The sequence below is a fragment of the Embiotoca jacksoni genome, unplaced genomic scaffold (assembly GCF_022577435.1).
Source record: "Embiotoca jacksoni isolate LCO1_2020_lvr unplaced genomic scaffold, fEmbJac1.0.p SCAF_1, whole genome shotgun sequence".
Taxonomy (NCBI): Eukaryota; Metazoa; Chordata; class Actinopteri; family Embiotocidae; genus Embiotoca; species Embiotoca jacksoni.
This window is the reverse complement of record NW_027185229.1, coordinates 21,790,429-21,862,517: the sequence shown is the minus strand read 5'-3', so window position 1 is coordinate 21,862,517 and position 72,089 is coordinate 21,790,429. Positions and strand designations below refer to the sequence as shown.

The window sequence follows — 72,089 nt, the reverse complement described above, 5'->3', positions numbered from 1 at the left end:
CGCTTTTAAAAAGGTTGTTGTGGTCCTGTGGGCAAAGCAGCGAGTGAAAAGCAAAACCAGGTTTTTTTTTACTACCGAAATTTAACTGCACAGATCTAAAAAAAATTACTTTTACCCGCAGCAAATCTGAACATATGGTCTTTTGAAATAGAATAGATTTTCACATGGGAAGATTCCATATTAAAACAAACGGCGCGCACGCAATATTATAAATACGTTCAAGAAGCCAGCATTAACATGACAAATAAAAAAGCACAACAAAAAGACAAAACTTTAACTTCATGTTGAAGCTCAATATAGTTTAAAATCAATGCAAAAGCTGCAGGCCTCTGGTTACAAAGGAAAACAAAAATGCCCCCGCCCCACCTCCATCCCTTCTCAACCCACTTCACATCACACAACACGTACTGCCAGGGCATCAACCACCCTGCCCCCATCAAAGAGCCAGATGTCTAAAGTTTAGCCCCGCACTCTCACCCATTCAGATCAATAACAGAAGAAATGCTGAAGAAGTCTATTGTGTGGAAGTAGAATGCCCCCTCATTGAGCCCCCCCAGGCAAAGAGGGGAGGGGAGGTGGGCGAAGAAAGAAAAGAGAGTCAGATAGAGAAAGGGACGGCGCTATTTCACGCTTTACTAACAAGATCGGCGAAGCTTTTGAATGTTAAACGCAACTTCTCAATATGCTATTGACGGTGAATGAGACCACCAGATAAGGGGTATGGAGCGGGTGTAATGGGGGGGCCGGGGTGGGGGTGGGGGGGGGGGGGCAGTGGGGAGATGTGGGATCAGGAGCCGTCTTTGTCTCCTGGAGAGCCATGACGGCCGGGTCCCGTCTCCATTTAGAGTGGATCAGACTTTTCGAACTGCGTCGAGAATTGACGATTAATAGACAAGCCCGGTCCCCGCAGGTCATGGGGTCAGCAGAGAGCAGCTTTTTAAAATGTGGTTTCATGGTTTTAGGGCCGTGGCGTCAATGGCACCCTTTATGTCGTTTTCACAGCTATGAACTCTGCATGGCCTTGAGCCACACAGGGTCCTCGTTTATAAAGGCTGGAAGGTTTTTAGCTGTCAGCAGGTAATTTAAAAGGGAAAACCTACAGAGAATATTTCCATCACAAAAATAAGCGAATCTGAACACGTAGAAACAATTCAAGTCGGCTGAGCTTCCACTTTGCTGCAGTCTTGACGACACGTCTCGCTCCCCCCCGTTTTTTTCTCGCGTCCCTTTACCTGCACACTTGTCATTCGCAACTCATCTGTAAAGTCCGCACCCCCATCGTACAGCTCGGACTGTTCTTCCTAATGTTTTGCAGTCCTCGTCGCCTTCACTCCCTCTCCGCCTCGTTCCCTCTCGATCTTTCTCAGCCCCGTGGCCTGCCTGCCATCGCTCCACCTGTTCACCAACACAGGGGGGCAGGAAGGAGGGATCTATGCAGACATTTGGGCTGTCATACCCACCACACACTGTTGTCTGCCAGTGCACCGCAGGAAGCAGCCTGCAGCACACGCGCACGCGCACACACACACACACACACACACACACACACACACACACACACCGGTTTCAAAGCCTACGCACACTTCATCCGGATGGCCAGGAAATTAGACTGACATCTCAATAACAGAATCAACGGGGCATATGGCCTTAGTGTCAATACTGCTACCCCGTAAACAACTTTATACATAGACGAGCGCTCAGATTTGGGCATTCAGCTCGCACTAAAATGTATTCGCAAGTTCTTTGTTGACACATCGTCGACAGTCCTCCGCTGGCAGTGAAACGTGTGTTTTGTGTCCGAATTGACCGTCATCCTTGTAAAAGGCCAATTGTGCATTCATGATGCCACAGAAAATTAGATATCGTCCCTGTACCGTATTTTGTGACCTACTTCAGCGTGAAACGGAGAAATTAGGTTGCAGCTGCGTTCGGACGATCTTAAGACGTGGCATGGCGTGTTGTCGCTAGCCGAGCCGGAGGTAACGGCCAAAACAGGAGACATCAGGTGTGCGTGTATTGCTGACAGCCCATAGAGAATTGCCTCTGCTCGTCAATTAAGACGGCGCCGTAGCTGGATGACTTCATCCGGCTCGCAAGCACCTGAGTCCCTTGTACGTAGTCACAGGGCTGTCGGGGGAGGCAGCTGTCACAGCAGCCGCAAAACACACAGAGTGCACAAAGTGGTCCAATGTTAACTCAGGTGAATATTGGCTTAGAGGAGGATGTGGGGTGTTTGTCTGGTCTAAATGCCACCTGTCATCCTCGCTCTAATGGAACAAAGGGGAAGGTACACAAAGCGCCTCGCCGCCACACATCAACGGGATTACACGGAAATCTACGCCACGATGCATAGACAACACTGCGAGCAGACCAACGCCTGCTGAATATAAAACTGCCTTCATCACCCACACCCTTTGGAAATTCCTCGCACATTCGCGCAGGCCGACGCAACCAAAAACCGTTCTGCTCGCACCGGTCCGCGTCGCTGTTCTCGTCTCTTCTCACGTCGTCTCAAAAAGATGGTACGAAAACTTTATAATCATTGAAGTTGCTTTGGCTTTCTTGTTTGCTTTCTAAAACGGTTGTTGTCGCAAGGATGGAAAAGTAACATCTGTGGTGATGGCTGTTGCTAGCCAGGTGTTCCTTGTTTGTTCAGCTCCAGGTGACGCTCGTCTGCATTAAAACATTCAGCGGGCTATAATTGCTTCTGCTGCTGCAGGTGATGATTCAGAATGAGGCTCACAGAGAGGGCGAGAGAGAGGGCGAGAGAGAGAGAGAGAGAGATAATGTGACTGTTCCTGTTGAGCCACAACTGTGAAAGCAGTCAATTAAAAAGATGAAATCAGAAATAAAAAAAAAAAAAAGACAAGGCTCCGTAAACATTCATTTATCTCCTCGTGTAAAGTGAAGACGGATAAACTGGAACGAGTGAGAAGACAGAAAACGATCACACTTGACGCGATGTATACACAAACGTGTTTAGCGTTCGGGTCTATTAGGCTCATGTTGGAACGCTGAAGTCTAAACTCTGTGTAAAAGGTTGACAGCTGTGAGGCCCTGGTGGGATCGCGTGTGCGTACGTGTGCCGTGCTGCGATTCCCCGTGTTGTCACTGAAGATGAGGTGAGAGAAGATGTAGCACAGGCCTGACTAATTTATCAGAGAGCAGGAGAAAATTCACGGCATGTGCAATGATAACAACGATGTGGGCTCAGGACACACACGTTAACGCCTACAGACGCACATGCACGCACACGCACACACAGCTCACTGAATCAAAGCTTGAAATCGTGTGGTTACATTATAACTTTGGTTCTACGAGTGAAGAGACTTTCTTGAGATGATGGAGAACACTGGTTAAAGTAAAAAAAAAAATAAAAAAAAAAAAGGCGAATTTGGGAAGTACGTTAGACAAATGGGTCACGTTTAGCTCAGCGGACCGCAATCTAAAGCCGTTATGAAACAGGTTTTGTGTATTTCATGCTTTATAAAGGAAAACAAAACTCAAATGTTAAGAGAGCAGTTAGCTTCTGGAGCTTTCTGGCAGAAAAATGCTGTGATATATAATATAACTTAGGAGTCACGTGTTCCTGTTCCTGCAAGCAAACGCATGTGAGTAAGATAACTTGTTGCTACAAGCGTATGTTTCTTTTATCATGAGTGGTTAGCGTCCTCTGCGCTCGTTAAGAGACAAGGCTGCAAATATAACCGAGTGCACAGAACTGAACTTTCTAAATCTCAATAAAACAGCGCACGCGTGTATGTCCTAATATCCTGGTGCACTTCTCGAAAGCCTAAAAATCATAATCACCTCCTGCCACACACACCGTTTGAAACAAAACAAAAAATAATCCCTCACTTTGAACATCTACGGAGCACTTGATATCATACACAATGGGAAAAATCCAACTAAAACCACAGACAAGAGCTACTGATTGTAAAATTAACCAGGTTCTCTCGCCTCCTCCTGTAGCATATGGATCTAATCGGCTAAGAGCCGGGCCAGCTGGGACCTCCAACAGTCACCTGTGAGTGGGGGGGGGGGGGGGGGGGGGGGGGGGGGGGGGGGGGGGGGGGGGGGGCGAAGGGACTGCTGGAGCCTCCTCCTCTAAGCCAAGGCAACCCCAGCCCACATACACACACATCTTTGCCTTCCCTCCAAGGAGAGGAGAGGAGGAGGGGGGGGGGCTTGGAGAGGAGAGGAGGGGAGGCACGAGGCAGCTGAATGCGAGCGAGTGGACTTAAATGCTGCGGAGACAAAGGCTGCACCTGGTCCCCGTCCGTCCACGCACACAGCCACAATACAGCGCACATCTGTTCCTCTATCCTGCGCTCCCTCCTGACCTACACACACACACACACACACACACACACACACACACACACACACACCACAAGGATGCATGCAGCAGACACTCACAAAACCACATGCACTTATACAACAGATAATTCAGCAGTGCACGGTGACACTGTCAGATAGTGGTTGTAACCTCAAAGCTTAACAACACTTTTAATGACTTAAGTAATTCAAAGCAGGTTTATGAGAGTTTTGTTTCCCCTCTGCTTATTTCAATCAACTTAAAAGGTATATTATCGCTCTCGTGGGACTTACACGTTTCCATTATAAGTATTGATATATAAAAAAATGTGCTAAGTAGTTTACAGTAATTTGGTTTCCAATACAGCCCGACCTATGCATTGCAAACTGTTTTAAATAAAATCTATACTAGCATTATTTTATTCCATATTGAACTAAAACAGGAAATTTAGGTTTGATTTGAGTAAATAAATGACATTGCACATATTCATGACAATTATTACATTCATTTTAAGTCTCTGCCATCACTTGGCATTCCTAATCAAGACACTATCATCCAAAAGTTGCCAATGTAATATCATAGAGACAGCTTTTACAAGACCACACAAGACTCTTACACAAGCAGCAATCGGAAGAAGAAATCTGTCTGCAAATTAGAGGCTCCAGAGGTGGAAAAGGAGGAACACAAGCAGCATGGAGAAAAAGATGGAGGATGGGAGGGAGGGAATAACAAGGAGAGAAAATACTGTTTTCATTTGGTTTCATCAGGAAGACAAGCCTGGCTGTCAGACTCCGAGCCAGGCTGTTTTTCTTGGCTCTCATTACCACCTTCCAGCCCCGTAGACTACATATTTGGATAAAATCCAATGTCAACACTGCTCCTCACTCTGCTGGGAAGTGGAGTGATGGGGAGGTGTATACAGGGAGAAGAAGAAGGGATGACTTTAGAAGAGAAATGCATAGGGGAGGTGGGTGAAATGGAGGTGAAGTGAGAGACAAAAAAAAAGAAAAAAAAAGACAGAAAGCATGTGTGGGACTTCCTCGCACACATGTGAAGGAGCACAGTTGTGTCCCAGAAGTGAATTCATCACAAGCCCTTGCATAACCTAATCATTCAGGGAGATAATTACAAAAACACTGCTGGTAATCCAGCATGCCACATATTGAGAAAAAAAAAAAAAAAAAAAAAAAAAGGGGACCCAGGGATGGAAATGTACTTACTGGCACATTGAAAAAAACAGAAAGAGGGGACTGCGAGGCAGACAGACGTCGTCCATAAAAAAAACTAAAAAAAAAAAAAAAAACTAAGAATGAGCAGTAAAAAGAAGTACAGTGATGTGATGCTGGAAGCAGAGGGGAGGTTTGGCAGAGGTCAGACAGTGCCCATGTGTATATGAGGTCAGACCGCAGGGAGAAGAGTGGCTGGATGGGAACTGAAGTTGCTGACCTTAAAAGCACTCGAAAACACTACAGACAAGATTACTGTCTCTGTTTACTGCTGCGACCCACTGTATCAGCAAGGCCAGGACTTACTGTGGCACCAATGCTTATTATAGGGAAGACTGTGTTCTGATCATTTTTTTCCAACTTTAAATAACAAATAGGCTATTTAAAGCACGTCCTTCTTTCATAAAGAACCATAACTTAAATCGACCTAAACGTAGGGCTGAAACTGCATCTATCTAGTGAACACTCCACACGGAGCTGCATTTGGCCTCTTGTTTCAGGCTCCGTTGTCAATAGGTCAAATGAATGTGTGTTATTCATACAGTCGACTGCGTCACACACAGCTGGGCCACGAGGGATGGAGGTGGAAGTGGATGTGTGTCATCATGCCTGTCTGTGTGTGTGTGTGTGTGTGTGTGTGTGTGTGTGTGTGTGTGTGTGTGTGTGTGTGTGTGTGTGTGTGTGTGTGTGTGTGTGTTGGCCCCATTTACCAGGTGTTGAGTTTGTCATCGGCTGAGAGGAGAGGGGACAGTTATCCCTGGTGTAACACATACACGCCTGTGAAATGGCCTGCCTGGGGCGCGCGCACACACACACGCACGCACGCACGCACGCACGCACGCACGCACGCACGCACGCACGCACGCACGCACGCACGCACGCACGCACGCACGCACACACACACACACAGAGATAACAACAGTGGCATAATCTGTCAATCATGAAGTCAAATCACAAAAGATGTGACATACACACATACACACCAGCTGCCCTTCACCGGGGTCAGTGGATTATCTGCCTATCCGGTTACAACCCCTCTCACCTCTGTGTAACTAATTGGTTAGCCTGCCTATCAATCACCATGAGCCTGTTGAGTCTTTAAACCTAAAACCGCCTCGTGGTAAACATTCAGCAACAGCATTTACAGGTGCACGGCAGCATTAAAATGATGTTGTGTTGTCCTTATGCTCTTTGCCCCCGCCACGTTTCATTTTAAGATGATGATGATGATGATGATGATGATGATGATGTCAGAACAGACTTACAGAGTTCCCAGGACACACACTGATATCCATCACTGTGTCTGTCTGGAGGACGAAGACGAGATGTCTCCTATATATAATAAACCCAGACAATCAACTTACACCGCAGCCAGGCAAAATATTATTTTTCCTCAACTCCATAAACTAAAACACACACTGAGACACACTTAAACGCTGAACTAGTTAGTTACAGTAGTCTATAAAACTAAATACAGGCTCTAGACATGAGAAAACAAAGCCCACACTAAGGCTGGTCTGTAGTCGGACCAGGTGTCAGAGGCTTTAACAGCCAAATGGCCTGGGCTCAGGTCCAACCAGATGTTGCCATCACCACGTGCCATGCTGAAGACAATCACACTGCCGTTCTTGACACCGACTCGGCATTTCATGAACAATAATCCTGAGTTTTGAATGAGGACTGTCTTCACAGTAAACACGGCAGTCGCTTTGGAGATTTTCCCTTTTAGCTTTAAGGCTCTCTGAAAACTGAATGGGAAAAAAAAACAACAAAAAAAAACAAACAGTATTTTGCCAAGACATTACCTGTCACATCACAGGGAATATCATGGCATACGGTGTTCACATTTCTCCGAACAGGTTTTCAAACACATACTGTTGATCAAACATGAAGTAAAACGCATCACTGAGCTCGTGAGCAAAGCATAGGGGCCAACTACAACCAAACAAATTTAACTGCACTGTAGTAAAACAAAGACTTTATCCTTTCCTCAAACACTGACGATACACATGACTAATCTGTCGCAGTTAGGTTTTGGTGAGGCGTTGAATCAGAGCTGAGAGCAGCGCAGTGGGAATGGGCCATACAGCTCATAAACAGGGCTGTGGGCAAGCTTATCCCAGCTGTATAAAAGACCTGAGCTCAACCACCGCTGAGAGAGACAGATAAGTAAAACAAAGAGGCCAGCTGTGCTCAAAACAATGTGGGGAATGAGACATAGCCAGATAGCCAGAGTGTGTGTGTGTGTGTGTGTGTGTGTGTGTGTGTGTGTGTGTGTGTGTGTGGGCAGAAGTCTGCTGTGATGAGTCTTATCTCTTTGTTTGGGTACTGTATGGTTTTGAGAGCACATATGTTTAAAAGCCCATGTTTTTGTTTTTTTCCTGTCTTATAACACACAGTGCTTTACAGCGGCAAAGCAGGATGAAAATACAACTTGAATGTTGTACAATCCAATTGTTCGGGCGCGCATTGTTGAAGTTTTCAATCTTAACCAAATCGTTATAGGCAAGAGGAGGGAGTTTCTTTTTTTTTTTTTTTTTTTTGTATCCCCACTTTCTCAGAATAAAAAAAGAGGGTAGAAAAGGGAGAAAAAGAGAGAAAATAATGACTATGACAGACAATTCATACAGAGAGAGGCAACGCCACCAGTCTCTTGTCCACCCACACACCTAACAACACCGCACATGTTTTTTTTTTTTTTTTTTTTTCGTCCATTCAGTATCAACCTCTTGCCTTTTGGGTTTTGCAATGGAAAATTACAGTGTCTACCCAGGAAAGTATAAATGCATCGTATTGCTCAGGTTTTTCACAAGGGCCCACAGAAAAGCAATGTTCCTTCTGTCTGTGTGCCTCCTCAGTGAAGTATTGGAAAACTTAGCGTTAGGGCTACATTGCATTATATTTTTTCATCTTAACCAACATAGAAATGACTCCGTGGAAGGTGAGGGGGAAGCAAATGCTGCTGAATAAACTGAGAATCAACTTATTCTGTGCCACCCACAAAACCATGCACACTTTTTAGTTGCTTTGAGCTAGTTGTTTTGATTCTATCTGCATCTCCAGACTGCAGGTTATATCTAATCTCTCTCATCAACCACAAATATACTGTAAAAGTGGTATTCTTGTATTTACACAGCCGCTAAATCTAAATTCAGAAAAGAAATCCACCAAGATAATTTTACAGCATTTTTAAGCATGTGCTGATCCTCTCTCTCAGACTAAAGCAGCACGGTAAATAAAACTCTTGTCTTGGGTCACCGAGCAGGTCCCTCAGGCTGGCAAAAAGGTCAGCAGACCCCTGCAAGAACACTCTGACTCATTCACTCAGGACAAGGAGAGAGGATCCAATGTCAATAGTGTTGCAACAGGAGAGATGGAAGGACCTGCAGGTGCTCCTTGACGCAAATACATCCCAGCATACTCGTGACGAAACAATCATTCAAGGCGCTACTTGTGGTGACGGGCTACTTTCTTTTCAATAAATGACCTGACTCTTTCATGTCCACGCACAGAAACATACGATATAGGAAGCACACACATTGAAATGCACAAACCCCCGGGGCAAGATATCACAGCCCCTCGCCACTGGAACTAATAGAGCACTTCCTGCAGTAAGCTCTTGAAGCAGCTGCTCTATTCTGTGCGTTATATGTGCATGCTGAAAAACGGGGGATATTCTGCGGATGAATTCTTCAGATAATAGCGTGGTGAGTGGAGGGGGGGGGGTCACGGTGGTCTGGTCCTCTATTTTCTATGACACTTTCAAAACAGAGAAAAACTCACAGCTGGGTTTGAGGGTTATAAGACAAGCAACCTTGTAGCTCAGCAGACGCCTTGTCTGCGAGACACCTGGGAGACACATGGAGACGAGACAGGCTGGCTTCCTCAAACATGCACTTATCAAGTATGTGATAAAAAAAAAAAAAACTTCAAAGCCACATAAATCCAAGACAAAATCTGCCCGTCAGGAATGAAATGAAGCTGGATAAAAATTCTCAATTCAAAAAAAAAAAAAAAAGCTGGGAAAGTCCTCAGCACAAACACAACACAGACTTATCCGCCTGTTGTCAGGAGTGTGACGGAGTGCAGCAGACCAGACAGGGGTCTCTGGTTTGAGACTGTGCAGCTGACAGTTAGTCTCTCCTATCTCCCTGATGGACTGACCTGGTGTGACACTGGCCAGGTCTCTCTCTGTCTTTTCTCTGTCTGTTTCTCTCTCTCTATCTCGCTCACGAACCTCCTCCACAGGCACAAAAAACAACAACATTTCCTCCAACAGAGTACCTGCAACTGTACAATTTGCACTGGGATCCGTATTCCCATTAATGTCAGTGTGTAGGCACAGCATGAAAGACAGACAGCAGTTTCCCTCCTCTCCCCATATGTCTGCCACACTCCACAACAGATGCACATGTCTTCTTTACCTAGTTTATTCTGCTAGGCTTGCCGTGTTGGAATAAGTGATTACTATCCGAGTAAATGACAGCTGAGGGAGATAAGCTCCTTTAACACACAAACCCAATCACATAGCTCAAGTTTAATTATCTTGCCGAGGCCGCTGTTGTTGCCGTTTACACTTAAGGCACCTTTAAGGAGAAGAAAAAAAAAAACAGAAAGTCTGACCCCTTTCCAGCTCGATTACACTCTTCTTTTACTGCCACAAGTGGAGGAGAACGGTGGGATGTGGGGAGAGCTGACAAATAAAGAAAGAAACCACGGGAAGCTCCAGGTTTTGGCTGTTTTCTTTCTCACTGAAGCTGTGCTTTTAGGGGAATCATTCTGTCTACTGAGATGTCAAACAAACGCCCTCATCCTTAAAACAAAATACATAACTGCTACTGACGTCCCCAACGTTATGCCAAACATGGAAAGATGAGGAAAAAGAAACTCCAAGGAGTAAAATAGACAGAAAAAGGAGAAGAAAATCTGTATTTCAGTTTGTCTGGAGAAATTCTTCCTGAAAACCCTGCTCGGTAAATTCCTATTTCTAAACCAAAACAGGACACATGTTTGACAGTGATCGGTAATGTGTCCATGTGGCAGCTGAAGTTGTCCTTGTATATAGGTAGAGGGAGCTTCCCTCCGGCCTCAAGTCAACAAGGGTGAAGAGATAAAGAGGAAAGGATGAAGCACCATCTGTACAGTACAGAGCAGCTCTGGGATTTAGGATGAAGCGTGCGCGCACACACACACACAAACAAACAAATAGAGGCGCGCACGCACACACACACACAAACCGCACTGTTCGCCAAAGTACACTCACTCACTCACTGAGAGCTAGATGAACCGTATTTAAATGAAAATCCACCCAGACAGACAGACGCTGACTCCTACCTCCACTCCAGTAGAGTCCACTCTTCAGTCCTTTGCAGTGGCGGGTTTTGGGTTTTTTTGTTGTTTTTTTTGTGTGTGTGCTTTCTTATCCTTGGCTTTTTGTCCCTTTCTGTGGCTCCACGCCTTCATATGTCAGGCATGTGTTTGCATTCCCACATATGTGAGCTCCAGTGCGGCGAAGGCCAGAGCCAGAGACACAGATGGCACCCAGATGGAGACAGATGACCGAGCGGACCAGCTAGCACAGCACAGCACAGCACAGCACCACAACAACAACAACAACAACAACACACACTCTCTCTCTCTCACTTACTTTCCTTCTGGCTTTGCCGTTTTGATTTCCTCTCATGTGAACTTCTCACTCTTACTACCTCCGTTTCTCAGTCTGCCTCTGCCGTTGTGCTCAATTTCTCCCAATTTCTTTTTCCTCGTTGAATTCACGTCCGCTCTCTCGCCTGCTCTCTCCAGCTCTGAGCCTCCCACCCTCTCCGTCTCTCTCTCTCCTCTCAAGCTCCGCCCCTATTTTCCCACACACTGTCCTCTCCTCTGTTTTTCACGAGGCCGACGTCACAACCCCCCCCCACCCACCCACCCTCACCCCACCACCACCACCCCCCCCCCCCCCACTCATTTTTTTTTTTTTTTTTTTTTTTTTTTTTTTTTTTTTTTTTTTTCCCCGCATGGATCCCGGCCAATCATCCACTGCTGACTGGCCCTATTCAACCTGCATTCACCGGCAATGGACCCTGCAATTAACATAACTAATTGCTTTGGCACCTAAAGGCTAAACAAGAGGCCGTGCCAGGGGAGACAAACGTGTGCGCGCGTGTGTGTGTGTGTTCATCTGCATGTGTGAGAGTGTGTATTGTGTGTTGGGGGAGGAGGGGTGTTCCACCCTCCCCTCTTACCCCTTCAAGAGAATTGGGGATCTCCCCTTAAAATGTTTTTTTTTTTTTATTATTTATTCTAACCACCCCTCCTCCCCCCCCCTCCTCCCCATCTTGTAGGAGTCTTTCTCTGAAGTCCTCTTTTGTCTCAGTTCCTTAATGCCAGCTCAGCTCTCCCTTTGCCAGCAAACCCATTGGGGGACACTTGAGAAGCATGAATGAGTTATTCTTCTCTCCTCTTCTTACTCTCTTATCCTCTGCGCTCCATCTTCACTGAGTTAAACTTAAATCGCTGTCTGATTTATGCCCGGGCTCACAAACAAGTGGCAGAGCAGGGACAATGCAGGTTGGGATAATGGTGCCTGGCTGAGATGTGGCAGCCTGCACACTTGAGTCGCTCCTGCCTATTATTCCCTCCACCAGTTGACTTACTAGAAAGTGCAGAGGATCGCACTAAATTCACTCTAAGCCCTGGGTAAATAAAGCATTAATCTGTTTTTAATTAGACTACCAACAATTCAGAGAACAAGATCAGCGTGTGAGAATCCACAGACACTTGGCTCGGTAAACAAACAAGCAAATGCGTCGGGATAAACACAAACAGTTCATTAGGGGAAGGTCCTGCCCCTTTTCATTGCCCCCATAAACAATCAAACGCAAACTCCTGAACACTGAACCACTTGTGTGGTGGTCGTGTTCATCCAGCAGGCCTGGTGGACACACAACATTATTGCGTCTTTAAAACAATACAGCCATGACAGTTTATGTGAACATACTTGACAGATGTTGATTTTTATAAGCAATACAGTGAGCATATTATATATAAAATAAAGAAAAGCAATTGCCATTTAACTCTGCTAGATCACATTTAACAATAAAACTAAAGTGCTATTTGTTTTTTATGGTGACATTTTTTTTTTCTTCAATATGTGATCAATTATAATGAAGATGTGGGAGGAATAAATCATGTTTATCTTGAACAAATATAAATAAATAAAGGATTTTATGACTAAGTGTATTCATTGGTTTGAATCAATACAAATTAGAAAAAACAATTTTACATCCGGTAATTTATGACATAATATATGAGGCCCTTTGAACACAATACCAGTCCATGAGAGGGGCAGTCTGTCTGTCTGTGTGTGTGTGTGTGTGTGTGTGTGTGTGTGTGTGTGTGTGTGTGTGTGTGTGTGTGTGTGTGTGTGTGTATATATGTGTATATGTGTGTGTGTGTGTGTGTGTGTGTGTGTATGTGCGGGTGTACGTGTGTGTTTCACATGCTACAGAGGGTGAAGTGTGCGGGAGCCGACAGATTCTCTGCGGTTGAAATGTAAAAATGTTCAACCTCCACGGTGTGTGTTTAGTTTCTCACACTGCAAAGGGTAAAAAGCCCGCGAATATGTTGACGCAAACAAGCTTTCCCGTTTGAAATACGACAGTGTGGCAACCTTGACTGTTTATGTGTCGCTTCACACACTACACACAGGCAGTGGGTTATTTTCATCTTAAAATGGGCTGTCAAAAACTACATTTGACTAAATATTCACCCATGATCACCTATGGCTCCCCTTCTCTCTTCCTGTAGAACTGCTCTGTTCAGGGTGCATCTGGTCAGTCAGCGGGCTCAGAGGCAAGGCCAGGTGGTTGGGGGAGGTGGAGGGAGCGGGTGAAGGGGCGGGTGGGGGGGAGTGGAGGAAGGCAGAGATGGCATGAGAAGCTATACTGTTCATTATAACCAACATAGGATTTTAGATGACACCACAGATTATTTCAATTGGCCCTTTGCCATTTTCTCTATTACTGGTTTAAAAGCCACGTCACTCAATGAAAGCACAAATCTCAGCATAATCGTGTCTAATTTTACTTTGATTGTTTCCACAAAGAGCTACATGGGAACTTGCAAGTATGTTAAGTGGCAGTTTAAACATTTTTTTTAAATTCATTAAATTTCTTAGACTGAAAGGTCACTCGTATATCTTAAATTAGCCTGTAGGTACTTATGGCTACCCAGGATAATTGAATAAGCTACTATGTTAGCACTTAGGTCAGGGCAATTTAATTGACATGGGCCAATTATATTTCCTTTCCTTTCATTGCAGAACCCCAGCCTTGTACAAAATCACATTTAATCTTCAATTACAATAAAGCATCTTTATGGACCTGATTTCCTGTGTTCTGATTGGAAACCCTCTGGAGGTTGCCGCTGGAAACAAAGAACATCCCTTCCCCTGCCTCTGATTCCTTTCATGGACAATGTATTTTTTTTTTACAGTTTACATTACAATTGTGAGGAAAGGGCTTTCCCGTATCGTTTTTTTTTTTTTTTTTTTTAGACCGAAAGCGGCGCTTTGTGCTGCTTCAGGTGTAAGTGTTGGGTGAAAGGTGCTATAGACAATTCAGGAATTCCAGTTTCAGTCACAGAATGTGTTTCCAGGCTTATCAGATGCCAAAACGCTGCACAGCAGTTTGTAATTTTCACAGTCACCATTTTACAAAGTTGTCAGGGGAGCACCTATTTTATCTTCACAAAGTAAACAGTAGCAATACAGTATTCCTTTAACAAAGTAATTCACTGGAAATTTGCACCTGCTCGTGTTTAGCAATGAAGCACCAAGCATTGTGACATTGCATTGCACAGATTTGAGGCTACTTCCACACTAATATTCACATTTTAAAATGCACAACTTTTGCTATGTATACACCTGGCATCTACATGACTCCAGCCTTTTTAAATCACTCAAATGGAGACTTTTTAAAACTCTGCTGAACCAAGTTTTAGTTTGAAAACTCGGGGATTGCATTTTAGTGTGGACGGATGTGTCTGTTCTGAATTCGCCTTTTTCACGAGACGCTTTTCTGGAGGAAAAACAAACTTATTCAGCCTTGACTATCAACTCAACATGGATAACGAATTACAAGCATTGCTGACCTTGTTGTCTATACTAGGAGCTGTTGTGCAGTTGAATTCTGCCTTTTATAATGACACTTCTTCCTATATGCGCATTCAAGTGATTATTTAAGTGATTTATGACTATTGTTGAGCAGCATACCAGCCGTACATGGAGCACCAGTGTTGCACCGTATTTGGTGACCCATCATATTTTGTAACCTGCCCTTAACCATATCTATCTGACTCCTTTTTGCCTAAACCTGACCAACACTGCAGGTCACAGAATCTCAGTCATCAAATACGGTGTGTTAAAGTTGTTTGGTGTCATGTCCAGTGAATTGTCATTTGATATCAAATTAGCTCTGAAATGGTATTAAAATGCTCCTGTGGCGAGATTGTTAATATTTTTAAGTATAATTTTTTAAATTAACACTCATTAGCATGGACCAATCCTGAGTCTAGTTCAACTTCTTTTTTGCTCAGCAGCTCTGTGTTGACACCCCTGCTGTGTTGACAGTCTGTCCCCATTCAAATGAATGAGAGGGCTGCGTTTTTTTTTTCCACGCACGGCTGAAGCCGCTTTGAATGAAGCATTACAAACTGTTTGTGCAGTGTTTGGCATCTGTTTAGCCTTCAAACGCATTAATCTGTTACTTCAACTGTTTTATTTGTCCTGAACAGTACCTGTGGCAACATACCGACACAGCCACACGCCCCCATCCCTCCCCCACCGCGACCGGGCTGTTTAAATGCAGCACCATTTTCGCTCTCTGCTTACGCTAATTGTCATTGTAAAGGAGGATTTTATACCAGAAGCAGTTGATGTACAAGGGATGAATAAAAGGGTCCCAAACAAGTAAACTATCCTTTGCTATAAATGTTTTCTTGTAATAGAAAGTCAACCTGCTGTATGTGTCTGTGCATATTGCATGGTTTTCATTTTCTGTAGCTGCTCGCATCTCGTGCAGCTGTTTGCCATTGTGTGTATATATGAGTGATAAAAAGTGAGAGAGAGTGTGACAGAACAAGAGAGTGTGCAGCATCTGTTTCTGTTCACACGCTCCCGAGCCAAACTTCCACTTTTAGAAAAAGTAAACAGCCCTTTTTTTTTTTTTTTTAGAAAGGGTAGAACAAACGAGATTGAGGCGAAGGAGGAGAAAGAGGAGAAGGAGGAGAAGAGGAAATCATTTTTTTTTAAGCTTTAGGAAACAAGATAGGAATCACTAAAATAAGAACAGTTTTCTGCTTGTGTCTGTGTCTACATTCAGAACCGAAGGAAGCTGCTGAAGACAAAAGAAGACATAAAGGTTCAGTGTGTCTTTTCCTTTATTTGCATGCATCTGTGTATTTGTGTCGTTCATCTAATTGACAACAACCCCTTCAATTCACCTTTAACACAGTCTTTACAATACTAAATAACTGAGCCACTGGTGAAAGCAATGTTTTTTAAGGTGTCATTACTATGACAACTGATGCAGATACAGCCCTGTCTATATACCTACATGAATACAGAAGTGGTGCACGTGGGGAAAGTGCATGTGTAAAAGAGGACTGATGGCTGATCTCCATTTTACTTCAAGGCTAATTACCCCAGCTGACATTTCACACCCACATTAGTAATGCAGCCAAAAAAATGGGCTATACTGGTATTGTCATGTTGCAGCAAAGGAGATAAAATACCAAGAAGCTTAAAACTACAAAATAATAATAATAATAATTTGCAAATATGCTAATGATGCTAGACTGATGACAGAACATGTAGACTACAAGGTTTTTGGTATGTTAAAAGTGCATGCAAATATTTGATTCGGCAACAAATTGCTGTAATTCAGAATGACTGAAGAGCTGCTAACTTTATATTTTGTCTGTGGGTTAACCTAATATTGATCTCAACAATACAATAATGTTATAAGGACCTTACAGTGTAAAATTCCCTGAATTACACATGTTGTGATATGGTGCTCTATAAATAAAATGAATTGATCAAGATAATAAGGCCATCAAGTTTTCACAACATCACCCCACACCCATTGAACTGCATCCCCATGATCCTGATCTTGTATGGACATCTCAAATGAGTCTCATAACATAGATATTTGAAAATATGAGATGCTGCCTCTAACACAGTGTGCAACTGGAATTACATTGATTTTTCACAAGACATCTCACAAATGGTGAGAGTATCTTGTTTTCAGCACACTGAAGAGTTTAAAAGGGTAACCCCAGTGATGGGATTTCACTGGGAGAGTTGCAGCCAAATCACTGTGAGATGATGACAAAGATCTTTAGTAAAGTAAAACAAAAAAAACTTTTGAGCCGCTTTGTATTCTTTTCCCAGCTGCAGCTTAACACTCTGTTAAGTCAATCTTTGCGATTTGCACGTGTATGTGTCTGTACTGTGAATGTGGCCTTATGGGTTTTTAAGCTTGTCTGACGTCATACAGTGTGGAAGTGAGCCAGAACAGCTCTCTCTACGGCCAAACTCACACCAGCCTTCACTTCACTGGCCAGAATGTCTCTATAGGCCCCTGACACAACAAAAACTAGAGCAAATAGAGGCATACTTGCTTTGTATTTAAGCTTTAGGGTGGCTAAAATATATTTTATAACTGAACCCACCACAAAATCAACTGATGACCACATGACTGGCACTGTTGTTGCCTCAAATGGGTTCGTGTTTATCGTGTTCAAAAGTAGAGTCCATATGAACACCACCCATGGCAATTTCAAGCAGTTATACTTTGCTTATGGAAGATGGAAAAAAAATAATCTTAAAGAGACCACATGCCTGCTAAAAAGACAAGAGTCCTCAATACAGGACACACAGCAAAGAGGACAAACAATCAGCAACAATGGCCCAAGATCATTAGTTTAGTGTGTCAGGGTCCTTTAAAATGTTCAGAGCTGGATGTCTGTCCCTCTTTCTCTCCACTCTCCCTATCTTATCTATTCGAGAAATAATTTTCGGGTAATCATTCGTTTTGTTGCTAGTTTTCCCACCAAACCAAATCAATGCTGCCCCCTTTCTCTCGACCCTTCTTACCAGCATGGCCCCCCTCCCTCTCCTCTTCCCCTCTTTGCCTCCATCTGATCACTGTTCAGACTCCTGATGTTGGCTAATCTGATGCAGCCATAGATTTACTTGTCTCATCTTACAAGGCCGCATTTTCCATTACATCCTTTACAGCACATTTATCTAATAGGGACATGTCATTTTCCAGGTCCGCGTCTGTCTGGAAGATCGTTTACTGTAAAAAAAAAAAAAAAGAAAGAAAGAATTCCCAGACATCAAATAAGATGCTTCTCGGTAGTAATCAAGGGTAAAGTGAGGGCTATTTTCTCTCTGTCTGCAGGGTCAGATAAATGATAGGTCATGCAAACAGAAAACAGATAGCGTAAAGCTCCATTTCACTATGTGTTGGTTCTGGACAGTGGCAATTAAAGAGTATTTAAGGATGTTGAGGTTCCCAGAACTTCCCACCCATACACATATATTGCACACAAACATTTTGCTTCTATTTCGATGCCCTTAAATACCAAAGAAACTGAAAAAAATAGCAGTTGGCTAACCACAGAAATGGACAAATCATTTCACAAACATGCCCTTTGACATAGGCTACTCTACTTTGTTTTCAGGGCAAAGCTTCTAATTTTGTGCCTCTTTCTGTTGTCACTTAGTATGTGGTTTAAGAGAAGGTTGGCCAATACCACAAAATTGGTTATGATCCAACACTGAGTAAGAACAGGGCAGGCTCACCAATATAAAAACTTTTTAAGACAGCAGTTTTTAAGTAGCTAAGGTACTAGAAAATGATGTCATGATTTATGAGGTGAATGCATTATTAATAGGATGCTATTTAATATTTCACAATCACCACCAAATAAATCACCTAACCTGAAGCTTGCCTACTTGCACAAGACTATTTTGGAATCCTTCTGATGCTATTTTATACAATTTCTCAAGACTTTGTATGAGGACTATCGATTTTGGCGTACTGCTGGCATGAAATGTACAAAATAAATGATTTTTGCAAATTTTTATACATATTTAGTTCACCCTGGTACAAACTGCCTCCAAGAAGCAGGCACATGCATGCACTCCAAAGTCTGACATGCAGGCCCACCATAAGCATTACAAGTTTAACCTGCTTTAAGCTGTGTGAATCACGATTGTCTTACAAATGCCAAGATTGTTAAGAACTGCAAAGCTGTGCACTTCCCTCAAGTCTGATACCAGCTCATATACACAGTCACCGTCTATAATGATTCTTGTACATGTTGAACTGCAACATGTGCAAAAGAATACAGAACAGAGGGGGCCTTAGGGCTCCTTTGATTTGTTTATTCCATGCTGAGACTTGCAGAGGCAGTTTGGTTAATATTTAGACAATTTATGGTGCCCGTCAATGATTTGCTTTATGACACTCTATACAGATTGAATATATACAGAGGCAATATAACACTTAAACCACTTAGGAATACTGTGTGGATCAATCTTTTCTTAGTTCACAATGGGAGTCATAGGTGTTATATTAAGATAGCTGTTGCTCAGGACATTGAGGTTTTAATCAATGTGACCGAGGTAGTAGAGCTCATGCCTCATAGCTCACCCTATGTGAACTTTTGCCTCAACATTTTTTGTGCCAGTCCAGTAATGAAATGTTAAATTTCATGGTGTATACTGTCACAATTGGAGCTCACTATATTTGCATCTTTGTGTGTATGCCAATAGAGGATGAGATAGAAACACAGGCTCGTCAAAACATTGCTCTATAGCACCTGAAATAGTCAAACACAGATGGGCTATACCATCAGACTAAAGATATGTCATATAACATATACACTATTTCAAATTTAATCAGATTTTTGGAACTTCCCAACAAGATGTGTCTTTTTGTGGGCAACAACACTTAAATAGTTTGAATAACAGGCCAAAAAAAAAGGATAAATATTCAAATTCTCTTCCTTACTTTGGGCATGGCTTCAGTTCAAACCTACACTGATTCCCTCAAGACTAATTCAAAGCTTATCTCAATTACATTAAGAACAAATGAGCGGCTTGTCAGGGGGGTCCCAAGGTGCTCTTACACAAAACAACCACTGACTGGTACTTTACCCCCTCCTGACATCCCACAAGCCCAAACACGCCTCTCCCCTCCGCTCTTCCCCCAACGTCTACCAACTTGCCCTCTCCCCACTCCGTCCTTCCATTCAAATAGATGTGTGCTCTCTTTTCAGTCATCCTAATATCACCCATAACAAATGAGTCCTGTATTTTCTTCTGTCCCCTCCTCTTCCTCCCCCTCCTTTCTCTTATTTCTCTGTCTCTTACTCTCTCTCCTTCACTCACTGCCGATGAAAGGCAGGCATTGAGCCGGCAGTGGCATTCCAAAACCTCAGGCCTCGGCTCCAGTGAGTCTGGCTATTCAACACTGCTGGGAGCCATTAGTTTAAGTAAGGCCTGACCCGCCTACTCACCCACGAAAAACCATCAGATCTCCTGTTACACTCCACACATGGAGGGGAGACACACGGCTGCTCTTCGGGTGCAACGACTGTGTCTATGTGTGTAATACAAGCCAGAGACAAGTAGAGATGAGTAAATATAAGAAGTGTGGGGATGAGGGAGAGTGAGAAATGCATGCATGAGTGTGTATTTATGAGTAAGAGGGAAAGTGAGTGAGAAAGTGTTGGTATGAGAGAGAGAGTGAGAGTGGCTGGATGTGTGCTTAAAATTTATGAGTGGTGGGTCACACGCTCACTTGGCTGCATCTTCCTAAAGTTTCCACACAGTGAAGCCAAGTGCAGAGCCAGACGCCAAACCCCCCTCACCAATAACTCCGCTTAAACGATATTCAACAACCACGCACTTTACAAACTCTCTGCAGCCGCTCCCTTGTTTAACTTATGGACCAGATACACAGTTGGGGATATCCATCTATGGCACTTACAATTAAATCCTTACATGCACCAATTTTGATAATTGGAAAATGATACCTTAGATCAGAACTTGCTGTGTGCTGCCAGCTTCACCCATTTGTGAGCACATAAACATGAATAGTTCTCATAAACAACTCCATGTTTGGGAGAAGTTGTGTCTTAAAAAGAGTGTGCGCTCTGTAAGACGTGGACAAGCCCACACACAGATGTAATACATGCAGTAAACATTCCTCTCAGGACAACAGGCTTTACTGTAGGGACAATACTGTTCTGCATGTTGTTCACAGCTCGCCAATAAAAGATTTGTGACTCTTAAAAATCTTTTATAGGGAATTAATTATGATCCTAATTTGAAATTCATCCTTTACAAATTAGTTTCTTTGTAAAGGGTGTCACTAATGAGGACAAACTTAACGGTCGGTTCTCTACTTATCACTGAAACATGGACACATTGCCCAATGTGCAAGGATTAAACAATAAATGTACGCATGATTAAATAATTCAAGAAAAAATACCAGTTCAAAAAAATGTATGAGAAAGTAAGAACCTTTTTGTAGTAAAGAATTCATGGAGTTAATGAGTTAATTAAGTGTTAGATCAAAATGAATATCAGCAGTGGAGAAAAAGTCACATCACAGGTGGCAAAGTGCTCCAATTAAGAATTTAACTTTCATATGTCACAATATCTCCAACACTTGTCATTGCCATCACACTGGCTGCTGCACTTTACTGGGCTGAGAAAGGCAAAGTTATCATTTCTGAAAGGCATGTGATGACAGCACCACCAATAACTTAATGTTACACTGTGTTTTTTTGGCCTGATGTGTGAAGTTTCCTGCTACCAGCAGTGGATTCTATATAAACCCTTCCATCTTTCTCTTTCTCCCCCCCGAGGCTGCAGGAGCAGCTGTGTTGTTCTCTTTCCTGTCGATGGCCACACCTGTGATCTGCAGGTGGTTCATCTGGCAGCGGAGCCGGGAACACCTGGCCAGGCAGAGATAGAGCCTCCAGGCATTACTCTGTGTGTGTGTGTGTGTGTGTGTGTGTGTGTGTGTGTGTGTGTGTGTGTGTGTGTGTGTGTGCGCGTGTGTGTGCGTAACAGTTTTCGGGATTTCTGAAGGGCTCAATTAAAGCTGAGGGAAAATAACGGCTGGTTTTGCTCAAACACACTCACGCACACATTCAGGGGCACGTGTTGGCATTTCCCAAGGTTAAGCCTCGGGGATGTTTGGTCTTGTCAGTGTCGCGATACAATCCTTAAATGTGTGTGTGGACATCTGATTGCTGCGGCATGTGTGGGTATTTACAGTTTTACTTGTTCTGGTTCTTTTTCATTTCAAGACATAACAAACGATGCCAAACTGCCTGCTGCCTTCCCAGTTGTTCTTTAGCATTAGCAGACCAAAATCCAACAAAAATCGAACTGAACTACAGGGGACTGATGCAGCACCTGCTTGGCTGTTGCTTTGCATACCCACGAGTGGTATGACATCTCGCTACGGTACTGTACTAGGACAAACAAGCAAAGACAACAAGCAGAGACACCAGCTGAGGACAAGACACATAAACAATAGCATCCAGAACATGATCCTCGCTGGGAGCAAGAGCAGACAGTCTGTCATGCAGGCTTGTGTGTGTGTGTGTGTGTGTGTGTGTGTGTGTGTGTGTGTGTGTGTGTGTGTGTGTGTGTGTGTGTGTGTGTGTGTGTGTGTGTGTGTGTGTGTTGCAGGAGAGCAGGGCCTAATGTCTGACAGCACAAGGCCCAGCAGGGGTGAAATTAGAGAAGGGACAGATGAGGTGAACTTGACAAAAGTCATACAACTCACAACTGACACAAGGGAAGAGCAGCTTGGTAGTGTTATTGACGCTGGATAAAATCTTTGTCACATTCACTGCACATGCGTTTGTGTCAAATATATAAAGGGAGACCAGACAAATGTAACCTACATTCAATTATTTATCACGATGAGAAACAGGGATTATCTGTGTCAGAACTTTTTGATTCTTGGATGTGCATGTTGCATATACTTTCCATAACCATTACACAGGTTTCATCTGATAATCAATGATAATTTCTGTGTATTAATTCTTATAATCTACCGAAATATAATTCGCAAAAGAAGCGGTAAAGGGTCATATTATAAATATTTCGATAAAAAGTAGGTGACAAATTAAAAGAGGATAAAAAAAAGGTGTGATCTTGTCTACATCTTGTCAGACCCTGCACAGACATTTCTCACACTGACTCTTCCACAACATGCTGTACAGCTGAATCTCAGCTTTCCTCTGGTAGATGACAGGCCAGCTGCAGTCAGACTCTGCATGGTGGCCAAATGAATGGGGAAGGAAAGAAGGGATAAGGGCAAAATAAATGGAGGTGCAAAAAGAGTGGGGACAGAAGGATATGGAGGGAATAGAGGGAACAAAAAAGAAGGAACAAAGAAAGGACGGATGGAGAGAAGCAGAAACATGAGACAGAAACAGGAGGTGAGAAAGAAGTGCTGGAGTAACCCTGGAAGGCGTGGAGAAAAAGGGTAACCAATGCTAACTCCTCTTTGTCTGCGCCAAGTGGGAAATGATAGAAAGTGGGGAGGTTGGGGGGGGGGGGGGGGGGGGGGGTGAGAAAGGCATGAGGAGTGGGAACTGAGGGAGACGGGCATTAAAAAAAAGCATAATGTGGTGATTAATTTCTTTCACTTGTTTTTTTTTCTCATTGCCCGATCACTCTGAAGTGACCGGGCCCTTTTGTTCCCATCAAATTTCCCGCCACTTAAAGGGGATGAGCGTATAAATGCCTGCACACAACCATAGGACCTGGATCTCGCCATCCTGATAAAGGATACGCAGATTTTTTTTTTTCCATGATGATTTAAATGAAACACTTTTAACAGATGAACACACAAAAGAAGTTTTAATCCCTTTTGGTTGAGTGTTTCAAAAGGCATATGACAAATATGCAAAACCACTCTCAAATCCTGCGAGCCGCCTTTTTGGAACAGTCAAATGTGTCAAAGCGATGTTTACGCTACCTAGTGACACCTGAATACAGAGGTCATGGTGGTGGCTGGCAGTATAACAAAATGACAGTGTTAACAACACTCAGGAGCCAAGCTAAGACCTGCAATCAAGAGTGAAAAGCACAGCTGGGTTATTTTTCAGAGGCAGAGAAGTGATGTTTTGTCACGGGGTAGACGAGCACGGACACTCTAATATCCCCCGTCTCCTGTAAGGCTGGTATTTCTGAGGATTGTTATTGCCGGGTGATCCACGGTGCAAGATCACATCTGGATCCTATCCTCGCAGCCGCTCTGCGCAGCGCTGCACGGCAACAAGAAACAGCTGTGCAAAACTGGCTTCAATTAGCCTCACATTCTCCCTGACAGTTAATCCCTTTCTACTCTCAATCTCTCACTGTTTTGTTCCTTTAACTGTTTGGTCACTCCTCTCTCTCTCTCTCTCTCTCTCTCTCTCTCTCCCCTTTTCTTTTTTTTAAGTTTTGCTTCAGGTTGCCACGCAGTCTGAAGTAATACACAGGGGAACACAGTGTGCTTAATTGGAAACAGACAATGGGACAGAAAGCTCAGAGGTCTCACGAAACACAGAACCTGACAAATCCTATCTGTTTGAAGACTGATGATGCCTTTTGCAGTGGTTTGGGATTCAGGACAAGTGAACTTGATAATAGACCGCAGAGATGATATATTTTCATTTCCTGCCAAAGGGTATTAAATGCTTCAATAGAATCAGCCCTAATTTAAATCTTTGTCTAAAATGTTCACAGCATAGGATAATTAACAGTAGATATATGGCACTGGCAAAAACAGTCTATGTAAACTGTCATTTTGCCACAGGTGATTAGTCAAACAGAAGATGTCAGATTCTTTGTTGTGGTTGACACATGTGGAGCATTGAGCAACAAGTAACCTGATAAATCAAGACCTTAAACATCTCTTTTCCCACCAAAACCACACTTAGCAAACACTTAAGTGGGATCCAACAGTGGAGCCCAGAACAAAATGTTGTCGCTCATCAGTCATTAGTCAAAACTCAGCTCAAACCTGTTCAGCTGCACACAATCTCAACTCAGCTAAACTGCACTGAGGAATCCAGCTCAGATTAGTCCTGTGATAGGAAATGGGAGCCAGATTTGAAGTAAGGGAGCCAATCTGATGGGCTTGATGAGCAAATCTGGAAGGTTCTGCATTCATTGTGGCCCTGGGGCCTGAGTAAAACACTAACAGGTGGTAGTGCTGGTGGAAAAGACCCACGCAGAGACCAGAGGGAGTGAGAAGATACTGGGCTCAGAGCCTGCACACACACAAACACACAGCCAAGCACATGCATGACACATAGCAATACACAGTTACAAGCATTTATAGCATGCAGAAAAGCACAAAAACATTCAATATAACTGTTTTGTGTATATATATATGTTCAACATACATAATTGAAATGTCATTTCACGTGCATAGAAACACAGACACGCATGCTTACACAGAGTTCACAAAGACAAGAAACGTTGCAGGGGTGACTCACAAAAGATCTGCAGGCACCTCTCGCTACCTCCAGCACGAGGAAATTCTCCCACATGGCAAAACACAAAGGGCCCACGTCTGGCAACACTAACAGTCCACTCAAGCCAAAACCAATTAAGTCTCTAATGCAAACCTGCAGGGCCCCTTTGTCGTTTATTTCCCCTTTTAATGTCAGAGGATTGGAATCTGACTCCATAACCCAGCCCAAAGAAAAGAAGAGATGAGGCAAAAGGGAAAATCATCGGGTGTTCCAAACTATGCACATGTTTTTGACTAGAGCTAATTGAATCAAGGGAGAATGGAAATGATTGACTAGTGTAGCAATGTTGAGACTACATGCTCTTTAACACATTTTCTCCCAGTGTGCATGGAGCATAAGTGCTTCCGAGAAGGCTATTTGGCTTTCTGTGTATCGTCACATTGCTCCAACTAAACAAGCAGTTACGGTAAAACAGAGAAATACTCATGTTTGACCATTTTTTAATCATAGTTGGAACCAATATTTTCCAAAACAAAAATTGGTTTCAAACTCAGAATCCATAATGTTTACAGTTTTATATTACAGTACACACTTTGCTGCTCCCTGCTGGCCACTGTCGCTCCATTACCATCTTCATTATCATCATCACCACCACAATATAACAGTCATGTGTTTATTGTGTGATTATGTGTCACTCTGTCGTGAAAAAGGGACCAACTGGAGTCCTCAGGGCAACATGTCAACAATAAAGCCCTCGGGCCCTGATGACCTCACTTGCATGCAGGACTGTACCATCATGAACCGCTGTTTAAATTGTCATTAGGTCACATATTATTACGCAAACAGAAGATGCCACAATTTTTGTTGGTTCTGGAGCACTGAGCTACAACATGACCTCATAAAAAACTGTTTTTAAACACATCTTCAGCCATCAAAACCACACTTGCCAAATATTTAAGTGTGATCCAGTCACACCACACTCAAGCCCTCGGGCCCCGCTGACTCCCACTTGCATTGCGGGATTGTACTATTGACCCCTGATGTAAAGCAGGAAGAAACTGCAGGCAAAGAGGGAAAAAAAAACTCCTCCTGGCATCAAGCAGCAGCTCCAGCCTGGTTTCACACCGCCTGGTGTTTTTGTCTTGAAAAGCTGTAAACTCCAGATGGTGGAAAGAGAGAAAAAAAACTTAGCCTGGTGGATTAAGGGCTCCAAATCCTCCGCTGAAAAGACACATAGACCACAAGCTGCTATTCAATCAAATGGGAGCATAATAGCTGTCTTGTGGGGCTATATGAGGGATAATGCATCCAATAGAGTATGTGTTATGCATAGTTTATTCTCACTCTTTAATAGATCCTAATGAGCGTAAGATCTTAGCAGACAAAGGGATGACTGAGTTTTTGTTTGCTCATTATAATGATTTGATATGATCTGAAGTAACACATTCAAAGGTCTTTTCTGGAGACTTAGCCTTCCCTGTGGGAGAAGACTGAAAATAATAGAGTGTTTTCTTTCCGCATTATGTAGATACAGCCTATAGTTCTGCTATATTTTCATTACCAGGCAAAGACATCTCTTTAGCTGAGAATCTGGCCCCTTAATTATGTAAAACACAAGACTCAAGGACATGTGGGCTATTTGTTATGACTCAACATTGTGCATCATATTGAGCAGGTGCAAATCTGTCTGTGCATACCTGTGGATCTATGTCAGATAAAAGTAAATCAGATGATTCATTTCAATCTCCACATGGAAAAACAATCACATGAAGGTTTACTTACAAGTTAAAGCACTCGGCATTCCGACCATGCCCTTCAGTATTTTTGAGTTTTCTGTCTCGCAGAATGATGGTTGATGCGATCAGTCTTTTCAAGTCTCTCTCCTTTCTCTTCGGCTGGCACTCCTCGGAATAAAACAAGCTCTAAAACACTTTTGATTTAAAGAAATAGACACGATCTGCAGGAGACGATCGATCCGGTTCACCGCGAGGCATCAGGTAGCTTTTCCTCAGACTGAACGGAGAAGACTTGAGTGGGCGGTACTATTAGTAGTAAGCATTTAACCGGAAAGCCAATAACGCTCCGTTACAGCAGGGAAACGGTGTCTCTAATGATTAACTCCGAGCGCCAACAATAGGACAGCAGCTCAGCTCGCATAATCCTCACAGCAGACACACTTCCACTGCCTTGAGCAAAGTCGTTTATGACCTCAACTTGTGGGTGTATTGATTGTGTTGTTCATAGCCTAAATCTATAGCCCGGCCATGCCTCCGCAATTTGTCATTGAAACGAGCAAGGATAGGGGGGAAGAGATGAAACTGATGCGGTGACTTGAAAATACCCAGCCCTGAGGGATGCAGTGGTGACACGTAAAAACACACAACAATATTAGTGAACAAGAAAAGTTGTCATCCGTTGAGCCTGAAGCCAGAACTCTCTTCTCCGAACACAAAAGCCTGCACAGTCAGACTGGATCTGGACACCATCCAGAGTCTCACGTGTTATTCTTCTTTACGAGCATAATAGTTGGATGCTGGTTGCTAAGGCTGTGAGATACACCATCCCCCCCCAACACACACACACATACACACACACCATCATCTCTCCATCCTCCCCTCCTACAGCCACCCACATATGCCACACGTTCCAGCCCTCCTCCTCCTCCTCCCCCTCCAGCCCCCCCATCATCCACTCCTGCCAGGCTGCCACCTGCTCTCTGCAGCATGCCGCACAGCTGCTCTGCTACAATAACAAATTAAGGTCCACCATGGCAGGCAGGAGTCATTACCTACTACTCCTGCTATACGGAGGAGTCGAGGAGCCATCGGCTACCGCCTCCGTGCGTTTCCCCCTCCTTTAGGTGTAAAAGCCAGGGGCCAGGGGACACTAATTGTTTTGATGTGAGGTAAAGGATCGGGGGGGGGGGGGGGCTACAGTTTGAGGGCCACATGAGCCGAGAGTCACCTCCTACTGAGTCAGTCAGTGTCAGTGCAAGTCATGTGATGCTGACTGATGTTTTTACAGACAAAGCAAGGAGGAAAAATACAGATTCCTAAAAAAACAAAAACAGGTTCAGATCAGAAAATACATTCTTGCCAGGGAATGTATCCATATAAGGAAATGGGTTTGAGTGTCCTATCCTTGCATTAGAATATTGTAATACCAATACTAATAATCAACTTACTTGTCAAATTTAGTGAAAAATATTAATTGAAATATATAATATTTTTGATTGCAATTTAGTGCGAAGGTACAAGTAATATATAATATATAATATATAATACATATAAGCTTGGTAGTAGTACCAATGATGTTGCTTTGTAGCACAATGGAATCTTTAAGCTTACTAGTGTCACTTGAATTTAACTATATTGCCAACGATACACACCACAAAGAGGAGATTGTATTTCTACATATCAACCACCCACATAGTCTCCGGCAGGTGCACGCAGTTAACTGAAGAACAATAGAAACAACAAAGTAAAGATGTGGAATAAACTGTAGTGACTATCTTATCTCAGTAAGGACAGTTTACTTCAACAAGATTTTAATCTGCTGATAACATTTAATTTTTCTGTTGTGGCTCTGCTTTTGCTATCGGAGAAAATTAGTGCAAGGAAGCAATTGACCTGTCTCTGAGTTTGCAAAACTTGCTTCAGGGTGGAATACAAAAAAGAAAAATAAACAAAGCTGACATTGAATTCATATCAGGTTCTGGCAAATATGCAGCAAAAAAAAAAATCAATCAGTGCTGAGCAGAAAGAAGTGTATGCACACAGAACCAGTCATGTGACTGTTTGCTTTTAATTGTGAGCAGAATATATTCCATATTGTAAAATACTTTTGTGCATGCATTAACCACTGAAGTGTCCACTGCAGACATGTTTCTTCCAAATAACTACGTTTTTTTATTCCAGTGTGGAAATCCATCAATCAGCGTGATCTAAATCTAGTACTCATTCAGTGACTTACCCATTCTATAAATCAATTTACACAAAACCTTTGACAACAATGTTTTATGTTACTCATCTTGTCAACCAGCTCTGTGACAGGTTAACAAAGAGGTGACTAGTCAGTTAGCAGGAGGCAGTAGTCAACGAAGAAACAGGCTCAGACAGTGGTGGGATTTTCAGTGGCCATTATGGTCCCTCCGTGTGACAGCTGGCTGCAGCCCCCCCTCAATCGCCTTTCAGCGTCTTTGTCACAGCCTCTTTAATCACACCAGCAGGACTGTTACACAGCAAATAAGCTGACCTGACCCACGAGGTGACTCAATGACTGTCCAAACGTCTAATCTCCTGAGCTGTGGCAAAGTGTTTTCAACATGCAACTCTCTACCATTACCCCATTAACTTTAAGTTAGGACCGCTGTCACCGTGCAAACTAAAGCATGAACACGTTGACACTTTCAGTTCAAAGCTTCAACCAAGACAATGGACTATACCCTTGGTCTTCATGAGTATTAATTAAAGTAGGTATCATATATTGCAATTTCGTATAAACAACTGATAACATGACTACTCTCGCTATAAGCTCCCTGATCCGAAATTAAACTTGAAGTTAGTGACCAGCACGTGAACATAATAGAATATTGAGCAACTAAAAAGTAATCATTTTTATCAGAAGTTTGTGGAGACAAAAAACAAGCCAAAAAAAATGTACTTTTGGTAGCCAGAGGCTGGCAACTTGTTAAAAAAAAAAAATCGGCTAATGCAGATTTAAATAAAACAAAATGGCAGATTTTCACACCAAAATCGATTAATTTCATTGGAATTGCCACAAGCAGAGAATTTGGTGCAGAGGCAAAGTAAATGTGTGAAATGTTTTCCCATGGATCTCAACTGTGATGAACTTTGACACAAAAATATGTGTGATGTCAATCAACTAATTCAAGCCATCTAACCTTTCAGGGAAAGAAAAGAAATGGAGAATCCAAAACAGAGCTAGCTCTAAGTATGACGCAACCTGCGAGTGTTATGTATATTAAAGATTCAGGAACCTTTTTGGAAAGAATGCAAAAACGTTTTTTATTGTCCGTTTTTATGATGTGAACTGAGACCAGAAAAATAGACACTGTTGAGTGATATGTTATTGGAAAAACTGTTTTGTTCTTATTGTGAGCAGGTTGAAACCTTCTCGTGTTTTTTTTTTTTCTTAATTTAGAGTCATTTTCATTTTCTTACACCATGCTGAGGTTAACCTGCAAGACTTTCTCCCATCCCGACCCCACTCATGTGCTCCTGAGCTTCAAGAGAAACTACCTCTGCAAAGTCCACTGAGTCAAGTAATAACTGGAGTGATCCGACAGTGCTAACAGCACGGTGAGAAGATTCTATGAATATAAGAGACCACACATAGCTACAACCCTGTTCACCTGCCCCCTCCACTGTGCTGTGGTTGACCTGTCAGATTCCTAATGATTTTCTCCAAGTATTTGCTCTTTCAGTTCACTGTGCAAAGTCAAGAGGGGGCAAGTCATTAGCCGGTGCTGTTTACCCTACTTTCTCTGCAGTCCTGCCATCTGCGTGAGCTCTGTAGGTTGCATAAGGCCTGGCAGATATGACACCTCCGCAAAACCTGTTCTCTTTCGTCCATTGTTTCAGTCTGCTCCTTCCAATATTATCTCTCTTTCCCGTGTGCCCTCCTGCTTGTTCCTTCTGTTGTCGTTTCACGATTTCACTCTCTTCACTCTCTTCACTAATTATCTTTTCGTGTTATATTCACCTTTACCGTCTGCACATCTCCATCTCCATCCTCTCCTCTCCCCTACTCTCCTCCTGTCATCCCCAACAGCTGACAGACCAGACCCTGATGGTGACACTTCACCCACGCCGACCCAAGCCAGATCACTTGTCCATGTGGGAGCCAGAGCCAGGGCCAAGGCCAGGGTTTCTGCTGTGGGGGGTGGGGGTGGGGGGGTGGGGGGGTGGGGGGGGTGGGAGTATGTGTGTGTGTGTGTGTGTGTGTGTGTGTGTGGGGGGGGGGGGGGGGAGGGGGGGGGGTTGCCAGAGCAAGATGGCCCTCGTCATCATAATCATTCATAGCCTGCTGGTCCTTCTGTCCCTGGCCTCCTCCCACTCTTCAGGCTTTTTTGTCCTCCTCATGTCAGGGCCACAAGGCACGCGTATCAGCTGAGCCCAGGATGGCCGGAGTCAACAGGGTCAGGTGGCAGACGCCTAGTTAATTCTCCCGAGGCTGCAAAGTGCTCGCGTCAGCTCAGGCAGATGCACACGTAAATGCGCAGATAGAGATAAACACACACGCATTTGCACAGACACACGCGCAACTGAATTCATGACACAAAATAAGACAGTGCGGGCAGTAGATAGAGAATTATCTTATTAAAGAGGGCTACATTGTTGGGGTGAGGGGAGGGTTGATTGGTGTGCGTCAAACAGATAGATCGGTATTAAGAAGGAGGAGGGGAAGATTATAAACACATGACCAGATGGAGAGAGAGATAGCCCTATTATGTAGATCCTTCCAGTGCTCTGCCCTGTCTCCTCTCCACTGCCTGGATCCCTCATGCATATATACCTTTACATAATTCAGTAGGTTATAATGAGAGTAACTGAATATTGTGGGGGTTAGGAAAAAAAAAAAGGTCGCTGGGCGGTTTAGATGGCAGAAGGTGGGCCACAGGTGTGCAAGCCTGAGACTTATTCTTCTGTTTGACCTCTCATTATCACCCCCAAGTTCTCTTTCATTATTATCCTGTGTCCTCGGGTGTTTGGGAGGCAGCGTGTGTCTGTCTACCACAGTCTGTTCACTGCACAGTCTGTCATTCATATTTTAAGAATAAATTATTCCATTTTTTTTTTTTAATCTATCATTGTCTGCTCATCTGTTTGTCTGTCTCTCAGTTTATCCATCTGTTTTCCTGCCTTTTGCCCCATTTCGGACCTCTTTCTCTTTGCTCATTTTGACCACCGACTTTCTAAATAGGTTGCAGGTACTGAACAATAACATCATTCCCAGTTGCTCTAATATATTCAAACTCCACAATCATGACTCATCTGGCTGTCGCTTTTGATTGAAGTCTTGCAAAATCCGACTGTCACATCTGCATATCGGTTTCATTCTATTTTCCTTTTGTTGGTTATCAGTTCATGTATCTGTCCACCAGCCTGTCCTCAGCGGCCTGCAGATGAGAGGTCTGGTCTGTTGTTCCAGAGGAACAGGTGGAGCAGGCTAAACAGTCAGCACAGGCTTGAATCACACACGCACACATACACACAAACACACTCACACACATGCAAGCTGCAGGGAGGCAGGCAGTCAGCCGCTCAGACACTGGCCCATATGGTGGACCTCTGGAGCTGTTGCCCTCAGCAGAGTAGGGGAGGGATGGATGGAGGGAAGAAGAGATGGTTGGAGGATGGCAGGAGCAGGAGGAGGCAGAAGGAAGCGCGGGAGGGGGGGGGGGGGGGGGGTTGAAACTAATCAGCCGTCCACCCCAACTGTCCACTGTCTTTGGGGAGTTGAGACATGCATATATATGGCTGATTGAACTGAGAGTGGGGAGATGACAAGTGGGGGGTTGTGGTGTGTTCAACCGTGTGTGTGTGTGTGTGTGTGTGTGTGTGTGTGTGTGTGTGTACATTACTGTTTGCATTCATTTGATCATTTCACGAGATTTCTTTTTTTTTAAACGGGAATACTAAAATAGACATAAAATAATTACCTAGCCAGTGGGAAACAAGTACTTAGACATTTATTTTTTTCCCCTTAACTTTTCATCCTTTACCTGTTGTGTCTGTATTTTGTTAATATCATTTGTTCTACTACTGACGTTTTGCACACAAATCCAACATAACTGTGCACTAGCACTAAATGACAGATTTATATTTGGGTAATACCCTCTGTTAAAATATAGTGGACAAATAAACAAATATTTTTGTTATTTTGGCTTTACTGCACAACAAAAATGCCTTTAAAGTAAAAGTGCTAACTTACACAATTAAGTGTGATTTTAAGGTGTTTAGATCCATATCTGGGGTACAGCAGGGGATATGGAAAATATAGATTAAGGGCTATGACTACTTATGTGTTTCACCTGAGTGTAAACACCCTTTCAGACAAAAGTCAGGACTTAAACATCACTCATTATTTTATCTCAAGTCAAATGACTGAGAATGAAGTCCAAACTACATAAAAATGAGTTACTGTCCATATACTTAGACATAGCATATGTTTCCACATGACAAGTTTTTCATTACGTGGCTATATATGACTACATGAACTCCAAAGTATGTGTTTTCTATGAGAGGACATCTATTCTTGAGTGCATTGAGAGATTCTTACAAATCTTGCTGGTCCACTCATTAAATCTTTGAAAACACACTAAGCCGTGCTACTGCAGGAGATAGGCCAGCCACCTGCCACTCACATCACAAAGCACCAGACTGACAGATGTATAGACAGAAGGTCAGATGGTCAAACACTTTGTCATAATGCTAAACATCATTAGGTAGACACGCTGTTTAAGTCGAACACTGCCATTGAGATATTTACATTTGCTGTTCAATACGCGTGCTAAGTTGTACATACGAGTGTCTTTGTTTGAACACAGAGGTGTACAACTGTGGTGGAAATTTATGGAGAGAGAGAGACAAAGAGCGAGAGAGCAAAACATGAACAAAAAATTATTATAAATCATTAGTTTCCTCTGTTAACAGCACCAAGTGACCACAATAACAACCTCAAACTGTCTTAAACATTTGAAAGAGACACAAGAATCCATCTGAATTGCCTAATTTTATGGCCTCTGGTGGGGGGGGGGGGGTGGGGGCAGCACAACAACAAGCACTCCACAACAAGCTGACATATAAACCTGATTATTGCCCAATGAAATGTCAGCAAATTGCTCTCAATTTAAGCAGATATTTAACCACGTCAGCATTTATTTTAAGTTGTGGTTGTAGCCACCTAAAATGCCAAATCTAATATTTTCCATCTCCTTCTACCTTTTTGTTTTGTTTTGTTATCTACGAACTCTCAAGGAGGACAACTGGCTTATTTCTTGTCAGCTAAAACTCAGTTTAATGCTCAGGCAAGACATTTGTTACTTTAGTTATCTTTGTTTCTTGAAAAAAGTTGCCTGCTGCAGCTGGAAACAGCAGTGAGGCAAATTGTGAGATTGAATCATTGAGTACATCTGCAGTCCCTAACAATGGTGAGCTGAAAAAAAGGCCACATAGCTGCTGTGTGGAACCATTATTTGAAATAGCTGTTAAAATAATAAATATTAATTAGTTTTCATTAAATAATTAGTCTCTTAGCAAAACTACTTGCAGTCCAAATACGCCTACATGTTCTCATTGAATTATGTAAGCTGCATTTTTAACTGCTAAACTGTATTCACCACCACACACTGTATCCCCTTACAAACACCCCTGCTCTTGTTGATGAAGTCTAATTGTTGTGTCTTGAGTAGTTCCCCGGGGATACCTCTTCATCTATCTTTAAATTAGACTTTTATTCCTCATCCCGGACAACTGAAACCTGCCTTTGAGGGCCAGTGAGGGTAGATTTGAATTTGAGGCTACTTCTTTCCAAGTCCGAGGATTTTGATGTCTTTAATTCCTGGGGTAAAAAAAAGAGGATTTGATGGTGTTTCAAAATCACGATATTTTACTATTTTTGAATGCCATGCCATGCTGTGTTATTTCCCCCCCCCCCCCAAATGCATGCGTGCTACTGGACATATGGTTGGATATGAACTTAATAAATGTGGTGCATTTAATCTTGGGACAGATTGTGGTGGTTTAATTTCAGTCAGTGACACAATAACTGTATATTTAATCTTGTGCTCAAAAGATTAATCTATGACATGTATTAATATATCTTGTGCAACAAAAAAAAAAGTCTTCCTCAATAAGGTCACTTTGGTATTATTTGGTATTAAATGACCATGATGGCAAAAACTGAGAAATTGTTGCTCATAATCCAACAACTGATTTTACTTCTTCATGGCTTCTGTGGAAATAAAACCTTTATCACACAATAATTAAATGTCCTTAAATCTGTTTCAAACAAGGTTGAAACTACTGAATATTTCGTTGATATCTGTATAATATATGTATATATATATATATATATAAAAAAAAAGCCATTGTTGCCTTGTAATAAAGCCATTTAACCACTAGGGAGAGACAGACGATTGGGAACCAACCTTTAAAAATCTCTGCTCAATGTTGAGTGTGTCGTCTCTACATTATGGTCAATGGCTGCAAGAAATTTACTTATCAAAAGCAAGTTAGTACCTCAATATACAGTAAACATGAATATTACAAAAATAAAAGAAGCTGTTAAGGTTAGTTTCCCTGCTGCTTTAATGTTATGAAGTCATATTTACATATGAGCATCTTTAAACAATCTCAATGGTATGAGAGCAATTTTCAGTCAATGGTCCAAACTTGTTTTCATTAAGGGAGAAATTGTCCTTCACCAGCCCACCCAGAAGACTGTTTGCTAAAATTGGGTGCTGGAATTTCTTTGCTATCTCACCTGCTGTGAAGCAGATGCAACACTGGCTGCCACACAGACAGCTGAAGGGCTGGCAGATTAATTGCCGATGCAGTAGAGCATAGGAAACGTGGACTGCCTCATCAGCTTGTTTCAGTGACTCATGCATGTTCTTAATGTCTCCTCTGTGCAATTAAGTGCACCTATGCTGAGTCATCACGACAATGCAATACTTAACCATGTTGACTTGGAGTCAAGACCAAGACCTAATGGCTTGGTTATGGCTTATCGTTGCTGAAATCACAGCTTATTACAAATCCGTTTCACACACATATTGCACACTACTTCCATTGTTTTCTGTTAAATTATTATATGAAAGTATGTTAAAATAAAAATAATTTGTCTGAAGCAGATTTGGTGCAAAATCGTATGGAATAACTTGATAGATGCATCAGTTGTTGTAACATACCTGTCATGGTATTTCCACTTTAAAGTTTGAATGATTTTGTTTTTCTTTGTAAGTAATTTTTTTTAACAAGAGCAAATCCATTCAAAAATAATTATTCTTTGTTTAAAATGAGAGGTTTCAAAGTAAAAAAAACAACAACAATATTTTTTTACTCTGGTAACATCACATCTATTGTATGCATGTTTTCTCGTCAGCAGAGTTAAAGCTGAGGAGGCTTTGTGGATGTCATGCCTGATTTGAGCTCTCCACCGGAAACAGAATCGCTGTCCTTGGAAGCATATTGATTTGATTTTATTCATGGCGACATCTGTGCACACGAGCACAGTGATTTTGTGTCTTTTGGGCACATTGCAAATTAGAGCTGTGATCTGAGGCCGGGTGGTTCAATGCACTTGAAATAAATAAATAAATGAATGAATAAATCAAAACTTAATTATGTGTGACTCAAGCAGCACACAGTTGATTAATGGATGGACTCAACAAGAAGCCCTTTGAACTTTGAGTGTGTGTGTCAACACCGTTGCTAATCGTATCACACTCAATTAACTTTTCTTCTTACTACTGGATAAACCTCTTTGGAGGAGGAGAAAGTCGAGGGAGAGAGAGGGAATAGAGTGTGCGTACGTGTGAACGTGTGTACGTATGTGTGTGTGTGTGTGTGTGTGTATGTGCGTGTGCGCGCGTGTGTGTGCGTGCCCCCTACTCCAGCCCTCCACCCCTTTTTTTTTTTTTTACAGGACTGCCAGCCCGTCTAGAGTTATTCCAGGAATGCGTTGAACATGGCTGCCGCGATGAAGGCGCAGAAAACGGGACTGCTGGAACTTCGAGTGACCGTGGACCGCTGGATCCGCGTGTTGGCCACGCTTACCGAGGACACTCTCACCGTAAACCCCGGCGAGGGCGCCGAGGAGCCCGCAAAACCCAACCCGACTCCGGCCGGCGCTATTAACGGAGACCCCCCGAACCTCAGCTCGTCCCCGGTCCCGGAAACCATCACCAACGTGAAGCGCACCGTGCGAATTACCAAGCAAGATGTTGGGGGACTCGGAATCAGTATCAAAGGTAAGACAATTTACAAAAGTATCAATAAAATAGCTGACTGAATTACCGGCGACTCAACTGTCATGTAACACAAGTTTGGGGCGAGGAGTTTTGAGTGCAGCTTCTGTCAACGACGGCGAGAACAACCAGCAGTCACTTAACTCGGCCAACTTCAAACTGTGCGGCAAATTTCCACTTTCGTCAATTAAAATTCTCACTCGAGTCGAAAACCCACAGCAAGTTTTAGGGTCGTTGTTTGCACAGGAAGAAAAAAAAAAAAAAGGAAAAAAAAAAAAGACAGCTGTGTTTTTCTCAAGCTGCGTCTCATCTCAACGGGGAAGCAAGTCAGCGCCCCGGAGTCACTATCAGATGCGAATTAGTTAGCCACTATAGATGTTAGGCTGGTGTGACCTCAAACGCAACAACCTTTAATAACTTTCGTTTTAAACAAAAGGGAGGAAAACGCGTTGTTTTTAATGCGCAACACTCGTTTTGGGTGCAAAAAAAAAAAGTTTCCACAATTTCCTTGATACATTTCCAAAATCACAGATGCTTATTTTCCTCCGATATCTATATATAGCCTATCAATATCCTAAATGTAGACAGTACTTTACTCTTGGAACACAACAGGGTCTCAACATGTTAAAAAAAACAAAAACAACAACAGTCAAAAACATCCCAGTTTGCATTTGTCTCGTGCTATTAAAATGTTTTATGTAACGTATGCAATATACAGAGAATTGTCACGTCACTGGAAAGTATTAAGTACTGGCCTAATAATATGTGACTAGAGTAAATGTATAGCTGTTTATACAGAATCTTAATGATTTCCATTGGTTAAAGGACATTTTTTTTTTGTGCTAATAACTGAAAAATCTGAGCAAGCTGCTGCACATCACAGTTACACCTGTGTTGCCCCTTTAACCCTTCAATGGGAAAAGGTTGTAACCTCTCCATATCTTACAAGCCAGGCTCACGTACCTAGATTTTGTTCTGCGGCGGCTGATAAATGCCTCTTCCTCGTCCCGTTTCCTCGACCTGCAGCAACAGGCTACTATCTCCGTGAGGATCGCAATGTGAGGAAGACTGGGAGGCATATGGAAATACAAAAGATTAAACGGATGGCGCAGGGATTGAGCAGTTGGAGAAATATTTGGATTTGATTTTCCTGGAGGTGGCCAAAATTGTTGAGAGTTTTCTTTGACTTAAATTTAGCAGATCACTGATAGACCCCCCCCCCCCCCCCCCCCACCCACTGTTGAATTTCTTCCTCTCTTTTAACACGGTTTGCTGTCTGATGCCTTTGATCCAACTTACTGCTATTTAGTTAATGATATCTTTTGTTAATATGACTGACTCTGACCCAGCTTGTGATGCTTGCGCTATCACAACAAATGTCAAGGCAGTAAAAGGTGTGATAAATTATGGACGTGCACTATGCAGTATGTGTTTGAACTTGCATGCGAGTTGAATCCTCCTCCTCCTTTGGGAAGGTTTATGTTCACAAGTAATAGTTTGTCCACTGGTTGATGCACAGACTCTAATAGATGGATCATTGTAAACTCGCCATACTGTCATGTTGCAAAGATGACTCATCGTCGAAGTTGCTGGTGACGCGTTCATTGTAGCTTCCCCCACCACTGCCACCACCAACAAAACAAAGCCAGGCCCTAATGACATAAATGTAATGTCCACCTCTGTGGAAATGGGTGGCTTTGAAAACCAGACAGCATGCTATTAAAACAAAAATCATAGCTGGCACCCCGTTGGCTTGACATTGTTGTGATGCTAGTTGTTCAAAGGCAAGCAAGGAGGAAGGGAATAACAGAGTGATAAAAAGGCAAAAGCTCAGGCACAAAGAGCATGCCGTAGATGAACAGGCGCATGGAACCAGCCAAAAAGGGGCCAAATGAATGAAAAGAAAGAAAGGCATGGAAAAAGTGTCAGAAAGAAGGCGGCTGAGGCAAAATGAAAGAACGCTGCAAAAGTTGTTGTGGGCTAGCTGACACCGCATTGTGAACAGCTGAGAGCAGCAGCCCGCTGCAGTCAGTTGTCATTGGCCAAAGATGAAAGCTATGTGGCTGGGAGTGGAGTACTCTACTAGTGTTAATTTTAGGGAGCCCACCCCAGCTTGCAGAAGAGCATGGAGGCAACCTTTACCCACATGTCTAAATTTAAGAGGGGAGGCTGGGAAGTTAGACTCCAGGTCTCTAGACAGGGCCACCAGTCAAAGTTGAGAGGAGCGTGCTTCTGCAGAGCGTTTTTGTTCATGAGCCTCTTGGGCTGGATACGAAACATCAATACTTTTTATGGCACCGGCTTAATTGCTTCAATACTATCTACTCTTGAAAAAAGGCCTTTTCATTCGGTAGGCAAATTTCGATACCTACTGTGGGTGTCGGCCACACTAACACGTTTTAATCACATCACTTTCGCTGTAGCCTCGACTTTGACGGCCCACCCAGGTAAATAAAATCTCCAATAAGAATTGGTATTGAAGTCGAGGTATGGGGACCGGTATTGAAAATTACCCAGCACTAATTTTGACAAAAAAAAAAAAAAAGAAAAGTCACAGAAAGTGAATTTGAGATCAAGCAACTTGTGAGTATGATAAAAAAAAAAAAACATGGTTTACCTTTCCCTTGTTTGAATAGTCCGTATATTGTATACCATTTTAGTTGGCACTGTCTTTTTGGGGCAAATATTATAAACCATGTTTGAGTGCCTCTTTGTCACAGACCAGCCCAGATGTTCTCCTAGATCATTTTTATGAGTAAACAAGGCTCAGGTGCAGTTTTACATAAAAAAAAATAAAAAAATCTAGTACCACAAAAAAAAACCCAATTTCTCCTCAGATGGCTCTGCACACTCATTAGGAATATTATACCCTTGCTATGTTTAGTGTTATGTTCAATCTGCTTTTATTTTTGTCCCATTGTTTGTTAGTACTATATGCAACTTCATCAGCCAAGTGCTGACCGTGCTGAATTCTTTGAAAGGAGCATTATCGCAACAAACACATTGCCAGCACAAAACTCCCTAATTAGGTTCATGTCAGTGTTGTACAACCTAGTACCATTCATATACCTGCCACGAGGAGCTCCAGTGGTTCCACCCCATTTCCACCACTGCCACCCACCTGTCAACCGAGCGACAGGCTGCCAGCTGGAAGGTGCCAAACACGAAAACGTTGGGAGTAAGAATGGTAAACATGGGAAGGAAATAAGGGTTGTGTAGGAGTGGCAGACAAATCCATGGTTATTTTTACCACATGTCAAAGATGTTTGTTCGAAAATCATGTCAATAAAAGGTATTTGTGACTGGAGTGACTCTTTTAAAGTATGTGATGAGAGGAATATACAGGGCGGAAAAGGGTTACTGCGTGTAGTTCTTCTTGCTGTTATTGGCCCTCGCATCCTTTGATTGCCCCAAATGACGGGCTTGATATTTTGACAAAGCAGAAGGTGAAAAACATTTGAACCATGTGATGAACATGTGCTGCCTGAATGTACCTGCGTCCTTTTGTGCCGATGCCAAGTCATCGCCTGTTCACTTTGACACCAGTGTCACTATCATCCTCCGGCTGTCTCGGAGAGACACGGCTCTTTTGCCTACTTGTCGGACCATTTTACTCCAAAAGAAGATAAAACTACACTTGGTGAAGTGGGAAGTGCTGTGATGAGCCCTCTATTTGCATGAAATGTGCCACATCCAGGCCAGTTTTAATGAACCTGAAAGTTCACTGACCATAAGTCGGTTCTGGCAGTCATTTTTAATGTCTGCAGGTTCAACCTGCATGAGTGAGTTTTCAATTCAATTAATTTTGTGGTTGGATCAGAAGCCCAGTGGCAGTGTGGTATGTACTGTAATTATGATTCTGGTTTTTGCCATAGTTACCTTCTTAATATTTAGGATTTTTAATGTGACATTTTGTGCAAATAAGAGTTCTGTAATGTACTTTTTTTTTTGCTGTAAATTCTTTAAATACTTAAATCAGTTGGAGTTACTCTGCCTCATGATTAGTGTTAAAGCTTTAGACACCTCAGTATGTCTGCTCTTTGTGTACTACAGTGGAGTTTTCATGCAGTGAAAGGACATTACAGAGAGAATTAATTTAAAACCGATATGGTGGCACAAACTGGGGGCAGAGGTAACCTGAAGGTTAGAGAAGCAACTTGTGACTGGAAGCTATTCAAATTTAATCCTTAAACCAACTGGTAAAGCTTGGATTTGGGTGAATGGGCAGGACAATGAGTGCCAGACTATTTAAAATTACTTTCAGAACCACATCTGATAAGTGTCCATTTTAATTGTGTAAAATAAGCACTTTGTTAGATGTATTGACTATAGCTGTAAGCTTGACCTGGGTAATGATTTTTTTTTTTTTTTTTTTTTTTTTTTTAAGTCCATGTTTTGCAATATGGTTATGTTAGTTTCCACTTTTGTTTGCTTTCATGCAGCTGTTGATAATGGCTTTCAAGAACACGCTGTTCCCGTCACTGAGTCTCAACCATGTGATTTTTTTTTTTTCCACAGGATCACTCGCTGCTAATTCATCAACGGAGCTGTCCTGCTTATGATCATTTTTGGATTGCATTAGCACAGTACAGCATGTTATTTTGGAAAAAATAAAAGTGAAAAACATGCATGCATAGTTTGTCACAGTGTCACCAAAGGACCAAATGAGTGTCAGAGAGGTGCGGATTAAACCAACACCTCCTTAGCAATACTGTTTCTCAGAAAGTCCGTAGTATCAGAGTTGAAACAACTCCCCCGTTGTATTGTAAACACCATTTCTACCTACAGAATCAAATTATTGAATTACAAACACAAAAATCTCCCGCTTCTTACAATGAATTGGATAAGAGGTCAGATTTTTGAAGGTTTCCTGCAGGACAAGTGATTACTATGGTAATTGAAAGTAGCTAAGATCCTGTTTACACCTGGCCTTATCAATCTGTCCTGAGCTGTCCTGATGAGACCGGATCACAAGTGGCCAGCTTTAAGCCACCGTTTACATTTCTACATGCACCTTGAGAGACCTCTTGTGATTGGATCTCACTTCTCCTTTCTGTATGCACATGAACACGTACATTGCAAAAATATACAAATAATGTAGTATTGTAATGGTCTATCTGACTTATTTTATGTTTTTAAATGGCCGAACACGGTTTAGTGAGTTTGTAATGCACAACGTGAACCGTCAGGACCCGATCAGTTCAGCTTATATTATTTGTTCTTTAGATTATATTTGTTCAAGCGCGCCGAGTTCTGCGGCTGTGGATAAATGTACTGCACGACGGGGCGGCAGCTCTTCCACAGCTCTGGGTCTGACCCGAGTTGGGAATTACATGAGATAAGTGAAAAGAATAAAGGATAAACTAGAGGACGCTTTGGTGAAACAAGCGTCATGTAGCAGCTTGTGTTTTAAATCACTACGCAGCTGCGTTATAGCTACAAGTTTGCAGGTAAATCTTTCCTGTTTTCTGTACAGTTCAGCTGCACTCGGCAGAATCACATGAGATTTCTTCTGGCAACAAAAAAAAAAGATAAAATCAGAGCCGGAAGAGCTAAAAGATTGAAAGGAGGATAAAAACATCTAAAACCATTAAACCTGTTGTAACGTGACGGTAACCCAATTCAAATAACATAACATCCATTTATACTGGCCTCTTATACTTAAAAGGCTGCTTTGGGACCTGGTACCTAATCTCAAACCAGTTTTTGAATTTCGGCAGCAAAAGACTCTTGGGCAGTAAACTGGTTCCATACCACCCATGGCTGGTGTTGAACCAAGAATCCCTGACATCAGGTGTTGCAGGTGGGATTATAATGACCAATAAAGAAAAACTAAAACTTTATGACCACTATTTAAAAAACAAAAACAAAGCTTCAACATTGACGTAAAATCAACCTATCATGGACCATAGAGGAGATAAATACACATAGTTATAGATATACTGATGGTAGCACCCTAAAGATTGTTGTAGGCTTCTGTTTACTATATGTAAATTAAAAAAAAATTCTATCACCCCATCATGATTCAGAAATTTAGGAAGTGCAGGACATTGCCAACTTCAGATAGTCATGCAGCAAACAACAATCTGATGCCACAGAGCTGGCAAATGTATTAATCCAAGACTTTCTAAAACTCATAAAAAAAAAATAACTCAATGTGACTGGAATACATACTAGTTTAGAGTCAGCCATTGTAAGCCCTGGTGTTTATTCTTTATTAACAGTACAAAAAAAGATACATGGGGTGAATCCAAAGGAATCACTTCGAAAGAAAAAACAAAAAACACCCTGCAGAAGATATTTAAATTGAATTAAATGTAATCCTCTCTGAGATCATTTCTCACTGGCTTGAAGGCCAGAGTCCAGCTGCCCGCTGACACTAATGATGATATTTTTCATGGCGAATGCGAGTCCACAACAAGAGAGAGATCAACACAGCTTTCCAGCTGACCTTCATTTAACGACAGACAGAGAAAGGAAGGGAGGGAGAGGAGCTTTTAAGCTGAAGAAGTTAGTGCAGGAGGACAATCGCTGCTGTCCGTGTCCTCTTATGCCCTTTGAACTGCAGTTTAGGTGATGGGGGTTGATTTAATGCTAAAATATGAGAACTGCAGTGGTTGGACTGACAACGAGTGTGGGATAGAAGCTGTTTTGTTCACAGTTAAAGCTACTAACCAGCCACTTGCCTTTGTAGTTTTGTGACTCACAATGTAACGTAATGAATGTAATAACCCGGCGCTGTGTTTGTCATTCTAACAGATACTTTGATTTTGTTTGTATACTGTTGCTCTTAGCACAGGCACTTTGAACTTGTTTAGATTGTGTAAGATCATAATTCCCTTTGTAAAGCTAATTTGTGGCCAAAAGTTGCACGGTGCAAGAGTGAGTTCATGTAACTACACATGCAGCAGGTTCCTAAAAGACGTACAAGATGATACGACATGATTATTTTCCTCTATTGTTCATGCAGGTGGCAAGGAAAACAAGATGCCAATACTCATCTCCAAAATCTTCAAGGGCCTGGCTGCTGACCAGACGGAGGCACTTTATGTTGGTGACGCCATACTGTCTGTCAATGGTTATGACTTACGGGAGGCCACACACGATGAGGCTGTGCAAGCGCTGAAAAAAACTGGCAAAGAAGTCATCCTTGAAGGTAGGAGGATATTTTTCATTCAAAAACAAAAAAATCCAGACTATTTTTTGTCTCTGCTTTGCTGTTAGGATCTTCTTTAAAGTGACAGCACAGTAGGAAGTAACTACAAAATGCACTTGCAAAGTCTGTCACAGAAATATGTTGCATGATTAAGGAGAACAATAATCTTCAAAGCAGGAGAAAACAAAATTCTTATATATTATTAAAAAGATAAAACACTTCCACCTCACCTGTCTGCACAACACAGCCCCAAATAGATACATAAAAGGAGACGATGGGAACGTAAGACACCTTGATATGTTTTGATTCAGTCTTTAGCCCCAGTTGATTTTTCCTCAAGGGTGATATATGACAGAGATGATCCATTAAATCTGAACTTTGATCAGACTTCCATAGAAACATTGGAATAATGAGTCGAACTGAAACAGCAAGAGGAAACCAAAGACTCCATATTTACGAATAATGTTGTGGCTCACACTTTTGAGCATCTCGACATGCTAATGAGCAGTTTTCCTGAGCATCAAATGCTTTTGACACCGATAGGAAGGTAAGTTCAAGTCAGGATGTAGAACTATATATATATATATATATATATATATATATATATATGATAGGGTGAGACTTGGTGTGCATTGCAGGGGTTGCAGTTTGCTCAGCAGGTGGGTTTTTTTTTTCCTTCACTGAAGCTCTCACTGATTGATTTGAGCTGCCAGAGCAAAGGTTTGGTATCGCAGTCCTTTTCCATCTCATTCTTAGTTGAGTCGTTTACTGGGTGTGTACACGTCTGGATGCGAGAATGTCAGTCTGCCGGCAAGGTGTTGAAACGGCAAGGTGAATGCGAGATGAAATTTAGCATCTCCCACCAAGCTGACTTCAAGTCAACTGAGCTGAATTGTCAATTCACAGTGTGTAAATCCAAAGCTTGAGCAATGTTTTCGAAAGGAATATGTTTTCATCAGATGCCATAAAAACGTGTTGTTCGTTTTTCTTCTTTTTTTTTCTTCTATTGATTGGTAATTTCTCTTCGTGTCAAAGTCTTGCGTTTCGAGAGAAAGCTTACCCACAGAGTCGTAACGGGACTACCTGTTATTTTCAGTGACTCACATGGGCACTTCAGACCTATTCTGAATGAAAACCAACAACTGGAATGTTTTAAAAAGTCTCTTCAAGAACCGCGAGAAACAACCCCTAACAGTTATGCGTTTTCAAGCCTCAAAAATCGAACTTTAAACGGGTTCATTACGCTGTGTGAAGGAGAAAAGTTGCCAGATTTCTACGTTACAGCATTTTTGCGGGTTAACATGCACAGTGGGCTAGCTTCAGTAACCTCAGTCAGCAGAGCAGACACAGCTCGGGCTACATCCAGGGGAAATCATTGCAAATCCCCCTGTCTTACTTGTCCACAGTCAGGCAGAAAAGTGTTGATATCAGACGGCTCAACCAGCGCTGCTCTGTGATCCGTCATGTCAGGAATCATTTCATGGGTTTCCCTTCCCCCTGAGGGCCTGATAGAAGAGTGAAGAGACGAAAGAGGCTTGGAGGCTCACTGACGGGTTGAGTGTGTGTGTGTGTGTGTGTGTGTGTGTGTGTGTGTGTGTGTGTGTGTGTGTGTGTGTGTTCGCTTTTTTTTTTTTTTTTTTTTGATGTCCTGCAATGCTTTTGCCCGTGTTTGTGTGTATGTCTGTCTGACCTGGAGATGACAGGACTGCAGGATGCATATCTGTAAGCGAGCAGCTTTGGACTATTTTTATGGAACAGAGGAAATAAGAAAAATATAACTTTTTGGTCAACACTTCAGGGCTTTCCAGATGCAGTTGTTTAGATTAAAAAAAAAATGTTTCTTGTGCATCATAGAAATACTTGTAAATACAGATGACATGAAGTTCAAGTACAATGTTTATTTTGGTTTTGGCATTTTATCAAGATACTCGGAAACACAGCCAGAAACAAACTCTTTCTTGGCTCTACTACAGTGTTAAAGGTCAGGGTAACAGTCTTTCTTACATGTGCACAGCAACAAACAGCCGCCACTGCTGTGCTCATGGCAGTTTTCAGCACTCGGGGAAATTCATAACACAGACGGCCTTGACTGAGATCAAGGAGAAACTGCCTCCATCACATTAGAATAACTGCAATATATGGGCACTAAGACTTGAATCTGTCAGATAAGTACTTTCACAACATTTAAAGGAGTTTTATTAGAAGCCTGATTGGCATTCTGCGCCTGTGGCAGGATTTTTCCTTTCTGACTCTTTTGGAAGTCAATTGAAGAAATAGTTTTGCATTGCTCACTTAGATAATGCAATTTGATTGTTGCAGCTGCAAATGCAAGGTATAAATGACAAGATTTGCCCTGTATCACTAGCAGTATAATCAAGGCGACGGATGTTTTCAAGAATAAATCTGTATTTCTTGCAGGGAGAGTGTACTTCAAAATTTAGATTAAATTAATAAAACCACAAAATTGCTTAGCAGATTAGTTTTCATAAGGGTTAAGGGTCTCCACCCGCACATATGCGGCACAGCTGGAAACGGTTAAACCATTGTTTACCATCGACTTTTAATAAATCATGTGATTTCAATGGGTTGCTTGGCAGCCAGGGCAGCACTGGGCATCTCCCAGGTGCGAGAGTGAATGTGCGTCGAAACTCTCGCCATAAATTTGAATTCCTTCAGAATTAATCTGTTTGGAAGAAAAACAACAAGAGCCTTACTTCACTTCATTGTCACACCTTACATCAAAATGGTGATGGAATAATCAATGTGTGTGTACGAGGGAGAGGACATGAGAGGACATGGGAGGGTCAGATAAATATAACGGACCAGATGAAACCATAAAAGCACAGCTGACTTCATTTCCTCCCAGCGACATTTACGGCCTGCTCGTGTGTGTGTTTACGTATGGGTATGTTCTGCCTCCGTGTGTGTGTGTGTGTGTGTTTCTGCTGCATCTTAAAGTGTGTAGGAGAGCGTCCCTGTGTTTGCATGTGTGGAGAGGAAAGAATACCACACCTCAACATTTCCCCATTCACACACCTTATATGGGGTTGTTATTATAGCAAATTTTTCAATTGAAGTTGCAATTTTTGAAGTGCTAGTCGTGAGAACAATGAAACAATTAGACATGTCTTCATGGAACAAAAGGGAAAGTTTACTGAATGAGCGGCAGTATGTACCAGTGGTCTCTTCACTGTCCCACTGTGTTTCCACCCTATTTTATTTGGGATTCTGCTGCCAATGAAAACAAATCTATCATTTACAGTTTGCCACCCAAGGCACCACAGTATGCACACACACACACACACACACACACACACACACACACACACACACACACACACACACACACACACACACACACACACACACACGTACACACACGTACACACACACACACAGCTATAAAAACTGTGTGTGTGACAAAAGGGTGGGGGGTAGGGATAGTTCAGTGCTAGGGCTGTTCCCTGGGCAACCAAGGTCTGACAGAAAAGCACACACACAAAGAAAGTATACCAACCACATACTTGAACGCACGAAAAAGTAAACATGCGCACGAGGTTTTGAGCACAGAGGAAGGATAAATAGTCTGCAGGGGACAGGTCAGGACACAGAGGTGTATGTGAATGTGGAGGCCGGTGTGTGTGTGTGTGTGTGTGTGTGTGTGTGTGTGTGTGTGTGTGTGTGTGTGTGTGTGTGTGTGTGTGTGTGTGCGAGTGCAGTACATCATGTTTTGTAGTGCAGGAGAAGAATGTACTGCTTTATTGGTCACAGTGATGGAAAAAAAAAAAAAAAGGGGCTCTTACTAACTGAACAGACATGAGCTGCAGCAATAAATGTTAAATCTCTGACCACAGGGAGAAAGTATTCCAAAAGTCATTTAGCACTTTTCCTACTAGAGTGCCTCTTCCATCAACCTACAGCCTACAACCTGCAGGACAAAGCCAATGACACAGCGTCGCAATTGGGGCCACCACCAAAAAAAGTAAACGGATGATCAGTATGTTGATGATGATTACCGTAGTACCACTACTGCATTAGTATAACAGTGTGGGGCACTGGTGGCATGCCTTACCTTCTAGTCTGGTGGCTGAGGGCCGTGGCGTGCTTGAAACAAACTAGTTTGAAACAAGCTAACTTAAAAAAAAGGGTGAAATGCCTTCTGTCGGATGCAATAACCATTTAAATTAGGATAATAGTCCACAGTCTCGGTCTGTCCTCAAAGGCATTGAAGCTCTCCTCAAAAGCATTGATGCAATTGTACTTGTTTGTACGTATACAAAGTGATGGAAGTAGTTGTGAAGAAGAAAAAAAAAAAAAAAGATTGCCTTTTGTCGAGCGTTCCCGAGTACAGTAAACAAACGTACAAGAATAAAAGAGCGCTGGTCAATAGTCTTTAATCATAAAGGACTGAAAGTCTCGCTGGAGTAAGAACAATGCCTAAACGTTTTTTTTTTTTTAAAGTCTGCAATAACCAACATGGCGTTGCACTCTGCTTAGTGTCCGTGTTGTTTATAGCTTGGCGAGTTTCAGGTCCCAACGTACGGTAAATGATGGTGAACGTCGATTGGTTAAAGGCTGCTGTGTAATAGTTTAAAGGTCTCCGCCCCATTATGACGCAACGCCCGGAAACAATTTCCAATATTTGGGTTTGGGTCTGGCGATACCAGAATACAACTGTACCCACTTGGCACCTTAGAAGACTAAAAGGTGCCAATGAAACGGAATCCAAGGGGACATAATTGTCTGTGTAAATATGTGTGTGCGCGCAAGAGAGAGTGAGGGACGGAATGAGAGCGAGCAAGCTAACTATGCCAGGACTTTTTCCAGACACTGCTGGTTCTGTCCGTCGTGTCCTTTTCATTAAGGCAGTTTTGCTCAGGCTCAGTGTGCACACACACACACACCACACACACACACACACACATGGACTGAGCAGGCTTTGTTATGGAAGCTCTATAGTTGCAGTCTTTCCCTTGTCTGAACTCCTTCTAGCAGGGACGGTATGTGTTTTGGACATGTGCTGTTCGCTGTTTCAAGTCGCCTGAGTTCTGTCACTCTGACTGGGCTGTTGGCCAGCGTGTAACCATGAGCTATTGATTCACTTTGTACAAAGTCCATTGTGTTCGGGAAAAGTATGTTACTTTTGAAGCCAAAACATGATTAAAAAGAATATTAACGCCATGCTCTCAGGCAGTTCAGTAAAGAATATTGCAGCATCGCCAAAGCTGTTGATGTCAGATGTGTTACTTGAAGCGTCGAATTTCTCAATAATATCCCAAATGCATTTTTAGGTTCATTTACAATTAGCCTTGAAATAAGATAATTTATGTGCTCACAAATTGAATCGCACTAACCTAATTACACTGAGAAAAGCCTGGTTACAGCAGAAATCAGGTAATGTATTTATATGCACTGTAGTCCACTGGTTACTCAATAACCTGAGTGCACATGCATTTAAATGCACTGAAATATGATGTTTGTTTGAAAGGGAAGCTCCTTAATGCATTTCTTTGGTTGGAGTTCACCTTTAATAACTGCACTAATAACTAACGATGAAGGACGTTGGGGAGAGCAGCGTGTTCATAAGAAAGAGGCGGTCTCTCTTTTTTTATTCTATCAATCAACATTTTGAAAATAGGTGCATTTATGGGTGAACAGTACTACATGACATGCCAACAACAACAATAATAACATGACACGCTGGCTTCTCAGGGTAAGTGTTGGGATTACGGTTAGTTATCTCAGGAGGTGTGTTGTGTAGTGAAGTGGGTGTCTCCCTTTTTGTCACATTTTCCACTCCTCACTAAAAAAAACCCCCCAAAAAACATTCCTCTTGTGTGTCATTAAATAGCTCAGGACATGCTGCATGAATATAGACGCAGAGTAAATAGAAAGGTAATCCAGCAAAGACAGGTCTCTAGGAGATATTGCTTAAAGATGAATGTGTGCATTGATTTATTCTTCTAGTTTATGGTTTATAATCTTTGATGTGTTGTGCTTATCCCGAGAATGTAGACATAAACATATGTAGCAGGCCTTTTTATGGCAATAAAGTAGCACGCCGTATGATCTGTTTCTATGTTCTTGTTGATTGCTCAGTCAATTACTGGTTCTGTACACTAGCCTGTTTCCATTTGGCTATTTCAATCCAGACGTCTGGCCTGGCCGTGAGCGGGTCAAAGGTGGCCAGCTTTAGGCCGAGTGTTTCCACCTCGTCTCAGCATGCGTCCTGGGAGACCACTTGAGGTCGGATCTCACTTTCCCCGCTATTTCAATCAGGACATATGCGACAGGGCCACAAGTGGCCAGCAAAAGTACGGGTGGAAACGCACCCAAGAAGCATTGAGGTCGGATCTGTTCAGGCCACATTCGGAGGCGGCCTGGCACGCATGTGTCCACATTCGTTTAGCAGTGGGAATGCAATGCGACCCGAGGACGCATTGAGGCTACTCGGCTGACGTCCTCTGAATATCAGTACAAATAAATGCAGCTGTAGGTTGCTGTGTTGGTATCTGACCCGGTGCTCCGGTGAGTTACCGTCACGTTACAGCAGGTTCAGCAGGTTCGTTAGTTTTGGACTTTCCCCCCCCTCCATTCAGTCTTTCACCTGATCTGATCTCTGCCTGCTCTTCTTTTATTTTTAATTAATCTCCCGTGTGATTCTGCTGAGTGCAGCTGAACTATAGCCGACTGACAGCGGGAGAAACTTACTGCAAACTGACGTTATGAAGCCGCTGATTAATGAATTAAAACACATGATGCTTGTTTCACCAACTCTGGGTTTATCTTTTTTTTTCTTTTAGTTAATATCGTCTTATTTCCGACACACATCATCCACAGCTGTGGATCAATAATTCATAAATAATCAATGAATCTTAACGAGCCGAAGGTTTCAGGCTGTGAATTAGTTTTACAAACTCCAGGGTTCAGACATTTACAAACATGAATTAGGTCATAGCCCTGTAGTTTTAACACAGGGCGCATAGAATAGCCTGCCTGTAGCTTAAACTCCTCTTCTCATGTATCGGTTTGTCTCCTGTAACACATCAGACCTACAGCAGCGGACACGTGCTGGAACAAGGAATTAATCTGACCCGAATCATTGCGGTTCTGATGTTGAGGTCCCTGTTCTTGTAGTAATTTACTTTATATTTTTTACAACGTAGCCTACGTGTTCATTTGCATAAACAGCGGGGGAAGTTAGATCCGACCTCAAGTGGCCACACAGGACGCATGTTGATGCAAGGTGGAAACACTCGGCCTGAAGCTGGCCGCCTGATCCGCTCTCGGCCAGGCCAGATGTCTGGATTGAAATAGCCAAATGGAAACGGCATTTCCCTTAATTTGTTAATTTTTAACCACGGTGACTAGTATCACGTGCCGGGGGCCAAGTAATAACTATCGCAGAAGGCCTTTGTTGAGTCATGTGTTGCAACCAAAGACTACATATGAAAGTGGACACAGCTTCCTGATCTGAAAAATGAAATGAAAAGTGCCTTGAACTGTAATGCCACCAAGGACCACTAGGGTTTGTTATTATTATGGTGTTGTTAGTGTTGTTTCTAGCGGTCCATCTGAGTCACATGCACCGCTCACTCCTCCATCGATCATCCAAATATGGCCACTTCTGGCTCAAATCCGCTTCAAACTAGCAAAATGGCGGCGGCCAAAAATCCGGACTTCATTTGTGAGAGTTCACAAACTGATGTGTGACGTCACTGTTGGGTGGCTGCTTGGTTGCAACATACTGTTCAGACTGCACCTTTTAGCAGGCTATATTTTACACACGAATTTCATGATATGTCTTATGTGAAGTCCCGGTGGACACTGGTTGCACCATTGCCTGTATTTAAGAAATGTGACTCCACTGACTTCATTCTTAAAGACCTGAGGACATTATTACTTACTTACTGCACTGTCAGAATGTGAACATCCACTATGCACAAGGCGGGATGTGTTTCAGAAGGGCCTGAGGTGAGATTAGTTTGAAGCGGTTCATGTGTGCTCGTGATAAGTGCTCACTGAAGAATGCTTTGTCAGCATTCTCAACAAGAGCTAACCCCAAACCTAATCTCTCTGTGTGTCTCTCTGACAAACATGCAGCCAACCTAAGTGTCTGTCAAATTCTTCAACTAACTGTACTTATGGGAACAGCACTTCCATTACATTAAATATTGGCTTTGCATTAATACATGGATACGATTGGATGTTAAATGAACCATTACATTCATTGACCGATTGTTCTTTATCGCGCTAACTGAACATTTTGAATGTTTCTTGCTGCTGTTTGAGTTTGTTTGTAATTGAAGAAGCAGAGAGGGATCCACCCAGTGTGAAGTAGAAACCTTGATCTGTAGTGCTCCCAATTCAGTCGTTTGTATTTGGATTAAAGTCCTTTTTCTTATCTGCACATTTGGAATTCAATAAAAGCCACGACTGATGCTGCTTTGCAAACAACAGGGCCACTGCTGGTCAAACAGACAGTATTTGCATACTTACTGCACACAAGTTACAGGATGACTTTCAACTGCAGTATGGTGTCAAGTACAAAAAAAAAGGCTTAAACACCTGAAGTTACACATGAACAGTCATAAGTACTGTAAAAAACAAAAACAAAAACAAAAAAATCGAATTTAAAATATATATATATATATTTTTTTAGCCTAATCTAGAAGTAAATGCAAGAATGAATATATTTTCACTCAAGATTTGAACACTAGTGGTGAAGCTGACAACCTGACCTGGGCAAAGGAGCTGTTCCAAAGTTTTGAAGCTGCCGCTGAGAAAGCCAGGTCAGCCCGAAGAGCCAGTCTGGATCATAACTACCAAAAGCTGCTGGTCCAGTGACCTGAGCAAGCGAAAAGGGGTATACGGTTGCAACAGGTCAGACAGACAAGCCAGGGGCCGCTCCACTGAAGCACCTCTAAACAAGCAATACAATTTTAAAATGAATCCGATTCTGGACAGCCAGCTGATGTAAGGATGCCAGCATTGGCGAAATATGGTCATGTCTACATGTACCAGTCAGGATTTGTGTTGCAGCTTTCTGATCCAGTTAGATATTGGTGCGTGACCCGTTCCAACATGCAAAGAACTGCAATAGCACAACCTCAAAGTAAGACAAGCTTCCCTGTTACTCACTTTAGCTTAGGTTTTTTTAGGTAGTCACTGAAGACCGTGATCATAACTTTAAGCTAATAATTCCTGAGCTATTAATAAAAGGATGATGTAAGCAGTGTAGTCCTTCAGGAGGCTCAAGAGTGCAGACAAGCAGTTTGAGTTACATTTTGCTTTGAGGGTGAAAAATCATATTTCTTATCTACAAATCAAGCTCTTCAAGGACATGTGTGAATATAGCCTCTCAAAAGAAGATACATACCATGTAGCCTTTTTAAGCAAGGCCAGCAGAGATATATACTCTCGCCCTATCTTCCTGCGCCGATTCAAGTACGGTTAAGTGAGTGATTTATGGAATATAATGACTTTGGGGACTACGTTTTAAAGCTCCTCTCTGGGACACAGCATTCATCTGGCTAAAACTGTCTGCACTATTCATTCTTTGTCTGAACTCCTTTCTGTGCAAGTTCAGGTTCTGTTACTGAAGCCGTATTTGCCGTTAATAGACTGCTCATATATGCAGGCACGTGCACTTGCACATCAATTGGCACTTATACATATTACTTCTACCTTCCCACGGTGATCTAGAAGGTGGTCTTTTTTTTTTTTTTGGATCAGCTAGAGAGGTAGACAGGGAGGCAAGTGAGATTTTTTTAATTCACAGTTTCAAAATTCTAATTCTCCGGCGGTTGTGTTTTAGCTGAGCTGCATCAGTCCAGTGTGAGATGTGATAGTTGGTGTTTCTGTGTATTATAATCTATTCATCTGGTGGGCGGCGGCAGCTACAGCAGCAGCAGCAGCATGGCCCTGTTGTTTTGGAGGTTTCCTCCCAGTGGCCCTTTTGTTTCTTCACGTTACTGAGAATTCGCTCTAAAAAGTGTTAAATTAGAAAACGCAAGCGCTTCAATTACAATGTCCTTTACAGTCTGCAATTTTGAGCTGTTTGAAACAAAAGTTTTGTGACCGTCACCGACACCTAATGAAACGTGTCTTTTATAAAAACGTATGCAACACAGTATCTATCACACAATGTTGCAAATGTGTTGCAGATGAAACTACTTCTCAAAACTAGACGACCAATTTAAAGTCCAAGATTAGACATACCCTTTGAAAAAAAAAAAAAAAAAAAGTGTTTCTCTTTTTCTTTATTTTGACCTGTCTGTCAAATTTAATTGCAAGTTGAAAATTGCATCTGCGTGTAGAACTATTCCAGTGTGTGCCATGTAAAAATCAAATATGGACAGTCTATCGATGAGCCTTTGCACAATTAATACACGCACGGTAAACCTGACTATGTGGTAAGATTCTCAACTAATGTTTGTTTTTTCTGTGGGCTCAAAATGATTTCCTTTTGTATATTGCAGTGAAGATATAAATGCATTAACCCACCCAGTGTTGACACTGAGGCTGCGTGCATGATTGGAGGAACCTTTTAACAGTGATGTCATCACTGCCTTCCCTTTACACACAGTTGTGCGAACAACATGCGCACACTTTATCACCTAATTAGACTTTCTGGCTTTTGCTCCTGTCACAGAATAATTATTGCTATAAGAGTTATTCTCTCCCCTGTAGCCTGAGTGTATTCCTCATCCACAGCCCTCCAGCTTCTTATTACATATTTTATATTTGTGCTCAATGCTCATTTTGCTTCTCTCTCAAGTGACTTATATACTGTACTGAAAAGGTGTTCTTTTAGCTTAAGATGCACCATTATCTGGAAACAGAATACGTTTTTGTAGAGCAGTTGCTGGAGTTAATTGGGAACAAATTCAATTATTTTGTGGTGGTTCAGATGACTGTTGTGTATTCAAGGGGTCTCTTACTAATGCAGGCTAATCCAATTTGGAAATATACCTTCTTTTTGCTATTATTTGTTTATTATTATTATTATTATTAGCTGATATTAACCTATAACCTAATAAGCGGTATTGGCAAAAAAACTTTGTCTAATGTGAAAACCTGTTTTTGCAGCACATAATGCAGAAAAAGGTGCTTGAGCTAATTTAGAAATGTTTAAAATTATACCATTTATAATGTTCAATTTCCAGTAAAGTTTACCGTTTCAGTGCACTGATGCCATTTTGGACTATAAAGTTTATCAAACTGTGAAATGTCCTTCCTCCATTATGTGAGTCACACGTGTTTGATATGTGATATTCGAAAGTATTTATTTGTACAGTTTCCGGTGGGCAGTAACTGACAGAGAAAATGACCTGCTACTTCCTCTCTGTTTACATTTCACCACTGCACTTTTTATGTCAACACGTATACAGGGACTAAAACTACCGTTTTAGGTTGTCAACTTCTTCATGTTGTAAGCTGCAGAGCATGCTTGGTGGATCTAAAAATAATGCTGACTTTGTGAAATAATATATTCCAATGGGGAGAGCGTCATTAGAATATATGGTCCCATATTCCCTTTTTACACTGACCTAGTTGTTGATGCCCCCTCCTCTTACCTACAATGGTCTTCTTTGCCGGTTAAAAACCCTTTCATTTAGAGTTCCTACGTACACACCAAATCTGGGCCAAGTCGTACTTTAAGATACTTTTATCGTGTGTTTGTTTTAGTGCCTTTTAAGCGTGGGTCTTCCCACGACACAAGAAGGTGTGTGCTGTTGTTGACAATGTTTCTGGCTTGTTCTAAGAAATAAATCCCACCCATCTGCTGCCCCAATTCTCGAAACACTCACAAATGTGGCCCTCACTCAGGAAAGTCAAATATTTCTACTTTCTTGCTGTAGACTTTGGCTTTGTAGACTTTATATTGCAAGTTATTTGAAGAAATCCACAGTAAAAGCATGTTTTAAATATAATAGTAAAATGCCAGGGTCGTTTTGCTTTCCTCTTGCTTCTGAATGTCAGCAAAGCTGAATTACTGGCTTCATTTTTATTCAAATAGTAGCACTTAAAATGGCACTTACTTATAGCACTTTGTAGTTTGGCTTTCTTGAAGAAAATTGTACTTTCTTGATTCTTGATTCTTGTCATTCTGGGTTTTGTACCCTCATGGTTGAATGCACTTATTGTAAGTCACTTTGGATAAAAGCGTCAGCTAAATGAAATGTAATGTAATGTAAAAATAGAGTAACTTACTTACTTTTTACAGTGCTGCCACTGTGCATTACTCTGTTAAAAAAAAAAAAAAAACTTTGGATAAAACACAGCCAAGGAGGAGTTTTGATGGGTGTATTTCAATCACAATATCACTGGATGTAATCGGAGAGCAATCTGTCCAAATCAATCATCTTCTGCTGTAGTCTGGGTTGAACTGTAGCCGTTTCTGTCCCGAGTTTCAGTGTTTATCCCTGCTGCGAAACCTCTAACCATGTGGACACAAAGCTTGGTTCCTTTTTCCTTCAGAGCTGCTGGACCGTAAAGACATTGTGCTTACACTCAGCAAGAGAATGGATTAACCCGCAAAATAACACAGCTTTATTTAATCACAAATCTCCCTCTGACCCTTTCTCCCACTGTGGCATCAAGTTTGCTTAACAAGCCCCCTCGGAACCCCTCTGCCCCGATCCGGGGGCCCCTGATAACTTGGTGGCCCCAGTCTTAGTGTCACTCTTTCCCCTCATTACAGGCTTAGATTCCACTGAACCATCTCACAGTCTTGTGCAGCATGTGCATGTTGGGTTAGGAAGGAGGGAGAGACGGGCATTTATGCCACTGTTATTCAGAATGCACATATATGGTGATGCATAAACGCGCAAACAAAAACAAATCATTTACTTTTTCAGCATTCCTTAAAACTGCTGATGTAGCAGCCAAAATAACCATTCGCTGTTGTTAAATTTGACTCCGCATTCATCTTAATAGTACGGTGTCTATGTTATTCACCATTCTTGGCTACACTGTGCTATTCTGCAGTAACCTGTATAAACCTTACTTTATAAACTTGTAGGAGATGCTCATGTAACTTCATTTGTCTCATTACAAGTGTAAATAATACTGTAAACAAGGTTCATAAGTTGCACGGCATGTCGCCGCTTTGACACGCAGAGAAAATACACGCAAACCTATGAATGGGACATTTAGTTTCTTTGTATCTCAGGCAGCAAATGGAAAGAAAAAGTTGGAAAATAAAAGTGGAAATGTCTGCAGTCAAACTTTCCTTTCACTCTGTTCTTGTCCTCTGCCAGATCCTGTTCGAGTTTCCTTCATTTTCACTTTGTTGAATGAGGATAATTAACTCTCCTGACACACTATGCAAAGTAATCAAATCTGTGCTTTGGCAGTATGTGGAGTAGTTTAAAAGTCTGATTCAGTGTGCCCCCCCCCCCTCCCCCCACACTCCCTCCATCTCCCTCTCTTAGCTTCTCTCATACCACACCTAGCACGCCACAAGGTTGGCATTTATCCATGATTTTAATGAGATGGGCTATAGGAATGATGAACTTATTTAAATCATAGAGAAGAGGAGAAGTTCTTTGGCTAACTGATGCTGCCAGTAAGAGACGCGCATTAATCAGTGAAACACTGAGGGCACATGCAGCTGGTATTTATTAGCTGTACACGGGCTTACAAATCACAAGAGGCATCGATACATGCAAAATGGACACCGACACCAGTTGGTCAAACTGGTCAAAGTCAAAAAACAGGATTTTTATCAATAGTTTTTTGTAATATTGCCAAAAAAATATAGTTATTGCGGAAATACCCTTAAATATTGCGATATTGTTTTTGGGCCATATCGCTAACTAACCCCTAACGTGAAAGATTGTGTTTGTAATGATGAACTCGCAGAGTGATCAGCCAACTCCACAGTGACTTTACTGTTTTAATTCCCTTTCGTCACCTATTACTTTCATTACTCTGATTGTCCGTGGTGTATCAGTCAGACTCAACTCAGCATCCATTCCTGCCTGCATACTTAAGTTTGTTGACTAAATCTATCATCCTTCAGGTATTTACTTTCATCCTAATTTGAACAGTCCACATATTAACTGTTGCAAAATGTGAAGGTCATGTTTTTCTGCACCTGATGTATGATTTGAAGACTTATAAAGTGGACTTCAGGGATGGCTTTTTTTTTTTTCTTTCTTTTTTTTCCTTTTACCCCAATTGACCCCAGTGTACTGAGGGAACCAGCAAGTGTTCCTCCAGGTTTGTTTTTTTTAACGCATATTTATGATGATGTTTTGTCCCAAGACATCTTTCCTCGGAGGTGTAACTTTCGGGACATTCATTCTTCGCCTGACATGGTTTACAGAGCCAACAGCATGCTTCTGAGGTCACTGACTGGACAGTGGCATTCCAGCTGCTCCCACGGTAACCAATGGCGGGGAGGAGGAGGGAAGGGCTGGCGCTGAGCTGGAGGAGTGCATTCTTTGGTCTCCGACAAGCCGGTGTGACCTTCGAGAAACATGCTAGAGACATCAAACTGCTGGGTGTCCTGATTGAATACCCGATGGGTTGGGGATGACGGGCGTATGTGATGGAGTGTTTTGATAGTCAACAGAAATTTAAGCATGGCAATTTGGACTGTCCAGGGAACTAAAAACAAACAAACAAAAAAAACTTTTCCACCCGCAGTTAAGTGAATTGTGTCAAAACTGAATTGGCTGAAAATGTCTGGTCAGGATTTGTGAGGTTCAATGTATAAGTAAAGACTTTAGCAGAAAAAGCTTAGTGGCAGATCCTGCACAAGAAGCAAAGAAACTCCTCTCACACAGTTACAGCACACACAGACACATACACTACAAAAGTAGTTTCACTGGCTGCCAGATAAGCTAAAGTAATAACAGTGCCATCTCAGCTAATTTTAGCTCTGTATTGAATGTGCCGCCACTGGTATTCATGGCAACATCTCTGGCTGAGCTTAGCTTTATATTCGGGTCTGTCTGTTTTTCCTGTCTCACTCTTTCATATTCTCTATTTCCTCCCGTCTCTCTCTCTTCCATGTTGTTCATCCCATTTCCCCTCCCCCTCGATTCTCCATCCCTCTCTCCTCTCCTTTTTTTTTTTAATACACCACTCTGTTTGAAAGCTATCTCGTCCGATTTCCTATGTGGGGCTACAGCTAATGCCCGACATCTCTAATCTGGGAAACGCCAATGTGATCATTTCCACATCCTTTTTTGGTGGGGAGTAATGCTTCTTTACAAAAGTAAACACCTCCTTATGCTGGCTATGATCGCCGTTTCTTTCTCAGCCTTTTCTGCTCTGCAGTTTGTGCAGCATGAAACAGAGACATAAACTCGGTCTTACATAATAAAGAGTAATGACCACTGAGAATAGAAATCTGTTTATGTGCCAGATATTAGCACCTCCAGCCATGCCTGTGCTCTCTCCTGACTTTCTCCCACAAGGTTGTTGAGAAACTTTTACAATTCAAAATGAAGCACCAGTTGCATGACTGAGACATCCTTATCCATCACTGAAGTGCCAATCTTTATCCATTTGTCTACCCTGCACTGCCCACCACAGACTTTATTTAGCTTCATTTTGAATCTTAATCTCGGTATAGTTGTAGGGTTCAAAAGACCTTCCGTGATGGGAAAAGAATGAAGCTAATCACATTTCCAGTCCCAGACTTGTGGCCTATAGACTGCCGTATTGAGATCGACTACATCAATTCTGAACGGCCTTAGTTAAGCAATAAGAAGGCAGTTGGCTACCTCATGGTACAAACATCAGTGGGTTGGCACAGGAACAAATGGGCAGAAGTTAATTTCCATGAAACATTACGTATGCAAGTTGACATTCTACTTCAAAGCTGGTACATATCGGTTCCTCACCGCTCGATAACGTGTTCCCGGCACGTCTGGTTTTGTTGATGGAGGCAACTTGTTTTGACGCATTGAGCTGATTTTTGAAACGTGTGCATGAGGCGAGTCAGATTCTCTTCTAAGGAGGGAGAAGAGCATTTTTGTAGACATTTTAATCGCATTTAGCGTCACATGAGGTGGATGTGAGGGAGGAGTTCAGAGATGTACAAAACATAACGGTGAGCTGGATAAAACAGAAAATAGTGGTAACTTTGATACTCTACCCGAGTTTGGTACCACTTCAAAACTTTTTCTTAGTTACTTTCTGGAAAAATTCTTCAAAATGCTAATCTCTTTATCCGACCAAAACGACCAAAAATGGGCCCTTAATTAAGCATAACTTTAAGTCTTAATACATTTTGAAATGGTTGAGTTTTAGAAAAATGTGCGTACAATTGTTCTGAACCGGGAAATTAGCACTAGCGACGAAAACCTTTCTTCGTACACTGCTTTAAACGGATATATATTTTTTGCTGTAAATTCTGGCATTTTAACTGCACAGTTTAGTTTATCTTTGTGCCACACCTGTTAGTTGGATGGATTATCTTTGCGAAGGTAGTGCTAACTAACATAGAATTCAACAAATTTGTGAACAAAGTCTTAAAGAAATAAATCTTTTGTTCGACGACATCTTTGATCTTTTACTGCAACTCATTAAAAATGAGAGCAAAAACAAAAATATTGCCATTGTATTTTTGTTGAGTGTAGTTTCCTGGATTTAGGTCATGTCCTTTTCAGCAGCAATTTGAAGCTCCTGCAGACATGCACTGTAATCCCTAGCCACTCATGGCATCATGTTTGAAAAATAACCCAAGCTGTTTTTTTTTTTTCTCTCCATGTAAATGTTGCACCGGCAGTTTTTCTTACATAGGTCCACGTAACAATTCTACATTTTAACCACAGCTCACGTAGATAATTGCAGGACATTTTCCATTAAGTTTCTTGAGGTGCTTACATTTTAGATTTCTGCATGTGATGTTAGAGCCAATAATTGGAGACGAGAACATTCTGTTTTCCGACTACAGAAAAGGATTTTAAAGGTAGAACAAGCAAGTTCTCCAACTGAAAAGATACTTTTGTGAGCCAAATATGATGCACTACATTCATTAGAATGGCTTGGTCCAACGCTGACATTTGATAACTGTTGGCCCTCCATGGCAAGGACGAGATAACAAGTGAACAATCTCTCGCCTTGCTCATCATACATATAGCAACTTCCCGCGACTGCTGTTCTAACGTGCTACATGCCAGTCTTTGTGGGCTTTGCATTTGGAGCGGTCATGCCCTTTGCAGGAATGAACACAACATTTTTTCCCAAACGAGACCTGTGCGTGGAAACTAAAAGCTAAATTGAAAATATAAACAACAGCAGGTTCAATGTTTGAAAGCGGCACCAGAGTGAGTGAGTAGGAGTTGCTCATTGCGCCTCTTCAAGACATTTCAGAGGGATCTTTGTGTAGCTTTTGATCCTCTGACTCCGACTCTTGAATCACTGAGACACTATGCCCCCTCCTGATGGACTAATAAAAGTCTGAATTACTAGTGCATTGTTGGTCGTGAAATAAAACCGAAGGAGCCATCGTACTGATTCACTGCTTGATGTTTTAACAAAATAACCGTCCGTCCGGCTGGCTGGCAGCGGCTCTATTTTGGGAATGGTGGAAGCCCCCCTCTCTGACTCCTGTTGTCCTGTGCTGTGACTCCTCTGCTTGCCCTCTGGCTACATGCCTCTTGTACTGTGCAAGGAGAGCACTTCACAGTTCCCCAGTGAAACCAGAGCTTTGCCTTCAACCTCCTGCCTTGCCATGTCCTCCTGGCTATTTTTACTCCAGCAGTGGCTACTTCTGCTAAAACCCATACCACAGCCTACTGGACTGGAGCTGAGGCCATGTGTTTCCACGTGTGTGTGTGTGTGTGTGTGTGTGTGTGTATGGACATGGGCGTGTGAGTGGTAAAACTGTATTTAAAAAGATGTTGCACAAAATAGGTTACAATCACAATTTGATAGCACTTGATTATATCCGAAAAAAAGGTGTAATTATGGGGCAACCCCATTGCTTTGGGGTTGGGATGGTTGACCACAAACCGCAACTTCCCAAGTTTGGGACGGGGAGTTTCCCCATCTCTCTCCCCTCATTTCCATTTCTCTATAATAGTGCTATTTAATAAAGCACCCAAATAATGATGGCGTATTTACAAATAATTACGTGTTGCAATATTATAGTTGTTGGGGAACAAAACAAAAGACTGTACTTTTGAAGTGCCAAATGTTATAATTAAGAGGCCCTTTGGTGATGAGGAGCAACAATTTTGTAATCATGAAGATCTTGTTGATAGGTTTTTCAAACTACACACTAATTATAAAATATGCTGTGTGGGAACAAACAAAAAATAACAAAAGTAATATATATATATATTTTTTTTTTTATTGAATAAAGAGAGACTACAATAATATTCCAATGGGAAGATTACAAATATTATGACGACAAAAAAAAAATGGCACAGCTAGTCTACTGAATCACGCAACCTATAGATTAAGTATTTTATTAGTTTTTCTGAATATCCAGTGAAGTTACAATACTCTAAGAACTCCCTGTCCTGTTATTATAAAATACAGATGACTCTCTTTTTTTTTTTTACTGCCAGTCACGCAGTGTACATAGCAGTCGCTGCTGATAGTATTTTTAACTGTGTTGACTCACATTGGCATGACAACACGAGTGCCACTATTGGCACACGGTCATTATTGGCAGGAAACAATCAAATTCAATCAATGAATTACTTTATATTTGTCGTAAGGACAACTGATTGTGCAGTCAGGAATCACAAAGCAGATAAACAGATCGCATAACTAACTACAAATACCGTGTCTTGATTGTATGTTTCTGCTGACCAGTCAAGTTGCAGTCTCCATGTGTGTCTGCCAGCACAGAATATCTGTCCAATCTAGAGCTGCCTCAAATAGCCCCAGATTGACTAAGTGTTAGTTGACGAGAAAAGTCTTGGTCAACCAAGTTTTCACAAGTCGTTCAGTCTCAAGAAGAAGAAAAAACAACAACCTAAAACGGCACCTCATCAGAGACGCCATAGATAAACAATTCACAAAGTTTGTTACTGGCTGAGTCTTTACCTGTAGGAACGTGGCCCTGTGGGTAAAATTTCACGACTGCAGTATTCAAATGTTCGCACCTTGTTTGCTGAAAAGTACCAATAAAGGCCCAGTTCATACGATGTCACAACTGCGTTTCTGCCTCTCCTCATCGCTGCAGAGTTGCTCCGGATAATAAAGGTTACAGTTACCAAACACGCATGCGCACAGCAGAGGGTCCAGGTGTCCTCATGCCCTGGTTGTAAATAGTGGACCGACAACCCGAAAACATAATGTGTCTGGCTACAGCTGCTGATTGCACAAAGTCTTAAAAAAAAAAAAAAAGTAGAAAAAAAAATACAAGACGCTTCATTTGGATTATAAATGCAAAACACAAGATGTTTAGAACTTGGTTGGCGAATTCCACAACACCTCCAGCTGCGCTCGGTCGTCTTTGCCAGTGTTGGTGCACAGCTGGAGGAACTTACTTCCCCTCGACGCGTCCAGCTGGTGCTTAAGATATGCCCACCCACGCCAGAGGCAACTATGCACATCAGATATACAACATTAAGATGATAGAATATCTAAGACCGCTGATCACATTTGCCACGTTAGGACTTTTTTTTTTTTTTTTTTTTTTTTACTCCATTAAAAAGCACAAGAGGCTCTGTATACGGGCTGAGGAGAATTGTTTACATGTGAACGTCTGCTCCGTCTTGAAACTTCTTAAATACAACAATTTTCAACTCCTCTCCAAAACCTTGAGGTTCCAGTTTTCACTCATTTCTTTTCCCTCTCTCCTCCGTCCTCTCGTACTTCTTCTGCCTTTTTCTCTTATCCAATTCTCTCTCTCTCTCTCTCAAACTCTCGCTCTGCTTCAGTGAAGTACATCAAGGAGATGTCTGCCTTCTTTAAGAGCTCTGGGTCCCCTGGAGCAGCCCTCCCGTGGGATTCTCCCCCCTCCACCCCTCAGAGGGGCACTGAGCTGTCCCCTGCTGAGGTGAAGGAGCCCCGAAGCATCCCGCTGAAGATGTGCCAGGTGTCCCGAAAACAGTGCCCCCCAGACACGGAAAACAGGTACCGCAAGTTCCATGCGTTCCGCTTCACGTAATATTTGATTCAGTTCATTCATTTTTAAGGAACAAAAAAAAAAAAAAAAAAAAATAACAAAATGGCTCAAAAGGATTATTGTAAAAGAGACTTCTGATATTTCTTGCTCACATATTCTCTTTGTTAAGATCTGAAACTTCCCTTTCACCCTCGAGCTTTGCTCTCTGCCATTTTTCTTTTCTTCCCCTTAACTGCCCCTTTATGTCTCTCTTCTTGCTTCTCTCTCTCTCTTCCTCTCATCTCATTCTCCAGGTATTTTGAGGTGATTTCATCCAACAAAAAGAACTCTGTGTTCCTGCGAGCTAAAGACCCAGCCGTGGCCCAGTCCTGGTACAACGCCATCCAAGCTGGCACTGCCAACCTTTTACCCCGAGTGAAGGAGCAGATGAAGAGCATGCAGCCTGGCATGGAGGTCAAACATCTGGGCTGGATTACGGAGCAGGTATGGAAAGATACAGAGGTACACGGTAAACTGTATTTCTGTCGTTTTGATGACGCGCTCGCCTTTTGTTAAGGCTTTTGTGCCTGTACAAGGTCAAACAATACGTTTGTATTCCGTTTTTAAAACGCTTACAGCAACGTAGACATGCAAAAAGCACGTGCCTAATTCCAGATTCTTTTCATTATTTGGCAATTCCTCCAATAGTTGTCAAAATCTTAAATCATTAACGTGAAACCTGTAGTGGCACGAGTTAAGGGATCATCTTCATCAGCGGGATGAATGTCTAAGTTCGATTGCAAAAAAAAAAAAGTGCAACCCGTTGAATCGTCGTTGAGTTATTTGAGTCGGGAACAAAGTTGCGGACGGACACTGAAAGCTCTAACAGGACTAAGCATCTTTAAAAAGTCTACAACTCTAGATCTTACACAACGTACAAAGCTAATAAAACAACTCCCCTCTCCAAATGACCCTGCGTTGAGGTTTGCCTACATGCTCATACATGTTTAATCCTTCAGTTTGTTGGAGCTCATTTTTAACATCTGTCTCAGGCAAAACTGTCTTTCAGCATTGTAAAGTGTGGTGACAGCCCATTTTTTAACCTGCCAGCAAAACAACAAACTCCTTTTATCCATTATGTACACACGCAACTACTTATACATATGACCCATCAGGGTCAAATTGGCCCACTGTCATTGTATAATCAAATACATACCGCAACATGCAATGTCGTCCACATTCTACACCTGAAGTCAGAACTCCATTTTTAGGTGTCGAAAATTTCACAAAGGAAAAGTGAAGGAAGTATTTTAGAAAGCTCAGACAGTCCAGGAAATTGCGATCGCAATTATTCACACCAATTCAAGCAATCTCGGCAATATTTGCCAGACCTGGCAATTTTGCAAAGTTTTGCAGTTTTTCCTGCAAAAAAAAAAGTTCTCAACAGAAGCTCTGCTGAAATTGTTCCACCATAGTAATACTTTCGAAGTAGCTTTTTCAAACAAAACTTGCTTTATAAAGAAAAAAAATATATTAAAAAAATGTATTATCACTAAAATATGTCTAATGTGCATTGTGCCTATTATCATAGGAAGTGATTACATATGACTCTTAATCAGGTAGTTGAAAAAGAAATCACAATTTCTTCGTCCTTGACTTGGATTTTTTTTCTAATTTCCACAATTTGACTGGAAAAAAACTCATCTAAAACCTAAAACACCTAAACCTTAAAACAAATTCCGTTGCAATTTTTGAGAAAATCAGGTGCAAAATCAAGCATTTTTATTGCAACAATAGAATTTAAAAAAAAACAAAAAAAACCTCCTGGAGGGACTTACTCAAAAATGGAAATGCTGAAGCAGATCTGACCTAAAGTGGGAGGCTTAAATGATTTCTTCAATTTTGATCCAAATGTCCCTGTGTGCAGGTGTCTCAGGGTCCGGAGAGACCTATACTGGCTGTGTTGACTGACAGGGACCTGCTCCTGTATCCCTCCCTGCCTGAAAGCAAAGAGAGCTTCAGCAACCCCACCAAGAGTCACCCGCTCATCACCACCAGGTTCACAACGCCTCCATACACGCACGCACGCACGCACACTTTTTGTCTTCTTTTTCATATAAACGCATTCACCTATCGTAACGTGTTTCACAAGATCTGTCTCCACCCTGTCCAGTCCAGTTGAGTAAACGGGCCGCTCCCTGGCTTGTTTTGGCCCAGTATAAGAGCACTCGCTCACTCTTTCCATCGCTGAACTGTTGGACATTTTGCCATATAACATCACATTCATTTGGAAAACTTTAGTGGAACCAGAACCTATGAGTCATGTGTTTTTCCGCCCTTCTTTTTCTCTAGTGTACTCCACATCTCGCCCTCCACCCTTGCAACGGTTTCTCTGTAACGCCATTCGCTCTTCTGTCGGCCCTCTTTTCTCTAAAATCGTAATTATCTTGTTTCTCAGTCATGATTTTCTCATACGTTTTCCTTTCACCCCTCTCCCCCCCTCCTCCCTCCTAGACTAGTCCACTCTGGCCCGGGAAAAAGTTCTCCTCTCCTGGACTCCGAGCTGTCGTTTGGCCTACGTACGGGCACCAAGCAAGGCGTGGAAACTCGTGTGTTCAGGGTGGATTCTGCCAAGGAGCTTTCCACCTGGACTCATCTGCTGGTGGAGGGTTGTCACAATGCTGCCGAGCTCATCAAGGAGGTCACCACGGGTACAGAGATGCAGAGATTCTTTGACCTCAAGTTCCCTTTTCGTGCTGGCTGCGCAGTTCCTCTACCCACAAGTGGAACATTCTAATTTCCTTTTGAACTGTCGCAGGTCTCCCGAGAGATCGGTCCGAAAAGTTTGGTTTTCTCCGAGTGTTGCTGGTATGTGCTTGAGCGAGCAGAGAATAGCACAACCGGGGTTCCAGAATCGACCCCTGCTGGAGTCATCCTTTGTAAAAAAAAATTAAAAAAAATAAAAAGTTTCTTCTAAAGGCAATTATGCAATCAGAAGAGATCTGCATTGGTTAAAGACATCTTATCCATCATAAGATGCTTGCTTATGATACATATGTCCACTACGTGTTATATGCCCAATGATGGGCATCTTACTTTTATTCTATATTGAATTACTTAATATAATCCTAATATAGGCAAAAATATGTGTTAAAAAAAAAAAAAAGAAACATTAGCTGTACCAAAAGTCAATTTTGACCATTCAAATGTTTAAAAGTCCAAAAAAATGTTTCCCTTGCATCACCAAAATGTGCTGAAAGGGCAAAATCAATCATCTAAATATGAATAAAAGGGTATTTTAGTGGTTGAAACTAAACTTTTGAACGTGATTGGTGGATCTTCTACACTGATGCAAGTTAGGTAAATGACATTTGTTACATTTCTGATGTTGTCAAAGTTGTTTGCCAGAGTAATACAGTACCACATGTCTGTACTTTCAATCTACTGAGAATCAAAAGTGCCGATTGTGACGAACACTCCAATCATGCCTATGAATACACTTCGAATATATTTCACCCAAACAATTCCTGCTCGGGCACAAGACGGTTTCATTCAACAGATGCAGACATTCCAGTCTCTCTGAGCAGGATTAGAAAGATTTATTGTTCTTTACAAAATGATTTAGGGACTGTACTAATTTGCAGAATGTCCTCAATCTACGCAGATTTCTTCTGGTTGCATTTTTATAAAAGATCTGTAATTGGGTTTTAGAAAATGGAAGCTCTTTTTTTGTAGTTTATTTTAATGAAAAGCTTGAGAGCAGATATATTTCTCGTCTCAAAAGTAGCTGAATATGTTGTCTGAGCTCCTGTCTGCACTGAGTCAACTCCAAGCCTCACCTTTTACCTCAATCTATGATGCAGATTCTGCAGGGAGTAATCCACCTTTTATGTGACAGGCACACCGGTTCACATGGTGCAGCGTAGCGGCGTCATTATATTGTCCCCTGCTGGCAGGACGCGGTGGTGCAAAAAACCTTCGGACAACAGCAGAAAACTTGTCTTTTTGTTTTAAATTCTTCCATTTGAATACGATTCATTTAAATCATTTCCATGAATCTTTTCAGTGCATTAAGGCATCCAAATTCGTAGGACACAGCCAGGAACTATGGGCTCTGCATCAATACTCGACCGAATCAATAAAATAGGAAAACAAATGAGCCGATATGACCGCAGCCGTTAAATCGCCACGTGACGTTCACTCGTTTCGGCCTCTATTTAACTGCCACTTCTTTCTGTTTCTGCTTCAGCCTGCAGCTGGAACGGGAAAGAGTGCACCCTGGGAGTGCACATTGACGAGGGCTTCACGCTATTCACAGAGGAAATGGGCGTCAGGAAAAGTATTCTTCTCCAGCAGCCCTTCGAGCGCCTCAGGATGTCCTCGGACGACGGAGTCCGCATGATGTTCCTCGACTTCGGAGGCCCCGAGGCCGAGATTGTAAGTAACTCTCAGTTTTCTAATCGGGCTTTGACATAATAGTGGGAGTTCGGTAACGTTTTAGTAAACTAACAGAGCAGTTAACTCTTTACTTCTGTAAATATGAGCTGTTGTACTGAATTAGTCAAACGTGAGAGTAAGACTGGCGTCACGAAGTGTTGTGCCAACTAACGGAGTGGTTTAATGTTTTATCTGTGACGGGAGGCGATGCAGTTAATGGGGAAATGTGTGTGCTTCGAGACACGCTCACGACGTTAAAGTGATAATAGTATTTCTGCGTATTTACAATAATATACCACAATTATTTTTGACAAAAATTACAATGACACGAGGTCCCTTTACTGAGGGGTGTCCCGAGTCCATCTCCGAAGATCTGTGCCGTTTCCGATCAAGACATTTGTTAAACTCATTGGTATCGGCTGTCCTGAGCTATATTTGGCCCTGATGCTTTGTTTTACGTCAACCGTTTTGAAAGGGTCCCGTTCACAGAGAGCACAAACTGTGACAGGAAGCAGAAGTGTCCTCTGGCGTACGGTGTATATGTGTGGCTATCATGTGTGCGGCTTGAAAATACTTGAAAATTAAAAAAAACAAAAAACAACCAAAGGAGCACAACCACCTTGTAACGTCTGCAGAACAGAGCTGCGTTCAATGCTGCTACTTTTGATAGAAGTACCTTTTAAAAATATATACGCTCAACGAAATACAGCGAGTTTCACTCGGGGAACCGTCATAAAGTATGATTGTGATTTTGATTTGTTGTGAATGAATGCTGTAACACCAAAGTTGATGTGAAATTGTGATTATAATAGTCATTTTGAGTGTTCCTGCTATATTGCCAATTATTAAGAGCTCTCTATATAGACATCTTTTAGTTTGTTTACTTTAATTATTTAGTTGAAAACACGATACCCATCAATACAATACATTTTTAGTTAATTATGTTCTACAAATAAATTAAACGTTAATAAAAAAAAACAACATTAGGGACAGCTTGGGCGAAAGCGTTTTTTTGTTTTTTTTTTAATTTTATACATTACAGACCTATTTAGATGCGAATTTATTCATTGGCTTGATTTAAATCATTTCAATAAACGTGCACCTGTGCAGCTGCATTATCTAGGGAAAATACAAGCATCTGCTGAAGACTCGGTATGATATTAATTAACATGGATTGGGGGCTAAAAAAGTTGATCAGAATATCCCCACTTGCTCCTTTTCTATTTTCTGCTCCTCTCAAACGCGTCTTGGATCAGCATTTTGAATTTGCCTACATTTTCACCAAAGAGCCGTCTCCATGACAGATGAGCAAACTCCATCCCCCCCCCAGTGAAGACCAAAAGATGCGGTTAAATCTGGAGGAAAATCTAAAGGTCGAGCACAAACCTTCCCACTCAAATTGCAAGCATTGATACTAAATGCCGGTGTTTCAAATTTATTTGAGCAGTATTGAAAGAGGGACTGTACTGAAAATGTTTTTACTGCCAGAAGATTCTTGTTCGCACGTGATAATACCAGGCGACACATTTAAAGCCCAAATCCTCTGGCCCTTCCCTAACTGTATAGCAACATCCGTTGTGGTCCAGTCACTCCTTAAATGGTTCCGGTTCTCTTGAGTGCCAAACAGTTTGTTTTATATATTTTATCAATACGGCAGAGATTTTAGTGATTTCAATTCTTGCTTCACCCCCCCCACCCCCCTTATCTTTCTCTTATTTCAGCAACTGGACCTGCATTGTTGCCCTAAGACCATGGTCTTCATCATCCACTCTTTCCTGTCTGCTAAGGTCAAGCGACTTGGCCTGCTGGCATGATAACGGCCAACCATCCAGAACATCGCGATAGGAATATTCAATAAAAACCTGCAGCCCGGAAGACTCTCGAGACTCCAGACGACGGGGCCCAGGAAACGACGCTGACTAGAACTTTCTTTTCAGCCCTCTTAGGCCTCTAAAACGATCACCTCTGGTCAGGCACCTCCCGCTCTTTCTAGTGGAATGATGGACACTTGTCGAACTTGTACTTGTAAGGTAAAAAAAAAAAAAAAAAAAAAAAAAAATGATGCGAGTCAGTTGCCACTTAAGGGGTCAAATCTGTCCCAGTGGGTGATGACGCTTTATGATGGCAAACTGTACGAATACGACGGCCTGAATCTTAACGTTTCGAAGCTTGAAGTCCCAAACATGTCTTTTTTTTTTTTTTGTCCCATTGTTTAGTTTTATTTCATGAGTCACGACGAGCCTTTGTAATGAGCATCCTTTCATCTTTCAATCTTTGCTTTATGCGCCGTGAGCAAGTCACAACAAAAGTAATTTAACAAATGTCCTGATTGATGTTGGACAAACATTTTTTTTTTTTTGTAAAGGCAGCTTCAATGGAGTGACAGGATGACATGTTTGATCACTACATGATCAATAGTCTTTACTGAACAATGTGCAGAGTACAACTATAATGATATGCTGTTTATGTGGACTGTTAAGTTGCCTTCAGCCGGCATTTTTTTTTTTTTTTTATGGAAGAAAGCAACATGCATTTTTGACAGGATTATTAAATATATTTTGAATTGCATTTTTTTTCCTTCTCCGTCTCATTTCAGTTTTACCCGTACTCATAATCTCCGCCCTAACAAAAAGAATAACGGTTTATTACAAGAGACTAATTTTATCCGTTCATAGATGACCGAACGGTTCAAGAGTGCCAGTCCAGCTAAGCTCCTCCTCCTGCGTGGATAAGCTCTGATGTAAAATACCCGAGTTCAGCTCTAAAATAAACCTAAGCGGTACAAAGCGTTTGTCTGAACTTCATACTTCAGTCAGCGGAGACGACGGACGGAGCTTTATCGCATTTGTCCGACATATAAACGTCGGTTTAAATACCACACGAAAGACGTTGAGTTGTTTACATCCAAGTTGTTTAATCGTGTATTTCTTGACCGTTTGTTTTTGACTGAACATCTGCTGTTTGGGGCCTTCCTTTTCTGTCCTCTGTCCAACACTAAACAGACTTGTATTAATATATATTTCAAAACTAAAAAAAAGTTGTTTGTTGTATATTCTTATTTAAACAAAGGTGTGCCTTGCAGGGTTGTTTGTATATAAAAATGTAATAAACTTTGTTAACTTTTCTTTAATTTGCCAGCATTTATTTCTGCGACGTGGCCGCATAGGACCGAAAATCGTAATGAATTCCAGTCCGTTTTACAAAATGTAAATGAACGTGAATGCTCCTCCGTGTCAACTAAGTGCATAACTAACCAACTGCCATCACTTTATCCAGAGCAGCCATGTTAGTTTTATGTTGTTGTTGTTGTTGTTGTTGTTTTTTAGCCTTATCCACGGCACCCGTCTAAATAACCGTTAAAA

At 42.0% G+C, this 72,089-nt stretch overlaps 2 protein-coding genes across 4 annotated transcripts in view; one reads left to right on the top strand and one right to left on the bottom strand.

Annotated features, from left to right (window-relative positions):
* cbfa2t2 (CBFA2/RUNX1 partner transcriptional co-repressor 2) overlaps positions 1-27,256 on the bottom strand; it is a 37,848-nt gene extending 10,592 nt beyond the window's left edge. Inside the window, exon 1 of one of the 3 annotated variants that reach the window (XM_069147625.1) lies at positions 26,893-27,256. In XM_069147625.1, coding sequence (XP_069003726.1) covers positions 26,893-26,920 — 28 coding nt within the window. In that variant the 5' untranslated portion in view covers positions 26,921-27,256. The other 2 variants (XM_069147636.1, XM_069147645.1) reach the window with 2 other exon arrangements.
* Positions 27,257-36,693: 9,437 nt separating this feature from the next.
* snta1 (syntrophin, alpha 1) lies at positions 36,694-71,851 on the top strand. Its single transcript, XM_069147610.1, has 8 exons — positions 36,694-37,108; positions 44,076-44,261; positions 64,124-64,319; positions 64,605-64,794; positions 66,218-66,348; positions 66,805-67,001; positions 68,540-68,727; positions 70,449-71,851. Exons 1-8 carry the CDS (start codon positions 36,826-36,828, stop codon positions 70,539-70,541), a joined length of 1,464 nt encoding a protein of 487 aa, XP_069003711.1. The 5' UTR covers positions 36,694-36,825; the 3' UTR covers positions 70,542-71,851.
* Positions 71,852-72,089: the final 238 nt, after the last annotated feature.

Excerpts from the sequence above, each read along its gene's own strand:
- snta1 (XM_069147610.1), top strand. The coding sequence starts at position 36,826 with ATGGCTGCCGCGATGAAGGCGCAGAAAACGGGACTGCTGGAACTTCGA. Across the intron at positions 64,320-64,604 it reads CCCCCAGACACGGAAAACAG|GTATTTTGAGGTGATTTCAT; the intron begins GTACCGCAAGTT and ends CTCATTCTCCAG. Across the intron at positions 67,002-68,539 it reads CATCAAGGAGGTCACCACGG|CCTGCAGCTGGAACGGGAAA; the intron begins GTACAGAGATGC and ends TTTCTGCTTCAG.